The sequence below is a fragment of the Pristiophorus japonicus genome, chromosome 20, assembly GCF_044704955.1.
Source record: "Pristiophorus japonicus isolate sPriJap1 chromosome 20, sPriJap1.hap1, whole genome shotgun sequence".
NCBI lineage: Eukaryota > Metazoa > Chordata > Chondrichthyes > Pristiophoridae > Pristiophorus > Pristiophorus japonicus.
Window position 1 is genome coordinate 96,449,198 of NC_091996.1, and position 71,354 is coordinate 96,520,551.

At 52.8% G+C, this 71,354-nt stretch overlaps 2 protein-coding genes across 2 annotated transcripts in view; both read right to left on the reverse strand.

Moving 5' to 3' along the window:
* Window positions 1–21,277: 21,277 nt before the first annotated feature.
* On the reverse strand, window positions 21,278–56,737 carry LOC139232725 (P2R1A-PPP2R2A-interacting phosphatase regulator 1-like). Its single transcript, XM_070863230.1, has 10 exons — window positions 56,067–56,737; window positions 49,608–49,689; window positions 43,161–43,217; window positions 41,856–41,899; window positions 38,211–38,265; window positions 36,187–36,285; window positions 33,842–33,930; window positions 30,911–30,975; window positions 22,828–22,930; window positions 21,278–21,985 (listed from the first exon to the last, which is right to left on the reverse strand). The coding sequence occupies exons 1-10, from the start codon at window positions 56,198–56,200 to the stop codon at window positions 21,850–21,852; spliced, it is 864 nt and encodes a 287-aa protein (XP_070719331.1). The 5' UTR covers window positions 56,201–56,737; the 3' UTR covers window positions 21,278–21,849.
* An 11,132-nt stretch (window positions 56,738–67,869) lies between these two features.
* Window positions 67,870–71,354, reverse strand: part of LOC139232724 (P2Y purinoceptor 3-like) — a 42,002-nt gene continuing 38,517 nt past the window's right edge. Inside the window, exon 2 of the mRNA XM_070863229.1 lies at window positions 67,870–68,990. Within this exon, the coding sequence (XP_070719330.1) occupies window positions 67,870–68,922 (1,053 nt within the window). The 5' untranslated portion in view covers window positions 68,923–68,990. The remainder of the gene's footprint in view (window positions 68,991–71,354) is intronic.

The window sequence follows — 71,354 nt, forward strand, 5'->3', positions numbered from 1 at the left end:
TATTTAAAAAAACAGGCAAACAAATAGCAGGAAACTATAGACCAGTTAGCCTAACATCTGTCGTTGGGAAATTGCCGGAGTCCATTATTAAGGAAGAAGTAGTGGGATATTTGGAAAAGCATAATTCAATCAGGCAGAGTCAGCATGGTTTTATGAAATGCAAATCATGTTTGACAAATTTTTTGGAGTTCTTTGAGGATGTAACGAGTGGGGTGGATAAGGGAGAACCAGTGGATGTGGTGTATTTGGATTTCCAGAAGGCATTTGATAAGGTGCCACATAAAAGGTTACTGCACAAGATAAAAGTTCATGGGGTTGGGGGTAATATATTAGCATGGATAGAGGATTGGCTAACGAACAGAAAACAGAGAGTCGGGATAAATGGGTAATTTTCTGGTTGGCAAACAGTAACTAATGGGGTGCCGCAGGGATCGGTGCTAACAATCTATATTAATAAGAACGGAAGAAATAGGAGCAGGAGTCGGCCATACGGTCCCTCGAGCCTGCTCCGCCATTCAATACGATCATGGCTGATCTGATCATGGACTCAGCTCCACTTCCCTGCCCGCTCCCCATAACCCCTTATCCCCTTATTGTTTAATAAACTGTCTATTTCTGTCTTAAATATATTCAATGTCCCAGCTTCCACAGCTCTCTGAGGCAGCGAATTCCACAGATTTACAACCCTCTGAGGGAAGAAATTTCTCCTCATCTCAGTTTTAAATGGGTGGCCCCTTATTCTAAGATCGTGCCTGTTAGTGTGAATGTTTTCTCAGAAGAATCACTCAACACTCAGAGTCGGTTCCAACGCCAATGCGGCCTTTATTTTCGCATGCGGGGAGGAAGCCTCAGGACTGGATCCAGGCACTTCTCTCCGATGAACAAAGAAACTCATCGATATTTATATGTTTTACAATAGTTCTTTACAGTTACTCAGCCCACTTCGGCTGGACACAATCCAATCATAACGATTATAGATTACATATAAGTTTCTTTAACCCAATAGAATTCCCCTGATACCTCAGGGGCTGTATGTTCGGTTTTTGTCAGCGCGGGCTGATTAATGACCTCGTTATGTGAGGCAGGTTCTCCCCTTATCTCTGTTCCTCGGGGTTCGGCTGTGTGAAGTCACTGATTATACCAGTGTACTATAATGGTTCGTTATAATTATCTTGTATCCAAGGCATTCCTGGTAGTGGGCCTCACAGGGTCATTGCTCGCTCATTGCTCGGTCAGTCCCAGTTCATTACTTGACTAACTGAGCTCCCATCATGCTTGGGCAGCCATTTTATATGTGGCCACTTTAAACTTATATGAGTTTAGATATATTCAGCAGGTGCCTAATGCCTACAACAGTGCCCTCTAGTTCTTGTCTCCCCCATCAGTGGAAACATCCTCTCTGCATCCACCTTGTCGAGCCCCCTCATAATTTTATACATTTTGATAAGATCACCTCTCATTCTTCTGAATTCCAATGAGTAGAGGCCCAACCTACTCAACCTTTCCTCATAAGTCAACCCCCTCATCCCCAGAATCAACCTAGTGAACCTTCTCTGAACTGCCTCCAAAGCAAATATATCCTTTCTTAAATATTGAAACCAAAATGTATGCAGTATTCCAGGTGTGGCCTCACCAATACCCAGTATAACTGTACCAAGACTTCCCTGCTTTTATACTCCATCCCCTTTGCAATAAAAGCCAAGATTCCATTGACCTTCCTGATCACTTGCTGTACCTGCATATTAACCTTTTGTGTTTCATGCACAAGTAACCCCCAGGTCCTGCTGTACTGCAACACTTTGCAATTTTTCTCCATTTAAATAATAACTTGCTCTTTGATTTTTTTCTGCCAAAGTGCATAACCTCACACTTTCCAACATTATACTCCATCTGCCAAATCTTTGCCCACTAACTGTGTCCTTTTGCAGATTTTTTATGTCCTCCTCACACATTGCTTTTCCTCCCATCTTTGTATCGTCAGCAAACTTGGCTACGTTACACTCGGTCCCTTCTTCCAAGTCATTAATATAGATTGTAAATAGTTGGGGTCCCAGCACTGATCCATGCGGCACCCCACTAGTTACTGGTTACCAAACGAGAATGAACCATTTATCCTGACTCTCCAATCCTAGTTAGCCAATCCTCTCTCCATGCTAATATATTACCCCCAACCCCGTGAACTTTTATCTTGTGCAGTAACCTATTTTGTGGCATCTTGTCAAATGCCTTCTGGAAGTCCAAATATACCACATCCACTGGTTCCCCTTTATCCACCCTGTTCATTACATCCTCAAAGAACTCCAGCAAATTTTCTTCTCTTTCATAAATGCATGCTGACTCTGCCTGATTGAATTTTGCTTTTCCAAATGTCCTGCTACTGCTTCTTTAATAATGGACTCCAGCATTTTCCCAACCACAGATGTTAGGCTAACTGGTCTATAGTTTCCTGCTTTTTGTCTGCCTCCTTTTTTAAATAGGGGCGTTACATTTGCAGTTTTCCAACCTGCTGGGACCTCCCCAGAAACCAGGGAATTTTGGTAAATTACAACCAATGCATCCACTATCCCTGCCGCTACTTCTCTTAAGATCATTGGATGCAAGCCATCAGGTCCAGGGGATTTATCTGCCTTTAGTCCCATTATCTTACTGAGTACCACCTCCCTCCTTAGTGATTGTGATTGTGTTAAGTTCCTCCCCCCTATAGCCCCTTGACACTCCACTGTTGGGATATTGTTAGTGTCCTCTACCGTAAAGACTGATGCAAAATATTTGTTCAGAGTTTCTGCCATTTCCCTGTTCTCCATTATTAATTCCCCTCTCATCCAGTCTCATCCTCTAAGGGGCCAACATTTACTTTAGCCACTCTTTTCCTTTTTATATACCTACAAAAACTTTGCTATCTGTTTTTATATTTCGTGCTAGCTTACTTTCATAGTCTATCTTCCCTTTCTTAATCATTTTTCAGTCATTCTTTGCTGGCTTTTAAAAGCTTCCCAATCTCTGTCCTCCCACTAGTCTTGGCCACTTTGTATGCCCTTGTTTTTAATTGAATACTGTTGTTTATTTTGAAGGGGAAACGTTCACAGGGCTATGGCAGAAAGAGCGGGGGGAGTGGGACTGATGGGATCGCTCGCTCACAGAGCCGGCACAGGCTCGATGGGCCCAATGGCCTCTCTCTGTGCTGTTAGATTCGCCACAGGGAGTACCTGGTCTTGGAGAGAAGGCTCGGGTAACTGCTGCATATCACGACACTCCGGACTAATGCTGAACACCACTACAGGAGATTCACTGGTAATAATTCTTCTTCATGTGCCTTAATCCCAATTTAAGGCCCATCCATTTCCCACCTGAGCAGTGCTCCTGGCTTGTCTAAGGCTAATGGTGGAGAGAGCACCAGAGATAAAATCTGTGAATGACATTTTTAAGGAACAGGTACTGAGTCGGAGGTACCTTCCAAAGATTTAAGCAAATAACAAATTGCATTTATATAGTGCCTTTCAAGTAATAAAACATCCCAGAGCGTTTCACAGGAGCGCTATCAAAGTTTGACACCGAGCCATATAAGGACTCACATTTCGATAGCATCTTTCATGTTCCACGGACGTCTCAAAGCGCTTTACAACCAATGAAGTACTTTCGGAGTGTAGTCGCTGTTGTAATGCCAATTTGCGCACAGCAAGCTCCCACACACAGCAATGTGATAATGACCCAGATAATCTGTTTTTTGTTATGTTGATTGAGGGATAAATATTGGCCCCAGGACACCGGGGAGAACTCCCCTGCTCTTCTTCGAAATAGTGACCACGGGATTTTTTACATCCACCTGAGAGGGCAGACGGGGCCTCGATTTAACATCTCATCCAAAAGACAGCACCTCCGACACAGCGGCGCTCCCTCAGTGAGGGGCTCCCTCGACACCGCCCCTCCGACAGTGCGGCGCTCCCTCAGTGCTGCCCCTCCGACAGTCCGGTGCCCCCTCAGCACCGCCCCTCCGACAGTGCAGCGCTCCCTCAATACTGCCCCTCCAACAGTGCGGTGCTATCTCAGCATTGCCCCTCCGACAGTGCGGCACTCCCTCAGTTCTGCCCCTCTGACAGTGCCGCGCTCCCTCAGTGCTGCCCCTCCGACAGTGCCGCGCTCCCTCAGTTCTGCCCCTCCGACAGTGCAGCACTCCCTCAGTACTGCCCCTCCGACAGTGCGGCACTCCCTCAGTTCTGCCCCTCTGACAGTGCCGCGCTCCCTCAGTGCTGCCCCTCCGACAGTGCCGTGCTCCCTCAGTTCTGCCCCTCCGACAGTGCAGCACTCCTCAGTACTGCCCCTCCGACAGTGCAGCACTCCCTCAGTACTGCCCCTCTGACACTGCGGCGCTCCCTCAGTACTGCCCCTCCGACAGTGCGGCGCTCCCTCAGTACTGCCCCTCCGACAGTGCGGCGCTCCCTCAGTACTGCCCCTCCGACAGTGCGGCGCTCCCTCAGTACCGCCCCTCCGACAGTGCGGCACTCCCTCAGTACTGCCCCTCCGACAGTGCGGCACTCCCTCAGTACCGCCCCTCCGACAGTGGGGCGCTCCGTCCCTACTGGAGTGTCAGCTTATATTTTTGTGCTCAAGTCAGGCGACCAAAAACTTGGTCAAAGCGGTAAGTTTTATGGAGCGCCTTAAAGGAGGAAAGATTTAGGGAGGGAATTTCAGAGTTGCAATCGAGAGGATCGTTACAATCTCCCAAGGATGCCACTCCCATAGTTGGTCAATGACGTAACCGACAGATCGAGGTACTGAGGCACACCGCGGAATCAATGAAGAGGATTGCAGGAATGATATGCTTTAAAGACCGAACAATAAAAAAAGTCCAAAATTTCAGCATCGAACATCATGATATTTTGAATTGGAAATCTAATAAATGTGCCTCGACATGTATGGGACAAATTCTTCCTATTACAACAGCGACTACACTTCAAAAAAGCACTGCCATTGGCTGTAAAGTGCTTCGGGGCTTCCTTGAGATGGTGAAAGATGTTGTCTTTTCTTTTACACACAATGCAATGGTAAGATTCCTTTGAGGGAAACAGGTTGTGAAGAACAGCTGCTTGGATTGCAGCATAAGATCGCACAGAATTGATCACCCGGGCCCCTTCAGTTTTTCATCTGAAAAAGACGAGGTGTATTCAATGTTTCGTTATTTAATTTACACGTGCAAACATACCAACTGGGCTGCTTTTTGCAGAGGAGCAGTGGCGTGCTCAATGGGCCCATACATTGCAAAAACCACTGGACTGCCATTTACACAAGGCAGCATTCCAGAGTGCAAGTCCGTCTCCCACTCGCTGAACCGCGCAACGCTCCCTGCTGTTATGTGAGTGAAGCCAGCGCACATTCAAATCCCGGATCAGTGCAGCCTCCGAATACAGATTCTTAAAAGAATCTCTGGCTCCACAAAACCCGGCAAAGCTGTCACTTTGCATCGGCGTGGCTGGGCAAAGGATAATGCATATATGTGCCCGGGCAGTACAGGGGTGGGTGGAAGACATGTTTCCAAACAAAGGTGTTACATGTGTTATGGATGTAAACCTGTAATTACCATGTCTAACCACCAGAGGGCTCATCCCCTGGAGTCCCAAGGGATCCCACAATCCCTTGGGAGCACCTGTATACAAGGAGGCCTCACAGGCTGGAGAGGCACTCTGAGATCTGTAATAAAGGACTACGGTCACACCTTACTTTGAGTTTGCAGTATCTAGTCTGACTCTTTATTCAAGACAGAACAACATGTGCCACTCAATATTTGCCTCACTCTCTCTCTCTCTGTACGTGCTTTAACTGCAAGTGTCAACCCAATGCAATGCCACAAGACCACTGACTTCAGCTTCATTTTAGCTATGAGAAAAGATTGGATTTGGTTACTTTAGAACAGAGGAGGCTGAGGGGAGACCTTATTGAGGTGTATAGAATGAGTGAGGGGCCGAGATAGAGTGGATAGGCAGGACCCATTTCAATTAGCAGAGGGGGTCAACAATCAGGGGGCACGGATTCAAAGTAATCGGTAGGAGCTTTGGAGGGGAAATATTTTCACCCAGAGGGTGGTGGGGGTCTGGAACTCACTGCCTGAAAGGGTGGTAGAGGCAGAAACCCTCACCACATTTAAGAAGTATTTGGATGTGCACCTGAAGTGCCGTAACCTACATCATCATCATATGCAGTCCCTCGGAATCGAGGAAGACTTGCTTCCACTCTTAAAATGAGTCCTTAGGTGGCTGAACAGTCCAATACGGGTACCACAGTCCCTGTCACAGGTGGGACAGACAGTGGTTGAGGGAAGGGGAGGGTGGGACTGGTTTGCCGCACGCTCCTTCCGCTGCCTGCGCTTGGTTTCTGCACGCTCTCGACGACGAGACTCGAGGTGCTCAGCGCCCTCCCGGATGCACTTCCTCCACTTAGGGCGGACTGGTCTTTGGCCAGGGACTCCCAGGTGTCGGTGAGGATGTTGCACTTCATCAGGGAGGCTTTGAGGGTGTCCCTTGTAACATTTCCTCTGCCCACCTTTGGCTCGTTTGCCGTGAAGGAGTTCCGAGTAGAGCGCTTGCTTTGGGAGTCTCGTGTCAGGCATGCGGACAATGTGGCCCGCCCAGCGGAGCTGATCGAGTGTGGTCAGTGCTTCGATGCTGGGGATGTTGGCCTGGTTGAGGACACTAAAGGGATACAGACCAAGAGCTGGAAAGTGGGATTAGGCTGGGTAGCTCCTGGTCGGCCGGCGCGGACACGATGGGCCGGATGGCCTCCTGTGCTGTAAATTTCTCTGATTCTTTCTTAACAACAGTTTTAACATTCCCCTCCTTCCCCCCCCTCCACCATACACACAATTTTATTTTATCTTGTTTAATCTCCTGCAGTCAACTTTTGCTGGAGTACAGTTCCAACGGGCACCCGATGCCAAGTGCCACGTCTTCATGCGGAGATAATGGGCATTACTCGGCTATTTACCCGCACACACCGGTACATGACACTGCAGCTAGATCCTGTTCTTATCTGACGTTCGTACACATCATCATCATCATAGGCAGTCCTTCGGTGCTTCCACTCTAAAAATGAGCTCTCAGGTGGCTGAACAGTCCAATACGAGAACCGCAGTCCCTATCACAGGTGGGACAGATAGTCATTGAGGGAAGGGGAGGGTGGGACTGGTTTGCCACACGCTCCTTCCGCTGCCTGCGCTTGGTTTCTGCATGCTCTCGGCGACGAGACTCGAGGTGCTCAGCGCCCTCCCAGATGCACTTCCTCCACTTAGGGCGGTCTTTGGCCAGGGACTCCCAGGTGTCGGTGGGGATTGTGATATCTTCACAGAGCACAGCACACACAGCTTCCTAACATGGCAGGCAGCTTTCTCGGAAGTCTCCGGAAATCTGCCTGGGCTGTTTATTATTAACCCTGCACTTGCAGTACACAATACGTCCACATCCACACTGTGGAGCTACAAACATTACAAGCTTACAGACATTACACTTCTCCCTCCTTAATGAAGAAGTTATTATAGCAAACATCATACATAACTTTCATGTTTATACATAACAGAATATAAACTTATTTTTTTCCATATTTACAAATTTAACTTTACCACTTGTTTTCTGTTTCGAAGAGGATACCTTCGCTCTCGAACAGAACCTTCCAAACATGGTGTCGATTTCACACTCTTTCGAGGCTCATCCTGAGGAACGTTTTCCTCCATGGAATTTCCTTGATTTTCATTTGAACTCCCTTTAACTTCAGGCTCTTTGTTTTCCTGACTCGGACTCAGACTTTCATTCTGATTCTCTCTTGGATTTGTTTCCAGTACATTGGATTTAGGATTTGCTACTGGTGTATCAAAACTATCTGATGAGTCAGAAATAATTGAATCATTCCCACCTTCAACTCCTTCCATGTCTGTAGGTAAAATATGATCTATATGAACAAACCTAACCTTTCCATTATCAAACATCTTTACCAAATATGTGCGAGGACCACATATCTTCACCACTCTTCCTGGTAACCACTTTAACCATTTATGGTGATGGTTCTTCACTCTCACCTTCTGGTTTAATTTCACTCTTCTCTCTTTTACTCTATCTTTATCGTGATTTTTTGTCTTAATTGTGTCTCTTCTACAGACTGTGCCAAATTTGACTTTAATGATGAGAATCTGGTTCGTGGCTGTCGTTTGAGAAACAACTCTGCTGGAGTTCTACCAGTAGTTGTATGATGAGTATTTCGATATGTAATCAAAAAATTAGCCAATTTGTGATCCAATGACAACTGTCGTTTCCTTGGATTTGGATCTAACATTTGTTTTATGAGGGCACGTTTTACAATTTGTACAGTGCACTCTGCTGCACCATTTGAAGCAAAATGGTATGGTGGAACCTTGGTATGTTTCACACCATTTTTGCTTGTGAATTGTGCAAATTCTTGTAAACGAAATTGTGGTCCATTATCTGAAACAATCTCTTCAGGGAGACCAAGTAAAGAAAATAATTTTCGTAAAATGTCCAATGTTTTACTTGTTGTTATTTTCCACATTGGAAACACCTCAGCCCACTTCGAATGGCTATCAATCACAATGAACAATTGTTGTCCTTCTACATAAGAATTAGGAACAGGAGTAGGCCATCTAGCCCCTCGAGCCTGCTCCGCCATTCAACAAGATCATGGCTGATCTGGCCGTGGACTCAGCTCCACTTACCCGCCCGCTCCCCGTAACCCTTAATTCCCTTATTGGTTAAAAATCTATCTATCTGTGACTTGAATACATTCAATGAGCTAACTCAGCAAAATCAATATGTAGCCTTTGCCACACCCTGGGAGGCCATTTCCATGGCTGTAATGGTACTGGTGGTGGTTGCTTGCTTACCGATTGATATGTCGTACACTGACTCACGATGTACTCTCTATCTTTATCAAGACCTGGCCATCATAAATAACTGCGTGCAAAACTCTTGGTCAAACACATTCCCAGGTGCTGGTCATGGAGGTCTCCTAATAATTTGAACTTGAATTTATTTGGTATAACCACTCTTGCACCCCACATGATACAATCTTTATCGACTGATAATTCATTCTTACGAATGAAGAATGGATGTGTATCTTTGTCTGTTACCTGGTTTGGCCATCCATTTGCAATGTACTCATACACCTTTGACATCACTGGGTCACGTTTGTTGCTCTACCAATCTCTTCAGCTGTGACTGGCAGTTCATCAATGTATGAAAAATAAAACACTTCTTCCCTATTGGGTGTAACTTGTGGTGGGGAAGGCAATCTAGACATTGCATCAGCATTACTGTGATCAGCTGATCGTCTGTATTCAATATCATATGTATATGCTGACAAAATCAAAGCCCATCTCTGCATTCGGGCTGCAGCTAATGTTGGAACTGGGGACTTTGGATGAAGGATTGCTGTTAGGGGCTTATGGTCCGTAACGATGGTAAACTTACGACCATACAAGTATTTGTGAAACTTCTTGACCCCAAAAATTAATGCCAAAGCTTCTCTTTCAATTTGCGCATAATTACTCTCACTGGCACTGAGAGTGCGTGAAGCAAAAGCAATTGGTCTCTCCTCCCCACTACGTGATACATGAGAGATCACTGCCCCAACTCCATACGGAGAGGCATCACATGCTATCTTAATCTCCTTAGATATGTCATAGTGAACTAACATGGTGCTCTCTACCAATTTGCTTTTACACTCCTTGAATGCTGTATCGCATTCTCTTGACCACTTCCAATGGACCTGTTTTTTCAAAAGTTAATTCAGTGGATGTAATACTGTAGCCAAATTTGGTAGGAACTTCCCATAATAGTTCAAAAGACCCAAGAATGAACAAAGTTCAGTGACATTCCTGGGAGTGGATGCATTTCTGATCACATCCAATTTTTCCATGGTTGGATGTAAACCATCTTTGTCTACTCTGTACCCTAAGTGCTCCACTGAGTTTTGAAATAACTCACACTTACGAGCAGACACTCGTACTCTGTGCTTCTCTAGCCGTTTGAGGACTTCATTCAACATGTTATTATGAATTTGCCTATTTGGTGCTGAAATTAGTATGTCATCCAAATAACCTACTACCCCTTCAATACCTTGCAAAATCTGGTTCATCACCCCTTGGAATATGGCAGGGGCGGAAGACACTCCAAACGGTAGCCTATTAAATTGATATAGGCCTAGATGAGTATTTATAGTCAAACATGACTTGGACTCCTCATCTAGTTCAAGCTGTAAGTAGGCATTCGTAAGATCCAGTTTTGAGAAGATCTGACCACCTGTCAGTGTTGTGAACAAATCTTCTATATTCGGCAATGTATTGGGGACATTACCCTCTAGAACCTGGTTTACGGTTACTTTATAATCACCACACAATCTTACCTTACCATCGGACTTAGGTACAACAACAATGGGTGTAGCCCAATTACATCGATCTATCTTACAAATAATGTTCTCAGTCTCTAGTCTTTTGAGTTCTTGCTCAACTTTCTCCTTGGTATGGAACGTGGCTTGTAGTAAACCGATCTCGCGTCCTTCTGTACCCTGACACTCACCTTGAAGCCTTGAATCGGACTGCCCGTTTCGCAGAACACCTTCGGATACTTCTTGATAACCTCAGACGTTGATGAAAATCTCGCTTCCACACAGAAAATCTTACTCCAATCCAGCTTCAGTGAGCTCAACCAATTTCTTCCTACGAAGGCAGACTTGTCTCCTTTCACTACTATTAGAGGCAAGTTCTGAAATTGATCTTTATATTTCACCGGTACGGTGATACGACCTACCACAGGAATTTTCTCTCCCGTGTAGCCTCGCAGCTCTATCTTGGATTTCTCCAGTTGGAAATCACACAATTTGTTGCGGTATAGTGACTCCGGTATTACACTCACGGATGCACCCGTGTCAATTTCCATTGGTATCTTGAATCCCGCAACATCCATGTGGATTTTGATGCTTTCCGAATCGCTGTCCGTTAACCTCGTGCTCCTGATGACGTGTAACTCTAACATCTCCTCGTCCTGTTGTTGTTCTTCCATGCTATGTAGTCTCTTGGGATTTCTACTCATAGCTTTGAACGCTGGACTCATAGCTTTAAAAACTGGTTTACCCTTCAGTCGGCATGCCTTCGCAAGATGCCCAGTCTTTCTGCAGAAGAAACTCTCTGCTTTCATGTATGGACAACTTTGAGCAATGTGTTGTCCCAGGCACCTACAGCACGACTTCGACGGTCTGGTAGAATTTCCAGTTTCTGAGACTTTCGGCCCTGGCCGTCTTTTACTTTGAACCTGCAGGTGATTTACCTCGGTTGACTGACGACTGTAATTATTAATTAATTCTCAGGAATATTGTTCGGCCATGCCCATCGACCTCGCTGTCTGACAAGCAATCTCAAAAGTCAAGTCATCCATCGTCAATAACTTCCTTCTGATCGCATCATTTTTCACCCCACAAACAAAACGATCCCATAATGCCCGGTGTTGAAAGTTTCCAAAATTACAGTGCATCGATAGCTTTTTTTAATGCTACGATGTAATCACTGATACTTTCATCAGCCTTTTGATTCCGAATCCTGAAACGATAGCTTTCAGCAATTCCTAACGATTTGGAGTTATAGTGCTGCTCCAGCTTCGTTAAAATCTCTTTTAAGCGTTGTGTCCTTTGGCTCGTCAAGCACAAGCAGATTTACAAGGGTTTCGTATAATGCCGGACCTGCCTCCGATAAGAAGATCGCTTTCTTATGTTCCAACACAGCCCGGTTCTGGACTACATTGTCTGGAACTTCGGTTATGTTATTTGCAGTGAAATACATTTCTAGCCGATCCACATACGCTTTAAAACGTTCCCGGTCGTGTCTATATTCACCCAAATATCCCAATACACCTGCCATTTTAATCTCTAACTGTTCACACCGTGTGCTGTATTTTACCTCGGATTTTGTAGCTTTTTATCAAAGACAGAAACTTCCAAAGTCTCTCTGTCGGCTGGCTGAATCCTTCCCTAACAAAATTTAAGCTTTAAATTATCCGAAAAATCTCATCTTCCATCGACAAATGTGATATCTTCACAGAGCACAGCACACACAGCTTCCTAACATGGCAGGCAGCTCTCTCGGAAGTCTCCGGAAATCTGCCTGGGCTGTTTATTATTAACCCTGCACTTGCAGTACACAAAAAAGTCCACATCCACAGTGTGGAGCTACAAACATTACAAGCTTACAGACATTACAGGGATGTTGCACTTTATCAGGGAGGCTTTGAGGGTGTCCTTGTAACGTTTCCTCTGCCCATGTAGGAGTTCTGAGTAGAGCGCTTGCTTTGGGAGTCTTGTGTTTGCCATGTGAACAATGTGGCCTGCCCAGTGGAGCTGATCGAGTGTGGTCAGTGCTTCGATGCTGGGGATGTTGGCCTGGTCGAGGACACTGATGTTGGTGCGTCTGTCCTCCCAGGGGATTTGTAGGATCTTGCGGAGACGTTGTCAGTGGTATTTCTCCAGCGACTTGAGGTGTCTACTGTACATGGTCCATGTCTCTGACCCATACAGGAGGACGCACATAGACACACACATACACACTTTTCAGCTGAGTGGGTGTTGATGCTAACTTCACCAGTCACAGACTCGGTCCACCTCTGGTCCTGCAAGGCTCCATAACTGCAGTAGTAGGAAACACCCTCGCTCCGAATCAGCAAAATCGTTTACCAAATGTCAGTGGTGGAAGCAGATGCGAGGAAAAAAGGCTTCACCATTCTCAGATCATGGCTGCTGCGTCGACTGTCGCTAACCGACAGATGGCTGCAGTAGGAGTTTAAAGTCTTCGAAGGACATGCACACTGCTCACTTAACTGGAATGGGACTTATCTGGAACAGGCTGTACCTAGGACCTTTAGAGGCTGGGTGCCCCATCATCACAGGTGGTCCCTTGAATGAGGATGACTTGCTTCCACACCAAAAGGGATGAGTTCACAGATGGTTCAATGACCTGATGTTCCAGTCCTGAACTCCAGTTCAGGGGGTGGAAGATGCCTGTGTGTGGATTTTTTTAACGTGGGGTGACCGTTGCACACCAGCCACCACACGGGCTTGACAGAGCGAGGTCTTGGTCCAGTGGCAAGGGTTAACCAGGACGACTGGAGACCAGCTCTGCTGCACGGACCTAGTGCGCTCACATATCGCAGTGTGGGCTGGGCCCGTGCTGCCCCTGGGCCCTCATCTCTTCTGGGCCCCGTGCCCTCATTTGCCGCACCTCCGCCACGATCTCTCGCTGCTCATCCGCCCCAACCTGCTCTCTCCTCCGCTGTGCCTGCACCGCGCCGATATTCCAGCCCACGCTCCAAATGGCAAACACGGCCTTGATGACTTCATCCAGTCACCACCTCGAAGTCACTGCATACTTGGAACGGCTCGCTCTGGGTGTTGTAGTGGTATGCCAACAACATTGTAGGGCCCACACTCCAGCTCTTTTATCCTCATGGGGTGGGTGCTCCATATCACCCCTTTGGGCCCTATAAACACAGAGCCAAAGAAAGACTTGCATTTATATAGCACCTTTCACAACCACTGGACGTCTCAAAGAACTTTATAGCCACTTTTTGGCCTGTAGCCACTGTTGTAATGTGGGAAAAGCGGCAGCGAATTTGCGCACAGCAAGCTCCCACACACAGCAATGTGATAATGACCAGATAATCTGCTTTTTGTGATGTTGATTGAGGGATAAATATTGGCCCCAGGACACCAGGGACAAATCCCCTGTTCTTCAAAATAGTGCCATGGAATCTTTTACGTCCACCTGAGAGAGCAGGCGGGGCCTCGGTTTAATGTCTCATTCGAAAGACGGCACCTCCGTCAGTGCGGCGCTCCCTCAGTACTGCCCCTCCGACAGTGCGGCGCTCGCTCAGTACTGCCCCTCCGACAGTGCGGCGCTCGCTCAGTACTGCCCCTCCGGCAGTGCGGCGCTCCCTCAGTACTGCCCCTCCGGCAGTGCGGCGCTCCCTCAGTACTGCCCCTCCGACAGTGCGGCGCTCGCTCAGCACTGCCCCTCCGACAGTGCGGCGCTCGCTCAGTACTGCCCCTCCGACAGTGCGGCGCTCCCTCAGTACTGCCCCTCCGGCAGTGCGGCGCTCCCTCAGTACTGCCCCTCCGGCAGTGCGGCGCTCCCTCAGTACTGCCCCTCCGGCAGTGCGGCGCTCCCTCAGTACTGCCCCTCCGACAGTGCGGCGCTCCCTCAGTACTGCCCCTCCGACAGTGCGGCGCTCCCTCAGTACTGCCCCTCCGACAGTGCGGCGCTCCCTCAGTACTGCCTCTCCGACAGTGCGGCGCTCCCTCAGCACTGCCCCTCCGACAGTGCGGCGCTCCCTCAGTACTGCCCCTCCGACAGTGCGGCGCTCCCTCAGTACTGCCCCTCCGACAGTGCGGCGCTCCCTCAGTACTGCCCCTCCGACAGTGCGGCGCTCCCTCAGTACTGCCCCTCCGACAGTGCGGCGCTCCCTCAGCTCTACACTGGGAGTGTCAGCCTAGATTTTTGTGCTCAAGTCCCTGGAGTGGGACTTGAACCCACAACCTTCTGACTCAGAGGTGAGAGTGCTGCCCACTGAGCCACAGCTGACACGGTCATTATTTTGATCCCCCACATCGCCACTTAGGTGTCTATAAACACAATGCTATGACTATTATCTTGGCAAAGGAAGAGATCACTTAACGTACTGAGCACATTGGAGCTATATGCAAAAGGCCACATCAACTTGCATATCATTATTGATCCATGGATTTATTTTTTATGAATAAGTGTTAGTTAATATAGTGGACTTGTTGCACCATCAGAACTCATTAAGTGAAAGCCTGACTGGATTATTCTCAATATTGCATCTGGCTGATGCCATTGTCCAACAGTTCCAAATTGGCAGACTTTTCTCTCTCTGTTATTCATTCGGTCTTGGTGAGGGGTATTTCATCATATCCACCGTGCACTGCAACATAGGTTAGCCAGGCCATTAAAAAAGCAAACCAAGCACTCAGGTTTATTTCTGGAGGTATAAAATTGAAAAGTCGGGAAGTTCCACTAAACTTGTATCGAACCTTGGTTAGACCACACGTGGAGCACTGCGTGCAGTTCTGGTTATATTTTAAAAAGGATATAGAGGCACTGGAGAGGGTGCAGAGAAGATTGACAAGGATGATACCAGGAATTCAAGGGTATGCATATCAGGAAAGGATGAACAGGCTGAGTCTCTTTTTATTTTAAAAATAGAAGGCTAAGGGTTGACCTAATAGAGGTCTTTAAAATGATGAAAGGTTTTGATGGAGTGGATACAGAGAGAATGTTCCCACTTGTGGGGAAGAGCATAACTAGAGGCCATCGATATAACATAGTCACCCAGAAACCCAATGGGGAATTCAGGAGAAACTTCTTTACCCAGAGAGTGGTGAGAATGTGGAACTCGCTGCCACAGGGAGGGGTTGAGGTGAATAGTATCGATGCTTTTAAGGGGAGGCTGGACAAACACATGAGGGAGCAGGGAATAGAGGGTTAGGAACATAGAAATTTACAGCACAGAAGAGGCCATTCCGGCCCATCGTGTTCGCGCCGGCCGACAAAGAGCCGCACGGCCCTCGGTCAGCAGCCCTGAAGGTTACATATAAACCTATGAACAATGACGGAAAGGCAAAGAGCACCCAGCCCAACCAGTCCGCCTCACACAACTGCGACACGCCTTACACTGAAACATTCTACACTCCACCCCAACCGGAGCCATGTGATCCCCTGGGAGAGGCCAAAACCAGATAAAAACCCAGGCCAATGCTGATAGATTTAGATGAGGAAAGACAGGAGGAGGCTCGAGTGGAGCATAAACGCCGGCATGGACTGGTTGGGCCGAACGGCCTGTTTCTGTGCCGTATATCCGGTGTAATTCAGGTTCGGCAAGACGAGACGCAAAGCAGACATCCCATCGCCCTGCCAACGCACCTCAATCCCAACCTCAGAGGGGCTGCCTCACTGCAATGGTCAGGCTGTTCAAAGGGCACCACCCACCGCTTTCCGTGTCAACAGTACTGAAGTTGGGGAACCCCTCCCACCGATGGATGAGGTGGAGCAGTCACTAACATGTCAACATGCTTCAGAAACTTTTCACTGATAAGAATTCCTTGTCTGCCAGAATGCTCCATATGGGCAGTGTTGTTTTAGAACTTAAGAAATAGGAACAGGAGTAGGCCATACAGCCCCTCGAGCCTGTTCCGCCATTCAATAAGATCATGGCTGGTCGTCGACCTCAACTCCACTTTCCCGCCCGATCCTTGATTCCCTTAGACTCCAAAAATCTGTCCACCTCAGCGTGGAATGTACTCAACGACTGAGCCTCCACAGCCCTCTGGAGTAGATCATTCCAAAGATTCACAACCTTTCAGGTCTAGTTATTGCCACCATTGAGCTACTGCTTCATATAAACATATGAAAAGACGAGACAAGACCATTCCTCCCCCCGCCTCCCTCAATGCTCATCTAGTGCGGCAATAAAACAAACCAATTCAGGATTTCAAAAAATGTTCTCCAATTCCCCGAGACAATCAAGCAAGCTCCAGGAGACCGCGGTGATCTGTGATACAACACTGGATGCTCAACAAACTCATTGAATAGATTTCCGCAGTTTTCAAAAGCCAGTGCATCCGCCAATCCTCACAAAAGGCTTTTATTTTGGAGAGTTTGCGACGAATCCGGCAAAAATCATCCCAAGTGTAGTTTGAAATGGGCAATCTGGAAATCAGAAAAAAAATTACTTCCCAACACGATGCCTTGAAAATTCGTGACTCGGTTATTTTGGTCTCTCGGAATAAACCTAACGCATTGCCAAAGTGACAGCATTCAGTTGTCGGCCTCCGCCCACTGGAAACGAGGATTGAGGTGACTAAAATGGGGCCAGGCAATCTGGGCTGCACTCCATCCGAGTTCCCGGCGGTCTCAGAACTGTGTTCTAAAACGCAATGCCAAATCCAAGATATGGTTATAGTTACTGTAAGTTATGCATTAAAAACTTTATGCGTGTATGCACACTCTTGTCAACTCCCACCCCGCCTTCCTCCCCCATTCTAAACTTACGTCCACATTTAGAATGGGAACTCCCCATGTTAAACTTGTCAGGATGTAATTACACCCTATTCCCCCACCCCACCCCCAATATTGGCACTGCAGCACCCCTATTGGCAGGAGGGTGTAATTACATTGTGACAGGTTTACATTGGCAGCTTAATAAGGAAAATTATAATGGAAATACAAAAATAACAGAATGTATGACTTTAAAATAGGGACTGAATTACAAGTGTGTACCCTGGTTAAATTATTTTCCCGCCGTTTAACTCCACTTCACCTGAAGACTCTACTTGTGTGCAATGTCACGGGGGTGGGGGAGTAGGTGAGTATTTTACTAACATTAGTAACATACTCAGTTTATTTGCTAGCATACTGAAACGTATAAGATTCTGAGGGGGCTTGACAGGGTAGATGCAGAGAGGATGTTTCCCCTCGTGGGGGGAGACTAGAACTAGGGGGCATAGTCTCGGAATAAGGGGCCGCCCATTTAGAACGGAGATGAGGAGGAATTTCTTCTCGCAGAGGGTTGTAAATCTGTGGAATTCGCTGCCCCAGAGAGCTGTGGAGGCTGGGTCATTGAATATATTTAAGGTGGAGATACAGATTTTTGAACAATAAGGGAGTGAAGGGTTGTGGGGAGCGGGTGGGGAAGTGGAGCTGAGCCAAAGATCATATCAGCCACGATCTTATTGAATGGCGGAGCAGGCTCGAGGGGCCGAATGGCTGACTCCTGCTCCTTGTTCTTATTACTATAAATTTTAGAGCAGTACTGTGGTGATTGTTACTGCTGCAATCTTGGATTGATGGTGAGCGACACGCACCGCAGAGTCTGGTCTCTTGAGCTAATTTTGTCACCTTGACTTCTTAGCGATGAAATCAGAAAAGATGAATTGGATTCGAGTGAAAAATTGTTAATTTGCAGCAACGTCTGCTTAAAAACCTCTGGTGCTTAATGATTTGTGCCATCACGCCCAAGCATCATTTCAAAGCACAGGAAACAAGTGGACTCAAATAATACAGGGGAGGAATTAAGGTCATCTGTAACCATCGCGGCTGCATCTTACTCCAGACGAGTCTTCCTGACAACGTCGGTTCGAATCCAACAGGTGGGGATTGTTCCATTTTTTTTATTGTTCCTCTACATTTTCGGAAAGCAGCCGAGACTTCAGCCTTTCAGAATTCTCTGTAAATTATTCCCTTCCACGTTACCCTTTCTAAAACACAGCTGGAGTACTACGTGCAGTTCTGGTCACCACATTACAGCAAAGTTGCGATTGCACGGGAAACGGTGCAGAGATTTACGAGGATGTTGCCTGGACTGGAGAATTTTAGTGATGAGGAAAGATTGGACAGGCTGGGGTTTGTCTGCTTTGGAACAGAGGAGGCTGAGGGGAGGTGGATAAAATTATGAGGGGGCCTGGAGTGGATAGGAAGGACCAATTTCCCTCGGCAAAGGGGTCAACACCCAGGGGGCATAGATTTAAAGTAATTGGTCGAAGGTTCAGAGGGGATTTGAGCGGAAATGTCTTCACCCAGAGGGTGGTGGGGGTCTGGGGCGGAACTCACTGCCTGAAAGGGTGGTAGAGGCAGAAACCCTCACCACATTCAAAAAGTACCTGGATGTGCACCTGAAGTGCCGTAACCTGCAGGGCTACGGACCGAGAGCTGGAGAGTGGGATTAGGCTGGGTAGCTCTTTGTCGGCCGGCACGGACACGATGGGCCGAATGGCCTCCTTCCGTGCTGTAAATTTCTCCGATTTGATGATTTAGCACATCCCATCGTGTCTCGTGATAAATTGCGAGTAAGTAATGAAACCTCCCCCTGATTTCTTTCCACGGATTCCGGCTACCATCGGACACTCACTCACACCCGGGCAATCAATGAATTTATTGTTTGAAATGACATTATGAGCGGTAACAACAGACAAGACTGACCTCTCTCTGGTTAGGCGGAAGTTAGACAACTCTCACTGTGTGTGTATAATATATATATATATATATATATAATTATATATTATATAAAAAATATAAAATTGGCACCAATGACCTTAGATTCATTTTCTTCATATATTGCCTCATCCCTACTCAATGGTTGTGTAGACCAGTGATTGTAAAGAATCATTTTGAACCCTGGCGATTTACAGCACATTAACTGGCGTAGCACAATGCTAGCTGATGACATGTGGGTGCTGCACAGAATTAGACAGCAAGCGAGCAGAGTCCGAGCGCCGATAGGCATCATGACGATCGGGATACCTAGATTTCTTCACAAGAATTCAACCATGTCTCGTTTCTTCTCTTAAAAGGCTTTGGTATGAAATGAGCGGGAAAATAAAAAACGAGCCGACACTCGACATACAGAGTGGCCGAGGATTCTGACCTGTCCGGCCGTGTGGTCCTCGGACTGGGGGTGGTTGGAGGGGGGGGGAAGGGGCCACGAGGAGGGGGCCCAGTTAACCGACCGAGGGTAAGCTCAACGGCCGCCCACCCCCTCTCCCCCGACACTGTGAACGTTTAACTAGCACCATCCACTTCCAGGCTTCCCCCTCGGAACAGAAGCAACGACGGAGGTTTATCGAAGAGCAGCTAAAGCTGGCGACAGAACAAAGAGGGAGGTGAGGGGTCGGGGGGCGACTGAACTTCTCAACTGCTGGCCGGTCGTATTCCTGACGTCTGGCCAGCAAGTCTTGCGAGGGGAGGGATGGGTGCTTCAGGAATCCAGTGGCTCCACGTTTCGAAGCCCGCAGTGACAGTGACTGGACCGGTACAGAACAAGTTGCTGAAGCAACACACAAGCAGCTAGCTTTCCAAAACAAAAAGAGGAAGCAGCAAAAAAAAAAAGATAAAAATAACGGGTACAGGTCTTCCAGATGCCTGGAGTCCAACACACTGCACACAACTCTCATTGCCTGTGGATGGCATCAGCCGTTTTGGCAAGGTGTACAGACTGGCCCGCTGGTTCTGGGCTTGCCCAGAAATTCCACCGCCTTGCTCAAGAGCGCGGCAACCAAGAAATGTCAGCGGCCAAACAATCGCTTTCTCCTTCAGCGTTAAGCCTCCCTCGGGCTGACAGGTCGCCCCTCATGCGACTGGGTGGGACAGCCAGTCGCAGACACGTTGCGGGACAACGAACACTGGCCACTCCTGGGTGCCGCAGCGGCAGCTTTTGGTCAGCTGTGTCTCTGGACGCCAGCGAACTTCCTCGCCCGCGGTTACGGAATCGCCACCTCTGGCCGGGGTGGGGGGGGGGGGGGGGGGGAAATAACAAAACAGGGCTTTGCCGGCGCACAAGTCCGGCGGCGATCCGCGCGCTCGGCGGAGATTTTAAGACGCGCTCCCCGCCGGACGCAAAACCCTTTTGTAAAACTGCAAACAGTATGCCGTCCCGGCAAGTGGCAACGCCGGAGCTGCCCCACGGCAGCACCAGAGCCGTCGGGGGTGGGGGCGGGGGGGGGAGGCAGTGTTACGGCAGGACTGACGGGTGGCGTGTCGAGAAGGCGGCTCACGCGGTTTCCGTCGGGCCGTGCACGGGAGATCCCCGCCCGGGAAAAATAAAAGGGAGCCGCCACTTTGCGTGGCTTCAGTCGCTTGAGGGGCGCGATGGACAAAGATGGTTACGGGGCAGTGGGGGGGGGTGGGGATTGTTTGATGTAAGATGTGGTTCCAGTAAGTGGCTGGAGTTGGGAACTGAATGCAATACTGCACGGGGGGGGGGGTCCGATCGCGCGCCAGGCGACTGCCAAGGAACCATACTGTGTGTGTGTGTGTGTGTGTGTGTGTGCGGCCAAGGTAGTTGCCTCCGACACAGCGACTATCGGACCCACCAAAACCAACCCGTGAAGTGTCCCAAGCCCTTTGCAACTCTGCTCGATACAGGCAGCTTCAACAGGACAAACGAGCCCAACGCAGAAAGATAACCCAAATGATATGTAAATTTTTTTTGGTTAAATGATCCAGGAATCAACTTCACAGAAATGATTAATCATCACATCAAGCAACAGTCAGCCACTCAACCGAATCGGCGAGTGTCGGCGGCGCGTGTGTGTGGAGGACACCGTCACCGCTTCGCACACGCGGGCAGCAGCTCACCGCGGAAACGCGGGCGGCTTCGAAGGCTGGGTGGGTGGGGGTCAGGGTCGGACAGGGGACCCCCCTCCCCTCCCCGCCCCGCCCCGCCCCCATCGAGTCGCCCGTTGATGGCTGGCGCCGGCCAAACCCGTCCCGTCCCATCTGGAGCGACTGCTCCGGCCCTCGCGGAGCGTCTATACACAACGAGGGGCCGGGGAGGGGGGGGCCGAGCTAACCCCCCTCGACTCCCTTCTAACCTCGCGGCAACAACTCAAGTCTTCTCCACCGGCCATCCGTAGAGCGGTATATATATATATATATATATCTATATATACACACAGTGGGCAGGGGCCAGGGCTGAGCCCAATATGCCAATGGGGAGGGGGGAGGGGGGAGGGAGGGGGGGGGGGGCGGTTAGCTCCGACCAGGGGGACTGTGCCGTCCCGGTGGCCCTGGGGGGGGGGGGGAAAGGGGTCGGCAGGAGTGGGTTCCCCCACCCCCGTAATTCGCAGACCAACAGGTTTGCTTTTGCTCACGAACGATACAGTTGACTATAAAATACTGATTAGGAATGCTATGATACAGTGTCCTCTAACAAAGTGCTTTATGTAGCCCCCCCCCCCACCCCACTGCACCTCCCCCCCCGCTCCCCCCATCTCTTAGAATATAGCTGATTGTCTCTGTGTTCACATTCCGGGCGGGTGTGCCAGGGCAGCGAAAGGCGGCGGGAAGCCCACGTTGGTGGCGGAGGGCAGCGAAGTCGCGATGTAAGGCCCCGACAGAGGCACGGTCTGGGGAGGGCTGCAGTTCGCACTTTCCAGGCTGGAACACAAACACAAAGAATACAGAATGAGGATGGACGCGGGCGTTGGGAAGGTCTCGCCCCCCCCCCCCCACCCCGGCACAGTTGGAGCAGCGCGCGCTCCATTCACACCCCTTGGGTTTGGGGTTCCCGCTCCACCTCCGCAAGTCATTGGCTCTTACCCATTCCGGTCCCCGCCATAGACTCCGTTCCCCAGCCACACCACTCCACTCCCTCCCTCTCCCCAACTCGTGTCCGAGGCTGAACCAGACTGTTCGCAACCTCGGTGTTATGTTTGACCCTGAAATGGGCTTCCGGCCACGTATCTGCAGTATAACTAAACCCGCCTGTTTCCCACCTCCGTAACATCACCCGTCTCCGCCCCCTGCCTCAGCTCATCCGCTGCCGAAACCCTCACCCGTGCCTTTGTTACCTCCAGACTTGACTATTCAAACGCGCTCCTGACTGGCCTCCCACATTCTTCCCGACGTAAACTAGAGGTGATCCAAAACTCGGCTGCCCCCGTGTCCTAACTCACACCGAGTCCCACTCACCCATCACCCCCTGTGCTCGCTGCCCCCGTGTCCTAACTCGCACCGAGTCCCGCTCACCCATCACCCCCTACATTGGCTCCCGGTTAAGCAACTCCTCGATTTCAAAATTTCCATCCTTGTTTACAAATCCCTCCATGGCCCTCGCCCCTCCCTATCTCTGTAATCTCCTCCAGCCCCACAACTCCCCCCCCCCGCCCCTGAGATATCTGCGCTCCTCTAATTCCGCCCTCCTGAGCACCGACATGTGTAAGTGGACCTTAGGTACAGCTTATATCAGAGGCAACACCCGGAGCTTGCATTTTATGTACCTGTGTGAGAGGGATGGTGTTAGCAGAGGAGTCTCAGCATTTCCAATCCCAGGGACACCACTAACAAATAATTTCTTTGGAGGCGAATCCACTTCCATGTCACCTGTAGGAAGAAGCAAAGACTTGCATTTATATAGCGCCTTTCACCACAACCAAACGTCCCAAAGTGCTTTACAATCAAAGTACTGTCACTGTTGAAATTTAGAAAATACAGCAGAGCAAGATCCCACAAACAGCGACGTGATAATGACCAGATCATCTGTTTTTTTAGTGATGTTGATTTGAGGGATAAATATTGGCCACTGGACACCGGGGAGAACTCCCCTGCTCTTCTTGGGATCTTTTACATTCACCCGAGAGGGCGGACGGGGCCTCGGTTTAACGTATCTGAAAGACGGCACCTCCAACAGTGCGGCGCTCCCTCAGCACTGCCCCTCCGACAGTGAGGCACTCCCTCAGTACTGCCCCTCCGACAGTGCGGCGTTCCCTCAGTACTGCCCCTCCAACAGTGCGGCGCTCCCTCAGCACTGCCCCTCCGACAGTGTGGCGTTCCCTCAGTACTGCCCCTCCGACAGTGCGGCGCTCCCTCAGTACTGCCCCTCCGACAGTGCGGCGCTCCCTCAGTACTGCCCCTCCGACAGTGCGGCGCTCCCTCAGTACTGCCCCTCCGACAGTGCGGCGCTCCCTCAGCACTGTCCCTCCGACAGTGCGGGGCTCCCTCAGTACTGCCCCTCCGACAGTGCGGGGCTCCCTCAGTACTGCCCCTCCGACAGTGCGGTGCTCCCTCAGCACTGTCCCTCCGACAGTGCGGCACTCCCTCAGTACTGCCCCTCCGACAGTGCGGTACTCCCTCAGTACTGCCCCTCCGACAGTGCAGCGCTCCCTCAGTACTGCCCCTCCGACAGTGCGGCGCTCCCTCAGTACTGCCCCTCCGACAGTGCGGCGCTCCCTCAGCACTGTCCCTCCGACAGTGCGGCACTCCCTCAGCACTGCCCCTCCGACAGTGCGGCACTCCCTCAGCACTGTCCCTCCGACAGTGCGGTGCTCCCTCAGTACTGCCCCTCCGACAGTGCGGCACTCCCTCAGCACTGTCCCTCCGACAGTGCGGTGCTCCCTCAGTACTGCCCCTCCGACAGTGCGGCACTCCCTCAGCACTGCACTGGGAGTGTTGGCCTATGTTTTTGTGCTCTCTCTGGAGTGGGACTGGAACCCATAACCTTCTGACTCAGAGGTGGGTGTGCTACCCATTGAGTCGCAGCATTGACTGAGGACAGAGAGAGAGAGAGAGAGAGAGAGAGAGAGATAAATTGAAAGGCTCAAGCTTCCACTCCTGAAAGAGGCATTAATTATTACTTTAAAATGACCCCTCGCCACGTACCACTAAAATATTAAAAATGGTAACAGGTGATACAGGAGGACACTGGAATTTCAGCACCTGGTCCCATTATGAGTGTAACGTAGCCAAGTTTGCTGACGATACAAAGATGGGAGGAAAAGCAAGGTGTGAGGAGGACACAAAAAATCTGCAAAAGGACATAGACAGGCTAAGTGAGTGGGCAAACATTTAGCAGATGGAGAATAATGTTGGAAAGTGTGAGGTCATGCACTTTGGCAGAAAAAAAATCAAAGAGCAAGTTATTATTTAAATGGAGAAAGATTGCAAAGTGCCGCAGTACAGCGGGACCTAGGGGTACTTATAAACATAGAAACATAGAAAATAGGTGCAGGAGTAGGCCATTCGGCCCTTCTAGCCTGCACCGCCATTCAATGAGTTCATGGCTGAACATGCAACTTCAGTACCCCATTCCTGCTTTCTCACCATACCCCTTGATCCCCCGAGTAGTAAGGACCTCATCTAACTCCTTTTTGAATATATTTAGTGAATTGGCCTCAACAACTTTCTGTGGTAGAGAATTCCACAGGTTCACCACTCTCTGGGTGAAGAAGTTCCTCCGCATCTCGGTCCTAAATGGCTTACCCCTTATCCTTAGACTGTGACCCCTGGTTCTGGACTTCCCCAACATTGGGAACATTCTTCCTGCATCTAACCTGTCTAACCCCGTCAGAATTTTAAATGTTTCTATGAGGTCCCCTCTCATTCTTCTGAACTCCAGTGAATACAAGCCCAGTTGATCCAGTCTTTCTTGATAGGTCAGTCCCGCCATCCCGGGAATCAGTCTGGTGAACCTTCGCTGCACTCCCTCAATAGCAAGAATGTCCTTCCTCAGGTTAGGAGACCAAAACTGTACACAATACTCCAGGTGTGGCCTCACCAATGCCCTGTACAACTGTAGCAACACCTCCCTGCCCCTGTACTCAAATCCCCTTGCTATGAAGGCCAACATGCCATTTGCTTTCTTAACCGCCTGCTGTACCTGCATGCCAACCTTCAATGACTGATGTACCATGACACCCAGGTCTCTTTGCACCTCCCCTTTTCCTAATCTGTCACCATTCAGATAATAGTCTGTCTCTCTGTTTTTACCACCAAAGTGGATAACCTCACATTTATCCACATTATACTTCATCTGCCATGCATTTGCCCACTCACCTAACCTATCCAAGTCGCTCTGCAGCCTCACAGCATCCTCCTCGCAGCTCACACTGCCACCCAACTTAGTGTCATCCGCAAATTTGGAGATACTACATTTAATCCCCTCATCTAAATCATTAATGTACAGTGTAAACAGCTGGGGCCCCAGCACAGAACCTTGCGGTACCCCACTAGTCACTGCCTGCCATTCTGAAAAGTACCCATTTACTCCTACTCTTTGCTTCCTGTCTGACAACCAGTTCTCAATCCATGTCAGTACACTATCCCCAATCCCATGTGCTCTCTAACTTTGCACATCAATCTCTTGTGTGGGACCTTGTCGAACGCCTTCTGAAAGTCCAAATATACCACATCAACTGGTTCTCCCTTATCCACTCTACTGGAAACATCCTCAAAAAATTCCAGAAGATTTGTCAAGCATGATTTCCCTTTCACAAATCCATGCTGACTTGGACCTATCATGTCACCTCTTTCCAAATGCACTGCTATGACATCCTTAATAATTGATTCCATCATTTTACCCACTACCGATGTCAGGCTGACCGGTCTATAATTCCCTGTTTTCTCTCTCCCTCCTTTTTTAAAAAGTGGGGTTACATTGGCTACCCTCCACTCCATAGGAACTGATCCAGAGTCAATGGAATGTTGGAAAATGACTGTCAACGCATCCACTATTTCCAAGGCCACCTCCTTAAGTACTCAGGCCCTGGGGATTTATCAGCCTTCAATCCCATCAATTTCCCCAACACAATTTCCCGGCTAATAAGGATTTCCCTCAGTTCCTCCTCCTTACTAGACCCCCCGACCCCTTTTATAACCGGAAGGTTGTTCGTGTCCTCCTTCGTGAATACCGAACCAAAGTACTTGTTCAATTGGTCCGCCATTTCTTTGTTCCCCGTTATGACTTCCCCTGATTCTGACTGTAGGGGACCTACTTTTGTCTTTACTAACCTTTTTCTCTTTACATATCTATAGAAACTTTTGCAATCCGTCTTAATGTTCCCTGCAAGCTTCTTCTCATACTCCATTTTCCCTGCCCTAATCAAACCCTTTGTCCTCCTCTGCTGAGTTCTAAATTTCTCCCAGTCCCCAGGTTCGCTGCTATTTCTGGCCAATTTGTATGCCACTTCCTTGGCTTTAATACTATCCCTGATTTCCCTTGATAGCCACGGTTGAGCCACCTTCCCTTTTTTATTTTTATGCCAGACAGGAATGTACAATTGTTGTAGTTCATCCATGCGGTCTCTAAATGTCTGCCATTGCCCATCCACAGTCAACCCCTTAAGTATCATTCGCCAATCCATCCCAGCCAATTCACGCCTCATACCTTCAAAGTTAGCCTTCTTTAAGTTCTGGACCATGGTCTCTGAATTAACTGTTTCATTCTCCATCCCAATGCAGAATTCCACCATATTATGGTCACTCTTCCCCAAGGGGCCTCGCACAACGAGATTGCTAATTAATCCTCTCTCATTACATAACACCCAATCTAAGATGGCCTCCCCCCTAGTTGGTTCCTCGACATATTGGTCTAAAAAACCATCCCTTATGCACTCCAGAAAATCCTCCTCCACCGTATTGCTTCCAGTTTGGCTAGCCCAATCTATGTGCATATTAAAGTCACCCATTATAACTGCTGCACCTTTATTGCACGCACCCCTAATTTCATGTTTGATGCCCTCCCCAACATCACTACTACTGTTTGGAGGTCTGTACACAACTCCCACTAACGTTTTTTGCCCTTTGGTGTTCTGCAGCTCTACCCATATAGATTCCACATCATCCAAGCTAATGTCCTTCCTAACTATTGCCTTAATCTCCTCCTTAACCAGCAATGCTACCCCACCTCCTTTTCCTTTTATTCTATCCTTCCTGAATGTTGAATACCCCTGGATGTTGAGTTCCCAGCCCTGATCATCCTGGAGCCACGTCTCCGTAATCCCAATCACATCATATTTGTTGACATCTATTTGCACAGTTAATTCATCCACCTTATTGCGGATACTCCTTGCATTAAGACACAAAGCCTTTAGGCTTGTTTTTTTAACACCCTCTGTTCTTTTAGAATTTTGCTGTACAATGGCCCTTTTTGTTCTTTGCCTTGGGTTTCTCTGCCCTCCACTTTTCCTCATCTCCTTTCTGTCTTTTGTTTTTGCCTCCTTTTTGTTTCCCTCTATCTCCCTGCATTGGTTCCCATCCCCCTGCCATATTAGTTTAACTCTTCCCCAACAGCACTAGCAAACACTCCCCCGAGGATATTGGTTCCGATTCTGCCCAGGTGCAGACCGTCCGGTTTGTACTGGTCCCACCTCCCCCAGAACCGGTTCCAATGCCCCAGGAATTTGAATCCCTCCCTGCTGCACCATTGCTCAAGCCACGTATTCATCTGAGCTATCCTGCGATTCCTACTCTGACTAGCACGTGGCACTGGTAGCAATCCCGAGATTACTACTTTTGAGGTCCTACTTTTTAATTTAGCTCCTAGCTCCTTAAATTCATTTCTTAGGAACTCATCCCTTTTTTTACCTATGTCATTGGTACCAACGTGCACCACGACAACTGGCTGTTCTCCCTCCCTTGTACATGAAACACAAAAGGTTAGTATGCAGGTACAGCAAGTGATCAGGAAGGCCAATGGAATCTTGGCCTTTATTGCAAAGGGGATGAAGTATAAAAGCAGAGAAGTCGTGCTACAGTTATACAGGGTATTGGTGAGGCCACACCTGGAATACTGCGTGCAGTTTTGGTTTCCATATTTACGAAAGGATATACTTGCTTTGGAGGCAGTTCAGAGAAGGTTCACTCGGTTGATTCCGGGGATGAATGGGTTGACTTATGAGGAAAGGCTGAATAGGTTGGGCCTCTACTCATTGGAATTCAGAAGAATGAGAGGTGATCTTATCGAAACGTATAAGATTATGAGGGGGCTTGACAAGGTGGATGCAGAGAGGATGTTTCCACTGATGGGGGAGACTAGAACTAGAGGGCATGATCTTAGAATAAGGGGCCGCCAATTTAAAACTGAGATGAGGAGGAATTTCTTCTCTCAGAGGGTTGTAAATCTGTGGAATTCGCTGCCTCAGAGAGCTGTGGAAGCTGGGACATTGAATAAATTTAAGACAGAGATAGACAGTTTCTTAAACGATAAGGGGATAAGGGAGCGGGCGGGGAAGTGGAGCTGAGTTCATGATCGGATCAGCCATGATCTTATTGAATGGCGGAGCAGGCTCGAGGGGCCGTATGGCCTACTCCTGCTCCTATTTCTTACGTATTACATTACTCCGTGAAAACTGGTCTTTTCTCGGTTACACCCCACCTACTGTGGTACACTGGCTCATTATTGCTTATTCAAACTCAACGGCAGAGAAATGACCAATCAGCTTAGAGATGAAGAACAGCCACTGTAACAAAATACGTGCATAGTTTGCATACAGTAAAGGAGGGATAGGGGTTGTGCTCTGTTTAACAAAAGCTAGCACCAGCCAGGGTTTCAATTCCCGCAGAGCTGGAATTCCAGTGTCAGCCCTCCTATACCTCCTATACCTCCTATTCACCTACTGCAATTTTCAATAACCGCTGTGTGCTAATTAACATATTAAATTCAGCTGTAGGACTACTCGAACACATTTTTAAACTTGTTTAAATTAAATGAAACACTCCCTCCACCACTGGCGCACCGTGGCTACAAGATGCCCTGCAGCAACTCGCCAAGGCTTCTTCGGCAAAACCACCGCCTAGAAGGACAAGGGCAGCAGGTCCATGGGAACACCACCACCTCCACGTTCCCCTCCCAGTCACACACCATCCCGACTGGGAAATATATCGGCCGTTCCTTCATCGTCGCTGGGTCACAATCCTGGAACTCCCTCCCTAACAGCACTGTGGGAGCACCTTCACCACACGGACTGCAGCGGTTCAAGAAGGGGGCTCACCACCACCTTCTCGAGGGGCAGTTAGGGGGATGGGCAATAAATGCCGGCCTTGGCCAGCGACGCCCACATCCCAGGAACGAATAAAAAACAAAAGTTAACAACTGTTGGAACGGCGCAGACAGGAACTGAATGAGAGAGAACACAATTCTCAAACAGCGGGGGTCTGTGTCTGTCCATCCATCCGGTCATCTCGCTCCGCATATATCGCTCACAACTGTCTGTACCTATCTTAACCGTATGTAGTATCTGATTATGCTTCAAAACTGTCACTTTTCAATAAAATGCCTTATATCGCCTCAGACCCTTTGGGTATCTGTGTGTGTGTGTGACACGTGATCCTAATCTTACAAACCATAACTCGGTCTCTGTCTGTCTCCGCAGACGCGAGCTGACCCGCCGTGAGTTCCCAGTATTTTCTGGATTTTGTTTCTAGCGCCTGCAGCACTTGGCTTTCGTTTGAAAACTTCAGCATGTCGTTTTATTTTGAGATGGGGGTGAACTGAAGCAGCTATTGACACGTGGCATCAGCGTTGCCCCTTGGGGCCAGCGTGGCACCATGCAGGCCACAGGCTCCCTGGCACGAGGCTAAATGTTGGGAGCGCAGTCAGACTAAAGAAAGGCAGGTTAATGTTCAGTTCTGATGAAGGGCCCCGCCTGAACCGCTAACCTGTCCTTTGCTCTCACAGATGCTTCAGCTAGAGTACTGCGTGCAGCTCTGGGTCACCACATTACAGGAAAGATGTGATCGTACTGGAGAGGGTACGGAGGAGATTTACCAGGATGCTGCTGGGACTGGAGAATTTTAGCGATGAGGAAAGATTGGGTTTGTTTTCTTTGGAACAGAGGAGGCTGAGGCGAGACCTGATTGAGGTGTATAAAATGATGAGGGGCCTGGATAGAGCGGATAGAAAGGACCTGTTTCCCTTGGCAGAGGGGTCAACAACCAGGGGGCAGAGATTGAAAGTAATTGGGGAAGTTTAAAGGGGGATTTGAGGAGAATTTTTTCACCCAGAGGGTGGTGGGGGTCTGGAACTCACGGCCTGAAAGGGTGGTAGAGGCAGAAACCCTCACCACATTTAAAAAGTACCTGGATGTGCACCTGAAGCGCCGTAACCTGCAGGGCTTTGGACCGAGTGCTGGAAAGTGGGATTAGGCTGGGTAGCTCTTTGTCGGCCGGCACGGACACGATGGGCAGAAATGGCCTCCTTCCATGCTGTAAATTTCTGTGATTTTATGCCGATTAATCTGCTGTATATTCCCAGCACCTTATGCTCTTATCTTCGAGATTGGGTCCCTGTTTCTGTGCGTGTTTAATGACAGCGTGCATAATAAAATTGGTGACATCTTACATTCAGTGTGTTACCAACCCAATTGATTTGAGGAGTAAATGATGAGTGCAAACACACCCGCCCTCGCGAACAGAGGAACTTGAACTTCAACCTTTGAACTCGGAGGCGAGAGCGTCACCGATCGAGCCAAGCTGACACCGACAGTCAGGAAGTAACAGCAGGAAAGGATTGAAATGTGAAGTCAATGCATTAGTCAACGTGCTCTTTGTATGTGCGTTGTGAAGAGGTGTTACTGAAGATCCCCTTACCTTTCCTCTTTAATGGTCCCAAGGCACTGGGTCGTATCGCAACACTCGGGCTGACACTTCTCCTGCTGGGAAGGCAAAGACAGATTCAAACCTCGGGAGGCACCTCTCAATGGACCACACACACACTCTCTCTCTCTCTCTCTCTCATACACACATGAGCTCTTCCAATTGCCGTGCCGTACGACGTATTGTGGCAGGGTGAAGGAGGGCTCTGATCCCAGAGTTAGGGTGCAGCGCCCACCTTTGACAACCTCCCCATTTGCAGCTGGAGGTGGGAGGGGAGTTTCCCCAGCCAGGTGAATGTAAAAGGGGAGGTTCGGGGGCAATAAGGTTGGAGAGAGACGGGGGGGGGGGGGTGAGGGGCAGGGGGCCCGAGGCGAGGGACGGAGGGGGGGGCCGAGGGGGGCAGAGAGGGGGCGAGGGTGGCAGAGAGGGGGCGAGGGGGGCAGAGAGGGCGGGTGAGGGGGGCAGAGAGGGCGGGTGAGGGGGAGAGAGAGGGAGAGAGGGGGAGAGAGGGGGAGAGAGGGGGTGAGAGGGGGTGAGAGGGGGTGAGAGGCTGTTTCAATGCTAAATGTTGACATAAATGTGTTAGCAAAGATTGTGCCAACAGCAGGTTAGGAAGGGGTGGTGGACACACATATAGTCTGGTGTAGGCGAGAAGCAGCAGGGGAATGAATGATGGGTCATTTACTGGTATCTACCAATGTTGAGATTGAGGGATCACCCCTGGTGATCGAGCATGCCCACCTTAGGTATTCGCTGGGCGGAACATTTAGGTATTGTAGAATGATTTGTCACAAAAAATATTGAATGAGCGTTGTGTCCTTGCTCAGTACATTTCAAAACGGGCCATTGTTCTCTGTCGCTGGTTATGTAAAGGGATCATTTCACAGCTTGGGGAGACTCAAAGGTGTGGCGGTATTACTTCAAACAAGTTGTGCGGTGCACAAAGCAGCATTCGAAGCTGCCTTTGTCTTAGAATTTAGTGTCAGTGTGGCTCAGTGTGTAGCACTCTCTCGTTTCTGAGTCAGAAGGTTGTGGGTTCGAGTCCCACTCCAGGATCTTGTCGTACAAAAATTCTGACACTCCAGTGCAGTACTGAGGGAGCTCCGCACTGTCGGAGGGGCAGTACTGAGGGAGCGCCGCACTGTGGGAGGGGCAGTACTGAGGGAGCGCCACACTGTCGGAGGGGCAGTACTGAGGGAGCGCCGCACTGTCGGAGGGCAGTACTGAGGGAGCGCCGCACTGCCGGAGGGGCAGTACTGAGGGAGTGCCGCACTGTCGGAGGGGCAGTACTGAGGGAGTGCCGCACTGTCGGAGGGGCAGTACTGAGGGAGTGCCGCACTGTCGGAGGGGCAGTACTGAGGGAGCGCCGCACTGTCGGAGGGGCAGTACTGAGGGAGCGCCGCACTGTTGGAGGGGCAGTACTGAGGGAGCGCCGCACTGTCGGAGGGGCAGTACTGAGGGAGCCCCGCACTGCCGGAGGGGCAGTACTGAGGGAGTGCTGTACTGTCGGAGGTGCCATCTTTCGGAAGAGACGTTAAACCGAGGCCCCATCTGCCCTCTCGGGTGGATGTAAAAGATCCCATGGCTACTATTTTGAAGAAGAGCAGGGGAGTTCTCCCTGGTGTCCTGGGGCCAATATTTATCCCTCGATCGACATCACTAAAACAGATTATCTGGTTCATTATCACATTGCTGTGCGTGGGAGCTTGCTGTGCGCAAATTGGCGTTTCCCACATTACAACAGTGACTGCACTCCAAAAGTACTTCATTGGCTGTCAAGCGCTTTGAGACGCCTGGTGGTCGTGAAAGGCGCTATATAAATGCAAGTCTTTCTTTCCTTCATTACTCTCAGAGAAATAAGGCCACTGAGACACACAGCTAGGTGCTGTAATATCACAACTTGGCACCTCAGCCTCGGGCTTGTTTCTGGTGATAATTTTCGAAAATACGTAGGGCACTTTTAACAGAAACGAGGAGGAAAAAGGCACTGCGACGGTTTATCCTGGAATATACACTGAAATAATTACAATGGGGGAGGGGGGGAAAGAGTTTTTCCTATCTCTGTAACCCCCTCCAGCCCCACAACCCCCCGAGATATCTGCGCTCCTCTAATTCTGCCCTCCTGACCATCCCTGATTATAATCGCTCCACCATCGGTGGCCGTGCCTTCTGTTGCCTGGGCCCCAAGCTCTGGAACTCCCTCCCTAAACCTCTCCGCCTCTCTCTCCTCCTTCAAGTCGCTCCTTAAAACCAACCTCTTTGACCCAGCTTTTGGTCACCTGCCCTAATTTCTCCTTATGCGGCTCGGTGTCAAATTTTCAAATCTCATATTACTCCTGATGCACCTTGGGACATTTCGTTACGGTAAAGGTGCTATATAAATACAAGTTGTTGTTGTTATAACGAAAATACACGAGTCCACAGTGCAGGACGGACAGCAGGGCTGAATAGAGCAAGGGGAAAAAACACTCTCGCTCGCACACACTCTCTCCCGCTCGCGCACACACTCTCTCCCGCTCGCGCACACACTCTCTCCCGCTCGCGCACACACTCTCTCCCGCTCGCACACACACTCTCTCTCTCGCTCGCACACACACTCTCTCTCTCGCTCGCTCGCACACACACTCTCTCTCGCTCGCACACACACTCTCTCCCGCTCGCACACACACTCTCTCCCGCTCGCACACACACTCTCCTCCGCTCGCACACACACTCTCTCCCGCTCGCACACACACTCTCTCCCGCTCGCACACACACTCTCTCCCGCTCGCACACACACTCTCTCTCGCTCGCACACACACTCTCTCTCGCTCGCTCGCACACACACTCTCTCTCGCTCGCACACACACACACACACACACACACACACACACATAAACACACAGCAATAACTCGGGGACGCCGAGCTGAATAGGTTTCCCTCACCTTCCGAAACGGCGAGTGGGACTCGGAGAGGAGTTTGGGGTGACACCACCTTTGGGGATCAGGATATGCTGGGACGACGAGAAGTACTGCTGGAAAAGAAAGGCGGCATTGATCAGCCCGTCGGTGGCAAGTCGCCATCCCCCCATTCCCCACCTCCACCCCCCACCCCCCCTCTGTCTGCCCCAGCGAACCCCCCCCCCCCCAACCCCCTCCGTCCACCCCAGCGGCCCCACACCCCTCTGTCTGCCCCAGCGACCACCCCCCCCACACCCTCCGTCCACCCCAGCGACCCCCCCCCACCCCCTCCGTCCATCCCAGCGACCCCCAACTCCTCCTGCTGCCCCAGTGACCCGCCCCCACACCCTCCGTCCACCCCAGCGACCCCCCCCCACCCCCTCCGTCCATCCCAGCGACCCCCAACTCCTCCTGCTGCCCCAGCGACCCCCCTCCCTATCCAACCCCCTCTGTCTGCCCCAGCGAACCCCCCTCCAACCCCCTCCATCCACCCCAGCGAACCCCCCCCAACCCCCTCCGTCCACCCCAGCGACCCCCCCCACCCCCTCCGTCCATCCCAGTGACCCCAACTCCTCCTGCTGCCCCAGCGACCCCCCTCCCTACCCACCCCCCTCTGTCTGCCCCAGCGAACCCCCCTCCAACCCCCTCCGTCCATCCCAGCGACCCCCAACTCCTCCTGCTGCCCCAGCGAACCCCCCTCCAACCCCCTCCGTCCACCCCAGCGAACACCCCCCCAACCCCCTCCGTCCGCCCCACTCTGGCGCTGGCAGTAGACGCCCCGCCCCAACATTGGGGAATGTTTAAACTGAGCTCAGCGCCAAAAAATTGACTTTGGGCAAAATTGGGGGCCCTTCTCGCGATCGAGCTTTAAGCGGTGGGGACATTACATGGAATTGTAGACGCAAACCCACCACAGCATGGCGCACGGCGTTTCCCCAGCCGTTCGCTGTCCTGCTGAATAAGGTGCACCTTCCCACTCAACAGGGTCTTCAGCAGCGGCGTACTGCAACAGTTGAATGCTCTCCGCCCACACACACACACGGTCAGCTGGAGAATCACACGAGCTGCCTGAGGCGGATGATTTACGGTGATTCACACCAGGCCGCCCGCGCGATTCCCCAGGGGGCCGATTGCCGGCCAGGGCAGCAGGAGGTGAAAGGCCGCCCAATCCCAAACGTACGGTGTGCCAGCGAGCTCGAGCTGAGCCACGGCCAGGCTGCAGTTTGCAACGAAAGGAACTCGCTCACTTCCCTGCCCCAACCCAAAATACTGCAGGCCCCTTGAAACCTCACGCAGCCCTCTGTGCTAAAAGAGGCAACTGTCTTGCAAGAGCAAATCAATCAGCTACGGGTTTCTAAGTTTCGAACGTCGCAGCCCTCCCTCGGCACCGCAGCCCCCAGCACTGCAGTGAGAGTGTCAGCCTGGGCCGTGTCCACAACCTTCTGACTCCGAGGCGAGCGAGCTGCCCCCAAATGCAATCATCCCTCTTCGTCAGGTATCTCCCAGTAGGTGAAGTTTGCAAATAAGGAGATTTAAAAAAAAAATCATGTTGCCGGCTGCAGATATCCCGAAACATCGCAAGCCCCTGACAATCCCACGCCGCCTTTTGTCAAGAGCCTGCCGGAAACCTTGCCAAGACCAAATTCCTCGGGGGAGAAATCTGGCTGGATCGCGCCGCTCGCGAGGGGCGCCACAGGGCATGCGGCCGCGAGCGCCAGCATTCGCGCCGCTCGGCAAATTCCGTGTGGCAGCACCGGCGGTGCTGAGTATCGCCCGGGGAGCGCCGCGCCGGTGCGCAACGCCCCCCCCCCCCCCCCCCGGTATCGGCGCGGAGGCAACATTCGGTTTGCCCTTCACCAGTAGCGCCCCCCCCGGTGACCCCGCCAGAGAAGGCTGGCGTGTAGAGCTGTCCCGGGGGCGCTAAGGGAAGGAATGACTGCACGGGGTCAGTGCGCGCGCTAAGTTTTTTTTCCCACGATGCAACTTTATTTGGGGTGAGTAACGTATTGGCAATTTTTGTTTTGTTTTGCTCAGATTCTTTTATTTGTTGCAGAGACACCCCTCTCAGGGTGCACCGAGGTCAGCTCTTTAGCAACGGGATACTCAGTTGCACACCCGGCCTAGCGCCCCGAGAGAAGTGTGCAGCGCCTCCCTTAGCTGCTCCGCCCCACTCTCGGCGTGCAACCACAAAATGTTGCGGGCTGCCGTCGCGGACCATTTCCCCGGCGCTAAATTTAGCGACCGTCCGACATTCGCGTCTTTAAAATCATCCCCCCTCCCCGGCCCCTGCCCCGGCCGAATTCCCAGCGCCTCGCGCCGACGTGTCGTACCTTGCCGATCCGCGCCGGAGACGGGGAGAGGGGGGAGATATCATCCTTCGGCAGCGCCAGGATCGGGTGGTCCTGCTCCGCAGTCACCATCTGGTCCCACTGCCAAAGAAACACGGGCACCGGGTAAAACGGGCGGAATATTCCCACTCGCAGGGCAGTCCGCACCACTGCACGACAAAGCACAGTCTGATCAGGCCATTCAATCGCCACGACAACTGCTTTTTTTTCGGTGGGGGCTGGGGGAGGGGGAAGAGCGAAAAGAGCTTTCCGCTTCGGTCCTCGCCAGCCCGTCAACGTCCGCGAATTCACTTGTAGCAGGCGGAAAAGCCCAGCTGCATCCCCTCCCCCCGATTAGCCCCAGCACACACAAAGGGGAAGTTGAACCTAATGACGCCCTCTCCGCCCAACTCTGGACTGTCCTTCCTCTGAGGGTCATGTGACAAGCCCATCGCGAGCTGTTCACAAACGAAGGAGGTCGGAGTTGTGCACTTTTACACCGAGGCTACTTCCGTCAAGAGTTTCCCCATCTAATGCACGCTAAACATTCGAGGCCACAAAAAAAAAACCCACACGGGAAGTTAACAAGGTGAAGAACATCAGAAATAGGAGCAGGAGTCGGCCATTCGGCCCCTCGAGCCTGCTCCACCATTCAATACGATCGTGGCTGATCCGATCATGGACTCAGCTCCACTTCCCCGCCCGCTCCCCATAACCCTTCACTCCCTTATCGCTCAAAAATCTGTCTATCTCCGCCTTAAATATATTCAATGTCCCAGCCTCCACAGCTCTCTGGGGCAGGGAATTCCACAAATGGGCTGCCGCGTTTCCCACACCGCAACAGTGACTACACTCCAAAAGCACTTCACTGGCTTCAAAACGCCCCGAGACGTTCGATGGTTGCACAAATGCAAGTCCTTCTTTCTTTCCTGTCCCGAACGTGTATTTTTCCCAATTAATATTCCTCATAGTCAATCCTGGATGGGTGTCAAAAGGCTATTTGCCGATGAGGATGGGTATCACAGCCAAATCTATCTGATCCTCACCCAACGTTCATGCACACATATTTTCCTGAAAAAGGCTCAGTGGTTAGCAGAAAATAGGACCATGGACATTTTTAAAAGAGGCAGACAAAAAGCAGGACACTATAGACCAGTTAGCCTAACATCTGTAGTTGGGAAAATGTTGGAGTCCATTATTAAAGAAGCAGTAGCAGGACATTTGGAAAAGCATAATTCGGTCAGGCAGAGTCAGCATGGATTTATGAAGGGGAAGTCACATCCGACAAATTTGCTGGAGTTCTTTGAGGATGTAATGGACAGGGTGGATAAAGGGGAACCAGTGGATGTGGTGTATTTGGACTTCCAGAAGGCACTTGACAAAGCGTCACTAATTAGTCATCGAGTGGTTACTTCGGGCATTGGTGAGGCCACACCTGGAATACCGTGTACAGTTTTGGTTTCCTTATTTAAGGAAGGATTTACTTGCATCGGAGGCAGTTCAGAGAAGGTTCACTAGGTTGATTCTGGAGATGAAGGGGTTGACTTATGAAGAAAGGTTGAGCAGGTTGGGCCTGTGCTCATTGGAGTTTAGAAGAATGAGAGGTGATCTTATTGAAACATATAAGATTCTGAGGGGGTTTGACAGGGTAGATGCAGAGAGGATGTTTCCCCTCGTGGGGGAATCTAGAACCAGGGGGCATAGTCTCAGAATAAGGGGCCGCCCATTTAAAACTGAGATGAGGAGGAATTTCTTCTCTCAGAGGGTGGTGAATCTGTGGAATTCTCTGCCCCAGAGAGCTGTGGAGGCTGGGTCATTGAATATATTTAAAGGTGGAGATAAGACAGATTTTTGAACGATAAGGGAGTGAAGGGTTATGGGGAGCGGGCGGGGAAGTGGAGCTGAGGCCAAGATCGGATCAGCCATGATCGTATTGAATGGCGGAGCAGGCTCGAGGGGCCGAATGGCCGACCTCTGCTCCTAATTCTAATGTTGTGTTGGCCTGGTTCGGGGGCCGAGCTACTCACCAGCGTAAAGGCTTCCTCCCACGAGCAGCTCATCTGCATGGCTGTGTGTATCCCTCTTAACGGAGATGGAAGAGAGGGAAAAATACAAATCAGACAGCTGAACCACGTGTGCCACCTCCCCCGAGGGTAAGGCATTCCCCCGGGCTCCCCCAGCCACTGAGGTAAAGGCAGCATCTGCCAATGCCCACCAGGGAGAACCCCGATCGCCCTCTGCTTCTCAGCAGCGGGGCAGGATTCGGATGCTGATGATGAGTCCCGAGCTTCCCCGTCAATGCCAAACGGCCTGACACCCCCACGGCCTCTGTGGGATATTTCCAATCCTTCACCAGTGCAATGATGTGCCAACAGCAGAAGGATCTGCGCAAGGCGTTTGGTGAAGTCGGTTGGGAGGAGGCTTGTGTGAAACGCAAACCAGTTGGGCTGGGCGGGGGGAGGCGGGGGGGGGGGGAACAGAGGGTAAACAGAGGGAGGTTTAGTGCCACAGCACAGTGTCAGCTGTGGCTCGGTGGGCAGCACACTCGCCTCGGAGTCGCAAGATTGTGGGTTCGAGTCCCACTCCAAGAACTTGAGCACACAATCTAGGCTGACACGCCCAGTGCAGTACTGAGGGAGCGCCGCACTGTCGGAGGGGCAGGACTGAGGGAGCGCCACACTGTCGGAGGGGCAGGACTGAGGGAGGGCTGCACTGTCGGAGGGGCAGTACTGAGGGAGGGCCGCACTGTCGGAGGGGCGGTACTGAGGGAGGCCGTATTGTCGGAGGGGCAGTACTGAGGGAGCGCCGCACTGTCGGAGGGACAGTACTGAGGGATCGCCGCACTGTCGGAGGGGCAGTACTGAGGGAGCGCCGCACTGTCGGAGGGACAGTACTGAGGGATCGCCGCACTGTCGGAGGGGCAGTACTGAGGGAGCGCCGCACTGTCGGAGGGACAGTACTGAGGGATCGCCGCACTGTCGGAGGGACAGTACTGAGGGAGCGTTAAACCGAGGCCCCGTCTGTTCTCAGGTGGAGATAAATCTATTCCATGGCCACTATTTTGAAGAAGAGCAGGGGAGTTCTCCCTAGTGTCCTGGGGCCAATATTTATCCCTCAATCAACATCACGAAAACATCTGGGTCATTATCACATTGCTGTGTGTGGGAGCTTGCTGTGCGCAAATCAGCGTTTCCCACATTACAAAACTGATGGCACGCCAAAAGTACTTCATTGGCTGTAAAGCGCTTTGAGACATCTGGTGGTCGTGAAAGGCGCTACATAAATGCAAGTCTGTCTTTATTTTAACTATCAGCTGTTGTTCTGCTTCCCCCAGCAGTGTGACACTGAAACAGCAGCTCCTCCGCAGTCCTGCCTCCGCACGCCTTCAATCTCTCTGCTGGATTCCCTCCAGTTTTAAGTCAGCAGTTTGGAGTGTGCGCGTGCCGGAATGGAAGTTGCCCTTTCCAAGTATCAGTGTGCAGGAGGAGCGACAACTGATAGAAGGCACTGGTTCCGACCGCTGCCTGGTGCCAAGTCTGTGGAGAAACTGCTCCAACCAAGAAAGAGTACTGAGGATCGAACCACCCCACACACTCCACTCCAAACATATAAATGAATAAATACAGTACTTCCTGCTTAGTATCTGCGTCAGCTGTGACTCACTGGATAGCACTCTGGCTTCTGAGTCAGAATGCTGTGGGTTCAAGTCCCATTCCAAGGATTTGAACACTAAAATAGAGGCAGACACTCCACTGCAGTGCTGAGGGAGCGAGGGAGCGCCACACTATCGGAGGGGCAGTGCTGAAGGAGCGCCACACTGTCGGAGGGGCAGTGGGGCAGTACTGAGGGAGCGCCATACTGTCGGAGGGGCAGTGCTGAGGGAGCGCCGCACTGTCGGAGGGGCAGTGCTGAGGGAGCGCCGCTCTGTCGGAGGGGCAGTGCTGAGGGAGCGCCGCACTGTCGGAGGGGCAGTGCTGAGGGAGCGCCGCACTGTCGGAGGGGCAGTGCTGAGGGAGCGCCGCACTGTCGGAGGGGCAGTGCTGAGGGAGCGCCGCACTGTCGGAGGGGCAGTGCTGAGGGAGCGCCGCACTGTCGGAGGGGCAGTGCTGAGGGAGCGCCGCACTGTCGGAGGGGCAGTGCTGAGGGAGCGCCGCACTGTCGGAGGGGCAGTGCTGAGGGAGCGCCGCACTGTCGGAGGGGCAGTGCTGAGGGAGCGCCGCACTGTCGGAGGGGCAGTGCTGAGGGAGCGCCGCACTGTCGGAGGGGCAGTGCTGAGGGAGCGCCGCACTGTCGGAGGGGCAGTGCTGAGGGAGCGCCGCACTGTCGGAGGGGCAGTGCTGAGGGAGCGCCGCACTGTCGGAGGGGCAGTGCTGAGGGAGCGCCGCACTGTCGGAGGGGCAGTGCTGAGGGAGCGCCGCACTGTCGGAGGGGCAGTGCTGAGGGAGCGCCGCACTGTCGGAGGGACAGTACTGAGGGAGCGCTGCACTGTCGGAGGGGCCATCTTTCGGATGAGATGTTAAACCAAGGCCCCGTCTGCTCTCCCTCAAAAGATCCCACGGCACTATTTCGAAGACGACCAGGGGAGTTCTCCCCGGTGTCCTGGGGCCAATAATTATCCCTCAACCAACATAACAAAAACACTTGATCTGGGTCATTATCACATCGCTGAGTGTGGGAGCTTGCTGTGCGCAAATTGGCGTTTCCCACATTACAACAGTGACTACACTCCAAAAGTACTTAATTGGCTGTAAAGCGCTTTGAGACATCTGGTGGTCGTGAAAGGCGCTATATAAATGCAAGTCTTTGTTTCTTTCTTTGTAAATGCGCTGCCTTGCGTTGCTGAGATTAGACACCACGATGAGCCCAGGCTCGATCTGAGTTTGTGCTGAGCAGTCGAGACCCCAGGGTAGGGAAGGTGGAGGACTGAGGGAGTGCCTTCCGACTCTCACCGTCAAGGGTCTACCTTGAAGAATGGCGACTTGGGCATTTAAAAACACCGCGAGTTGTTGTGATCGGAAACGCGCTGCCTGAAAGGGCGGTGGGAGCAGATTCAATAGTGACTTTCAAACCGGGAATTGGATAAATACTTGACGGGGAAACATTCACCGGGCTGTGGGGAAAGAGCAGGAGGAGACTGGGACTGATTGGACAGTATAACTTATGCCCCTGTGAGGATGCTCACTGGTTTGGAGAGCTGTTGCATTGTGGGTGGCTTAGCCAGTCACATGATGTTCACAAGACTCAATAAAACCCCGACCAGTTGGGTCTAGGTCATCCACGATGAGGTATGCAGTTGTGAGCCTGGTGGATGAACCAGTAATGTGTCGTGTGATTGTTAAACCTTTGTTAATAAACCAACTAGTTCTTAATAGCAATGTGTTGCTACGGATTCTTAAGCAAAGAACCCATGAAGCAAATACATTACAGGCAGCTCTTTCAAAGAGGCCCGATGGGCTCCATCATTCTCTGACCAGAGGAGACTTAATACAACCTATAGTTAGAAGAGTAAGAAACCTTGGTCGGTACATTCAGGAGTGGACAGTTGAAAACTGGGAAGGTGGGAATGCAAACGAACGCAAATTGCAATCAAGAAACCACCAAAAGGTGTCCCCAATAATCGAGGATTCACACGAACCGGGCAGGAAGCTGAAAGTTCCGAATGCCAAACTCACCTTTCGTGTGCAGTCTCCCGATTCATCACATCCATGCTCTCCTCCTGAAACGTAAAAGAGGCAATTGTCTTTTAGTGTCACCTTGGAGTCAGATTGTTGTGGGTTCAAGAACCGCTCCATGGGGCTGACACACCCAGTGCAGTGCTGAGGGAGTGCCGCGCTGTCGGAGGGGCAGTGCTGAGGGAGTGCCTCACTGTCGGAGGGGCAGTGCTGAGGGAGCGCCGCGCTGTCGGAGGGGCAGTACTGAGGGAGTGCCGCGCTGTCGGAGGGGCAGTGCTGAGGGAGCGTCTCACTGTCGGAGGGGCAGTGCTGAGGGAGCGCCGCGCTGTCGGAGGGGCAGTACTGAGGAGCCCCGCGCTGTCGGAGGGGCAGTGCTGAGGGAGCGCCGCGCTGTCGGAGGGGCAGTGCTGAGGGAGTGCCGCGCTGTCGGAGGGGCGATACTGAGGGAGCGCCGCACTGTCGGAGGGGCAGTACTGAGGGAGCGCCGCACTGTCGGAGGGGCAGTGCTGACGGAGCGCCGCACTGTCGGAGGGGCAGTGCTGAGGGAGTGCCGCGCTGTCGGAGGGGCAGTGCTGAGGGAGCGCCGCGCTGTCGGAGGGGCAGTGCTGAGGGAGTGCCGCGCTGTCGGAGGGGCGGTAGTGAGGGAGTGCCGCACTGTCACAGCTGGTTCACTGATGCCCCTTTAGGGAAGGAAATCTGCCGCCCTTACCATGTCTGGGCGATATGTGACTCCAGACCCACAGCAATGTGGTTGACTCTTAACTGCCCTCTGAAATGGCCCGGCGAGCCACTCAGTTGTATGAGGCGGCTCACCACCACCTTCTCGAGGGCAATCAGGGATGGGCAATAAATTCTGGCCACACCGACATCCCGAGAATGAATAAATAAGACAGTCACTACTAACTCCAATGGGGAATTCAGGAGAAGCTTCTTTACCCAGAGAGTGGTGAGAATGTGGAACTCGCTGCCACAGGGAGGGGTTGAGGCGAATAGTATCGATGTATTTAAGGGGAAGCTGGATAAACACACGAGGGAGAAAGGAATAGAAGGAGATGGTGATGGGGTGAGATGGAGAGGGGTGGGAGGGGGCTGGTGTGGAGCATAAACCCCGGCACGGAGCGATGGGGCCATGGCCTGTTCCTGGGCCGTACATTCTGTCACCTACATGTGGTTGAGCCGTTGACCCAGGGGCACAATTACTGCGGACACTTCGACTGTGAAGGAAGCCTCTTGACCTGACTGGAACATCGGCACAATATACTCGAGCGAGTTTAACTGCGCCGTACGCCACGAGGCAAGCCTTACCTGCCTAATCTGGTCAATCCGGCTGCTGAAGGTTCGGAATGGTGACAGCGGGAAAGACTGGAGAGAGGAGGGGGGAACAAAAACAAACATCACAAAGCCCATCCTTCAACTCGTTCATTGTTTGTTACTAATTGCAAGCTGACCTGAATATTTATAGTTTGCGTAACCGGCAAAACTGTGGAGTCACTGTTCTACCGAGCAGCTATGAAATGAAGTGGGATTTGAACAGTGCGTCCAGGCACAGATGAACTGGTCAGCTGTCAAAGTCAGCCGTGGCTCAGTGGGCAGCACACTCGCCTCTCAGTCAAAAGGTTGTAGGTTCAAGTCCCACTCCAAGGACTCGAGCACATAATCCAGGCTGACACTCCCAGTGCAGTACTGAGGGAGCGCCGCACTGTCGGAGGGCAGTGCTGAGGGAGCGCCGCACTGTCGGAGGGGCAGTACTGAGGGAGCGCCGCACTGTCGGAGGGGCAGTATTGAGGGAGCTCCGCACTGTCGGAGGGCAGTGCTGAGGGAGCGCCGCACTGTCGGAGGGGCAGTACTGAGGGAGCTCCGCACTGTCGGAGGGGCAGTACTGAGGGAGCGCCGCACTGTCGGAGGGGCAGTACTGAGGGAGCGCCGCACTGTCGGAGGGGCAGTACTGAGGGAGCGCTGCACTGTCGGAGGGGCAGTATTGAGGGAGCTCCGCACTGTCGGAGGGCAGTGCTGAGGGAGTGCCGCACTGTCGGAGGGGCAGTATTGAGGGAGCTCCGCACTGTCGGAGGGGCAGTACTGAGGGAGCGCCGCACTGTCGGAGGGGCAGTACTGAGGGAGCGCCGCACTGTCGGAGGGGTAGTGCTGAGGGAGTGCCGCACTGTCGGAGGGGCAGTACTGAGGGAGCGCCGCACTGTCGGAGGGGTAGTGCTGAGGGAGTGCCGCACTGTCGGAGGGGCAGTACTGAGGGAGTGCCGCACTGTCGGAGGGGCAGTACTGAGGGAGCGCCGCACTGTCGGAGGGGTAGTGCTGAGGGAGCCCCACACTGTCGGAGGGATAGTACTGAGGGAGCGCCGCACTGTCGGAGGGGCAGTACTGAGGGAGTGCCGCACTGTCGGAGGGGTAGTGCTGAGGGAGTGCCGCACTGTCGGAGGGGTAGTGCTGAGGGAGTGCCACACTGTCGGAGGGGTTGTACTGAGGGAGTGCAGCACTGTCGGAGGGGCAGTACTGAGGGAACGCTGCACCGTCGGAGGGGCAGTACTGAGGGAGCACCACACTGTCGGAGGGGCAGTGCTGAGGGAGTGCCACACTGTCGGAGGGGCAGTACTGAGGGAGCGCCGCACTGTCGGAGGGGTAGTGCTGAGGGAGTGTCGGAGGGGCAGTACTGAGGGAGCGCTGCACTGTCGGAGGGGCAGTACTGAGGGAGTGCAGCACTGTCGGAGGGCTAGTGCTGAGGGAGTGCCACACTGTCGGAGGGGCAGTACTGAGGGAGCGCTGCACTGTCGGAGGGGCAGTGCTGAGGGAGCGCTGCACCGTCGGAGGGGCAGTGCTGAGGGAGCGCTGCACCGTCGGAGGGGCCATCCTTTGGATGAGATATTAAACCGAGGCCCCATCTGCTCTCTCAGGTGGGTCTAAAAGGTCCCATGGCACTATTTCGATGAAGAGCAGGGGAGGTGTCCTGGGGCCAATATTTATCCCTCAATCAACATCACAAAAATAGAAGAGGCGAACAGAACAATAATCAGATGGAATCATAGAAAGAGGCATTCGGCCTATCGTAAGAACGTAAGAAATAGGAGCAGGAGTCGGCCATGTGGCCCCTCGAGCCTGCTCCGCCATTCAATACGATCATGGCTGATCTGATCATGGACTCAGCTCCATTTCCCCGCCCGCTCCCCATAACCCTCGACTCCCTTATCGTTCAAATATCTGTCTATCTCCAACTTAAATATATTCAATGTCCCAGCCTCCACAGCTCTCTGGGGCAGAGAATTCCACAGATTCACCACCCTCGGAGAAGAAATTCCTCCTCATCTCCATCTTAAATGGGTTACCCCTTATTCTGAAACGATGCCCCCTAGTTCTAGATTCCCCTTAGTTCTGCTAAGGGATGTACGTCTTTCCCATCCACGCTATCTGGGGCCCCTCATAGTTTTATACACCTGAATTAAGGGGAAACATCCTCTCTGCATCTACCTGTCCAGCCCCCTCAGAATCTTACGTTTCAATAAGATCCCCTCTCATTCTTCTAAACTCCAATGAGTATAGGTCCAACCTGCTCAACCTTTCCTCATAAGACAACCCCTTCATCTCATGAATTAACCGAATGAACCTTCTCTGAACTGCCTCCAATGCAAGTATAGCCTTCCTTAAATACGGAGACCAAAACTGTACGCAGTACTCTCGTGCCTGTGCTGGCTCTTTGAAAGAGCGATCCGATTAGTTCCACTCTCGAACCCTGCCCTTTCCCCACAGCCTTACAAAATTTCCTCCTTCTCTTTTCAAAGTTACAATTGAACCTGCTCCCACCGCCCTTTATAACTCGCTGTGTAAAAAAAATCATCTCCCCCGCCTCTAGTTCCTTTGCCAATGAGCTTAAAGCTGATCTCAAACAGAAAACAGCGCAGTGAATGTTGCCAGAATCAGAAAGGTACAAGTGAGAGCTTGAGCAATGTCCTAAAATGTCAGTGAAAAGCGTGGCAAAGGGCCAACTAGTAATCAGCCCAGGTCACCGAAGGGAACAGTTACGGGGTGTGACATCAGCTGGTCTCAGCATGTCGAGGCTCTGGCCTGTGGCTCACAAGACTTCAAATCCTTGTCCCCGTGTTCAAACAACCCAACACGGCCTGGCTCCCCCCCACTCTCTGTGTCTGTCGCCCCCTCCTCCAGACCTGCGACCCTCCCAGAACTCTGCGCTCCTCCGACTCTGGCCTCTTACAACATTACAACAGTGACGACACTTCAAAAATATTCACTGGCTGCAAATAGAATCATATATAAATTATGTCACAGGAGGCCATTTCGGCCCATCGTGTCAGTACCAGTCGAAAAAGAGCTACCCAACCGGCTCCCAACTTTCCAGATCTAGGTCCGTAGCCCTGCAGGTTACGGCACTTCAAGTGCACATCCAAGTACTTTTTAAATGTGGTGAGGGTTTAAGAACATAAGAAATAGGAGCAGGAGTAGGCCACAAGGCCTCTCGAGCCTGCTCCGCCATTTAATACGATCATGACTGATCCGATCATGGACTCAGCTCCACTTCCCCGCCCGCTCCCCATAACCCCTCATCGATTTCTGCCTCTACCACCCTTTCAGGCAGTGAGTTCCAGACCCCCACCACTCTCTGGGTGAAGACATTCCCCTCAAATCCCCTCTAAACCACCCCCAATTACTTTAAATCTATGCCTCCTGGTTGTTGACACCTCTGCTAAGGGCGTTGGTCCGTCCTATCCACTCTATCCAGGCCCCTCATAATTTTATACAGCTCAATTAAATCTCCTCTCAGCCTCCTCGGTTCCAAGGAAAACTACCCCTGCCTATCCAATCTTTCCTCACAGCTAAAGCTTTCCAGTCCTGGGAGCAGCCTTGCAAATCTACTCTGCACCCTTTCGAGTGCAATCACATCCGTTGAGACGTCCGGTGGTCGTGAAAGGCGCTATATAAATCCAAGTCTTTCCTGCACACTCCCCCACTCCCTTTGTCCCACCAATGGCGGCCGAGCCTTCAGCTGTCTGGGGCCCAAGCTCCAAAGTTCACTAAACCTCTCCGTCTCACCACCTCTCCTCGAAGGTGCAGCTTCTGGTCACCTGCCCCAACACCTCATGAGGCTCGCTGTTCATTTTTGTCGCATTCCACACCTGTGAAGCACCTTGGGATGTTTTACTACGTTAAAAGCTGCTGTTGTAAAATGAATCTTCAGCACCACATAATTCATTTTTTAAACCGCTAAAACAAGGCCAAAATGACACAGGAAAGTTAAATGGAAAATTCACCAGTTACTGCTTGGAGCGGCAAAATAATAAAAAATACATTTTGGTTTGAGCAAAAAGGATATTTCCTGCCCCGATGCCAACCAAAATATTTAAGTCCAGTGAATGAAATGGCGCTGGATTGGAGGCCTGCCCGTGTCCTAACGCGCATTGAGTCCCGCTCACCCATCACCCCCTGTGCTCGCTGACCCGTGTCCTAACTCGCACCGAGTCCCGCTCACCCATCACCCCCTGTGCTCACTGCCCCGTGTCCTAACTCGCACCCAGTCCCGCTCACCCATCACCCCCTGTGCTCGCTGCCCAGTGTCCTAACTCGCACCCAGTCCCACTCACCCATCACCCCCTGTGCGCACTGCCCCGTGTCCTAACTCGCACCCAGTCCCGCTCACCCATCACCCCCTGTGCTCACTGCCCCGTGTCCTAACTCGCACCCAGTCCCGCTCACCCATCACCCCCTGTGCGCGCTGCCCCGTGTCCTAACTCGCACCGAGTCCCGCTCACCCATCACCCCCTGTGCTCACTGACCTACATTGGCTCCCGGTTAAGCAACGCCTCGATTTCAAAATTCTCATCCTTGTTTTCAAATCCTCCATGGCCCTCGCCCCTCCCTATCTCTGTAATCTCCTCCAGCCCCACAACCCCCCCCCCCCCCCCCCCGAGATCTCTGCACTCCTCTAATTCTATCCTCCTGAGCATCCCTGATTATAATTACTCCACCATCGGTGGCCATGCCTTCTGTTGCCTGGAGCCCAAACTCTGGAACTCCCTGCCTATATTCTCTAGAGTTTAGAAGAATGAGAGGTAATCTCATTGAAACATACAAATTCCAGGGCTTGACAGGGTAGATGCAGGAAGGATATTTCCTTTGGCTGGGGAGTCTAGAACCAGGGGTCACAGTCTCAGGATAAGGGCTCAGCCATTGAGGACTGAGCTGAGGAGGAATTTCTTCACTCAGAGGGTGGTGAATCTTTGGAATTCTCTGCCCCAGAGGGCTGTGGAGACTCAGTCGTTGAGTATATTAAAGACAGAGATCGATAGATTTTTGAATATGAAGGGAATTGAAGGATATGGGGATCGGGTGGGAAAGTGGAGTTGAGGTCGAAGATCAGCCGTGGTCTTATTAAATGGTGGAGCAGGCTCGAGGGGCTGAATGACCGACTCCTGCTCTTAATCCTTATGTTCTAACCATTTCTGCCTGTCTTTCCTCCTTCAAAACGCTCCTTAAAACAAAAGATACCTCTTTGACCAAGCTTTTGTTCACCTGTCCTCATTTCTACTTCTGCCAAATTTGTTATCTCGTAATACTCCTGCGAAGCTCCTCGGGACGTTTCACTACGTTAAAGGTGGTATGCCACTACAGGGAGCAGTGCATGCTGCTGCAGGAGGGCGACGGCTGACTGCAGTTTGGGCAGGTACAGCGGGAGCGGCGAGGTCGGGGCGAGGGAGCAGCGAGAGTTCGTAGAGGGACGTGATCGGGGCCCGGGAGAGGCGAGGGCCCAGGGGCAGCACGGACCAGCCCACACTGTGCGATATGTGGGCGCACTGGGTCCGTGCAGCAGAGCAGGTCTCCAGTTGTCCTGGTTAAGCCTTGCCACTGGACCGAGACCTCGCTCTGTCAAGCCCGTGTGGTGGCTGGTGTGCAACGGTCACCCCACGTTAAAACAATCCACCCACAGGCATCTTCCACCCTTCAGGATGTAGTTCGGGATCCGGAATATTAGGTCCTTCATTGAAACACCTGTGAACTCATCCCTTTTCGGCGTGGAAGCAAGTCATCCTCGCTTCGAGGGACTGCCTATGGAAACACAGAAAATAGGTGCAGGAGTAGGCCATTCGGCCCTTCGAGCCTGCACCACCATTCAATATGATCATGGCTGATCATTCCCTCAGTACCCCTTTCCTGCTTTCGCTCCATACCCCTTGATCCCTTTAGCCGTAAGGGCCATATCTTACTCCCTCTTGAATATATCTAACGAACTGGTCTCAACAACTCTCTGTGGTAGAGAATTCCACAGGTTCACCACTCTCTGGGTGAAGAAGTTTCTCCTCATCTCGGTCCTAAATGGTTTACCCCTTATCCTTAGACTGTGTCCCCTGGTTCTGGACTTCCCCAACATCGGGAACATTCTTCCTGCATCTAACCTGTCCAGTCCTGTCAGAATCTTATATGTTTCGATGAGATCCCCTCTCATTCTTCTAAATTCCAGTGAATATAAGCCTAGTCGATCCAGTCTTTCTTCATATGTGAGTCTTGCCATCCCGGGAATCTGTCCGGTGAACCTTCGCTGCACTCCCTCAATAGCAAGAACATCCTTCCTCAGATTAGGAGACCAAAACTCAACACAATATTCCAGGTGAGGCCACACCAAGGCCCTGTACAACTGCAGTAAGACCTCCCTGCTCCTATACTCAAATCCCCTCGCTGTGATGATGATGTTAAAAATACAAGTTGTCCCTGCTGTAAGTGGCACGTCACATTACTCACCGAGCTCGAACAGCTGAGGTTCACCGAGGCACTGCTCCTCCGACATCGCAGGGAGGTCGGCTGGAACACTGGCGATGAGTCGCTGCAAGAGACAAGAGAGAGGGGGATTAGCCGGCGTTTGCTCCCAGGACTCAGGCGGGGTCTCGTTGTTTTCAGGGCGTCAGCGTGCGCAACAGCTCACTCGCCTTGGGCCAACACCAGCGGACAGTGCGGCGCTCCCTCAGTACTGCCTCTCCGACAGTGCAGCGCTCCCTCAGTACTGCCTCTCAGACAGTGAGGTGCTTCCTCAGTACTGCCCCTCCGACAGTGCGGCACTCTCTCAGTACTGCCCCTCCGACAGTGCGGCACTCTCTCAGTACTGCCCCTCCGACAGTGCGGCGCTCCCTCAGTATTGCCTCTCCGACAGTGCGGCGCTCCCTCAGTACTGCCTCTCCGACAGTGCGGCGCTCCCTCAGCACTGCCTCTCCGACAGTGCGGCGCTCCCTCAGTACTGCCTCTCCGACAGTGCGGCGCTCCCTCAGTACTGCCTCTCCGACAGTGCGGCGCTCCCTCAGTACTGCCCCTCCGACAGTGCGGCACTCCCTCAGTACCGCCCCTCCGACAGTGCGGCGCTCCCTCAGTACTGCCCCTCCAACAGTGCGGCGCTCCCTCAGTACTGCCTCTCCGACAGTGCGGCGCTCCCTCAGTAATGCCCCTCCGACAGTGCGGCGCTCCCTCAGTACTGCCCCTCCGACAGTGCGGCGCTCCCTCAGTACTGCCCCTCCGACAGTGCGGCGCTCCCTCAGTACTGCCCCTCCGACAGTGCGGCGCTCCCTCAGTACTGCACTGGGAGTGTCAGCCTGTATTTGTGTGTGCTCGAGTGGGTCTTGACCCCACAACCTTCTGACTCAGAGGCGAGAGAGGGTGCTGCCCACTGAGCCATGCCTGACGCCTGCGTCTGCGCACATTCAGAGTCTGAACTCCACGGCATAGTCAACATCTTCACTGAGGCGTACGAAAGCCTGGGCCTTACACTAAATATCTGTAAGACAAAGATCCTTCACCAGCCTGTCCCCGCCACACAGCACTGCCCCCCAGCCATCAAGATCCACAGCGTGGCCCTGGACAACGTGGACCATTTCCCATATCTCGGGAGCCTCTTATCAACAAGAGCAGACATTGACGACGAGATCCAGCACCGCCTCCAGTGCGCCAGCGCAGCCTCCGGTCGCCTGAGGAAAAGAGTGTTTGAAGACCAGGCCCTCAAATCCACCACCAAGCTCATGGTCGACAGGGTTGTAGTAATACCCGCCCTCCTGTATGGCTCAGAGACATGGACCATGTACAGTAGACACCTCAAGTCGCTGGAGAAATACCACCAACGATGTCACCACAAAATCCAAAAATCCCCCGGGAGGACAGACGCACCAACGTTAGCGTCCTCGACCAGACCAACATCCCCAGCATCGAAGCACTGACCACACTCGACCAGCTCCGCTGGGCAGGGCCACATTGTTCACATGCCCGACACGAGACTCCCAAAGCAAGCGCTCTACTCGGAACTCCTTCACAGCAAACAAGCCAAAGGTGGGCAGAGGAAACGTTACAAGGGACACCCTCAAAGCCTCCCTGATAAAGTGCAACATCCCCACCGACACCTGGGAGTCCCTGGCCAAAGACCAGTCCGCCCTAAGTGGAGGAAGTGCATCCGGGAGGGCGCTGAGCACCTCGAGTCTCGTCGCCGAGAGCGTGCAGAAACCAAGCGGAAGGAGCGTGCGGCAAACCAGTCCCACCCTCCCCTTCCCTCAACCACTGTCTGTCCCACATGTGACAGGGACTGTGGCTCTCGTATTGGACTGTTCAGCCACCTAAGGACTCATGTTTAGAGTGGAAGCAAGTCTTCCCTCGATTCCGAGGGACTGCCTATGACGATGATGATGGATGACATTGCCGTTAATAGCCCGTTGACACCCACAGTTGAGGCTCACCCATGAGGTGTGGTCAAAGAGCCGCTGGTTTACCGTGGCACTCTACCTCGGAAAGTGATGCCAACATGGGCCCTCTGCCCCTCTGCAGAGAGAGCTGAGGCATCAGCTGCGACTGAATGTTCCAAACACGGATGCCTCCCCGATCGGAATGCAAGACTGGGGGTCGGTTGCAATTGGCCTAATTTTCGAAGACTGCTCGCTGACAATCCCGGACCTGGCAGCAGCCAAGTGGTGGGCGTGGGTGGGGGGGAGGGGAAGGGGGGGGGGGTGCTAAGAAGGGGGGTGGGGGCGAACAGCCGACAGCGACTCGTGAACACAAGAGCAGGGAGGTTATGCTTGAACTGTATCAAACACTGGTTAGGCCTCAGCTGGAGTACTGCGTGCAGTTCTGGTCACCACATCACAGGAAGGATGTGATTGCACTGGAGAGGGTGCAGAGGAGATTTACCAGGATGTTGACTGGACTGGAGAGTTTTAGCGATGAGGAAAGATTGGATAGGCAGGGGTTGTTTTATTTGGAACAGAGAAGGCTGAAGGGAGACCTGATTGAGGGGCCTAGATAGAGTGGATAGGACGGACCTGTTTCCCTTGGCAGAGGGGTCAACAACCAGGGGGCACAGATTTAAAGTAATTGGGGGGAGGTTTAGAGGGGATCTGAGGGGAAATGTCTTCACCCAGAGGGTGGTGGGGGTCTGGGGTGGAACTCACGGCCTGAAAGGGTGGTAGAGGCAGAAACCCTCACCACATTTAAAAAGTACTTGGATGTGCACCTGAAGTGCCGTAACCCACAGGGCTACGGACCCAGAGCTGGAAAGTGGGATTAGGCTGGGTAGCTCTTGGTCGGCCGGCGCGGACCACGATGGGCCGAATGGCCTCCTTCCGTGCTGTAAATGTCTGTGATTCTATTCCAGAAGTGACGGGAGGTTCCACCCTGAGGACGGACGTTTGTTGTCCCAGGTTTCCCTCAGACCACAGCCCACTGGCCGCCCGCCAGCAGCTCTGCCCGCCTTGCCCATCGTCACGTGGACGGTGAAACAAGTGCAACTTGTGTTTTCAGCTCAAGCGGAGGTCAGGTCGAGCAGCGTTGGCACTGGGTTACACACTGACATTCACCTGTGGGACCCCGGCTTCAGATCCACTCAACAACAACAACTGGCATTTATAAAGCACCTTTAACGTCACCCTCTGGGGCAGAGAATTCCAAACATTCACCACCCTCTGAGTGAAGAAATTCCTCCTCATCTCAGTCCTAAATGGCCGCCCCCTTATCCTGAAACTGTGACCCCTGGTTCTAGACTCCCCAGCCCGGGGGGAAACATCCTCCCTGTATCTACCCTGTCAAGCCCTGTAAGAATTTTGTATGTTTCAATGAGATCACCTCTCATTCTTTTAAACTCTAGAGAATATCGGCACAGTCTGCTCAATCTCTCCTCATAGGACAGTCCAGCCATCCCAGGAATCAGTCTGGTGAACCTTCGCTGCACTCCTTCAATGGCAAGTATATCCTTCCTTAGGTAAGGAGACCAAAACTGGACACAATACTCCAGGTGTGGTCTCCCCAGGGCCCTGCACTGTCAGAGGGGCAGTACTGAGGGAATGCTGCACTGTCGGAGGGGCAGTACTGAGGGAGCGCCGCACTGTCGGAGGGGCAGTACTGAGGGAGCGCCGCACTGTCGGAGGGGCAGTACTGAGGGGGCACCGCACTGTCGGAGGGGCAGTACTGAGGGGGCACCGCACTGTCGGAGGGGCAGTACTGAGGGAGCGCCGCACTGTCGGAGGGGCAGTACTGAGGGAGCGCCGCACTGTCGGAGGGGCAGTACTGAGGGAGCGCCGCACTGTCGGAGGGGCCGTACTGAGGGAGCGCCACACTGTCGGAGGGGCCGTACTGAGGGAGCGCCGCACTGTCAGAGGGGCAGTACTGAGGGAGCACCGCACTGTCGGAGGGGCCGTACTGAGGGAGCGCCGCACTGTCGGAGGGGCCGTACTGAGGGAGCGCCGCACTGTCGGAGGGGCCGTACTGAGGGAGCGCCGCACTGTCGGAGGGGCAGTACTGAGGGAGCGCCGCACTGTCGGAGGGGCAGTACTGAGGGAGCCCTGCACTGTCGGAGGGGCAGTACTGAGGAAGCGCCGCACTGATGGAGGTGCCGTCTTTCGGATGAGACGTTAAATTGAGGCCCAGTCTGCTCTCTCAGGTGGACGTAAAAGATCCCATGGCACTACTTCGAAGAAGAGCAGGGGGAGTTCTCCCCGGTGTCCTGGGGCCAATATTTATCCCTCGACCAACATCACTTTAAAAAAAACCAGATGATCTGGTCATTACCTTGTTGTTGATTGTGGGAGCTTGCTGTGCGCAAATTGGCTGCTGCGTTTCCCACATTGCAACAGTGACTTCATTGGCTGTAAAGCTTTTGAGACGTTCGACGGTCGTGAAAGGCGCTATATAAATCCAAGGCTTTCTTTTAATACAAGTTTCACCTTCTCGGTGTGAAAAGCTTTAAAGAATACTACAGGGTAAGGCTGTGTGTCGCCCGATCGGCCTTCTAAAACACACACAAGTTATTTTCTGTTATGTAGAGGGGAAAATGATTCTACCCATTGTTGGCTGGCCACCTAAATCAGATCCACAATTAGTGAGTCTGGGGCATTCAATTCTCGTCCGCCCAGTTCCTGGTCTCCCCCCCCCCCCCCCCCCCCCCCGCCGCAGCTCTGAGCCCAATGAATACCTCCTTTCACGTATGAGCACCGTGAGAAGCAGAGTGTCGAGGGATTGCCCAAGAGGAGGAGTAATCGCCTCCTTACCATCGAAAACAATGCAGTCACAACCCCCTTGTTTCGTCAGGACAGCGTGTGACTGAGACACGTCGAACTGCAAGGTCCAGGGGATGGAGTCCCGGTCGCCGTCGAGCTAACCGATATCTAGGGCAACATTTTGGGGGCTCTGTGTTCCTTCCTCAGTGGCCCCACCACACTTGCCGCTCCCGATCGCTGACCAGCGCCTCTGCCCCCACCGCCCTGGGCACGCGCGCGGATTGTAACCGGCCTCGGGAGTTTACAAGCCCAATTCAAACACTCCCAGCAATAGGCTCAAAAACGCACATCCCACCGTAAAACATCACAACACCGCTCGGGAAATACAATGCACGTTGCTTCCAACAGCCCATGTTGCACGTTGCTGAAAGACCAGTGACAACACTTAACCCCACTGAGAAAAAGACTGGCATTTATATAGCGCCATTCACGACCACCAGACGTCCCAAAGCGCTTTACAGCCAATGCAGTCGTTTTTGAAGTGTAGTCACTGTTGTAATGTGGGAAACCCCTCATGATTTTGAACGTCTCTTATCAAATTTTTCTTTCATGCACTTCCCAGTACTTTAATAATTTCAGCCTTCCACCCGATCACATACTTTCCATTTAGTTTTTTCCTCCACTTTCCCTGCCAGTTGCTCACTGGGCAGCACCCTCGCCACCGAGTCAGAACGTTGTGGGTTCGAATCCCACTCCAGGGACTGGAGCACAAAAATCCAGGCGGACACTCCAGGGCAGTACTGAGGGAGCGCCGCACTGTCGGAGGGGCAGTACTGATGGAGCGACGCACTGTCGGAGGGGCGGTGCTGAGGGAGTGCCGCACTGTCGGAGGGGCAGTGCTCAGGGAGCCCCGCACAGTCGGAGGTGCCGTCTTTTGGATGAGGCGTTAAACCGAGGCCCCGTCTGCCCTCTCAGGTGGATGCAAAAGATCCCATGGCACTATTTCGAAGAAGAGCAGGGGAGTTCTCTCCCGTGTCCTGCCCCGGCCAATATTTATCCTTCAATCAACATCACGAAAACAGATGATGTGGTCATAAGAACACAAGAAATAGGCCATTTGGCCCCTTGAGCCTGCTCTGCCATTTAATAAGATCATGGCTGATCTGATCATGGACTCTGCTCCACTTCCCTGCCTGCTCCCCATAACCCTTTATTCCCTTATCGTTCAAAATTCTGTCACATTGCTGTTTGGGGGAGCTTGCTGTGCACAAATTGGTTCTGGACTTCCCCAACATCGGGAACAATCTTCCTGCATCTAACCTGTCCAATCCCGTCAGAATTTTATATGTTTCTATGAGATCCCCTCTCATCCTTCTAAACTGCAGTGAATATAAGCCTTGTCGATCCAGTCTCTCCTCATATGTCAGTCCTGCCATCCCGGGAATCAGTCTGACGAACCTACACTCCAAAAGTGCTTCACTGGCTGCAAAGCGGCTTTGAGACATGTAGTGGTGGTGAAAGGCGCTACGTGAACACAATGCAAGTTTTTCTTTCGTGCGCTTTCCAGTAGAACAGCCTGTTTGGGGTATTTTTTTTTGTTTCCTTGATAAAAGTGGTGGCAGCATTTCAGCAAGTGCACCAGTGGAGCTGAAGCCAGCCCCAGCTGAATGACACACACACACACACACACACACAGAGAGAGAGAGAGACAGATATTGACAAGACATTCATTCATTCCAATTACCTGAGGTTGCTGATCATGGGGGCGCTGTTGGACCTGCGCAGCAGCGCCCCCCCGGCGCCGGCCGCCGCCGGCACTGCGGCGCCGCCCGCCGCGCACGCGCACTGGTCCACTTCCATCCGCTCCTCCTGGGCCATCGAAGGTTGGTTGGTTGGTTGGTTGGTGGGTGGGGGCGGGGTCGAGCCGAAGGGGGCGGGGTCGAGCCGAAGGGGGCGGGGTCGAGACCGAGACCCCGGAGGAGGAGGAGGAGAGAGCGAGAGAGGGGGCGGGGCCGAGGAGAGAGGGGGCGGGGCCGAGGAGAGAGAGAGAGAGAGAGACAGAGAGGCAAGCGGGGACCAGGCCGCACAGCCTCGGGCTCGCGTAGCTCCCCGGCGCCGCCCCCCTCGACCGACCGACCGAAAACGCCGAGGGAGGAAAAAAAAAACAACCGTCACTCGTCTCAGAGGATGAAGCCGCCGCGTCTCCAGGTGCCATCCATTGTTTTTTCTCTCTCTCTCTCTCTCTCGATTGTTTATATGTGTGTGTGCTGGTGTGTGGGGGGGGGGCGGCGGGGGAAGGTTAAAAAAAACAAAATGTCGCCGCCGCCGCCGCCGCCGCCGCCAGAAGCGCGAAGCCTTTCGCTCGGGCCGCGCCGTTGCTAAGTTTCCATCCTGCAGTTCCGGCACCTTCCTGAGGGGGGCGGCGCGGCGCGTCTGAGCCCGCCCGCACTGTGGGGCGGCTCTGCGCGCTTGCGTCATCGCGTCGATCGCTGGCCAGGCTGCAGAAGCTCCCCACCCGTGTCAAATAGAAGAGGATAATCAAAGATGGCCGGCCGGCCGGCCGCCTGCCTGCCTCTGCGTCATGCCGTCATCGCGTCACACCCGCTGGGCGGTAACAGAGAGGAACATCAAAGATGGCCGCCCACTTGGGCTGGTGGACATGAGTCCAGTGCACAGACACAAATCAGAATTTTCTTCATTTCCCCCCCCCCCCCCCCCCCCCCAAAAAAATGCTGGAAATCTGAAATGCAATTTAAAAAAAAAAGGCTGCAAATGCACACGAGCAGCTGGGGAGAGAAATACCTGCATTGATAGGGTGTCCGTGGCGAGCACGTTCGCCTCTTCAGTCCGAAGGTCGTGGGTCGCACTCCAGAGACGTCAACACAAGAGTCTAGGCTGGCACGCTAGTGCGGTGCTGAGGGAGCGCCGTACTGCGCTGTCGGAGGGGCAGTACTGAGGGAGCGCCGCACTGTCGGAGGGCCATTACTGAGGGAGCGCCGTATTGCGCTGTCGGAGGGGCGGTGCTGAGGGAGTGCCGTACTGCGCTGTCGGAGGGGCGGTGCTGAGGGAGTGCCGCACTGTCGGAGGGACGGTGCTGAGGGCACGCCGTACTGCGCTGTCGGAGGGGCGGTGCTGAGGGAGTGCCGTACTGCGCTGTCGGAGGGGCGGTGCTGAGGGAGTGCCGCACTGTCGGAGGGACGGTGCTGAGGGCACGCCGTACTGCGCTGCCGGAGGGGCAGTACTGAGGGCACGCCGTACTGCGCTGTCGGAGGGGCAGTGCTGAGGGAGCGCCGTACTGCGCTGTCGGAGGAGCAGTACTGAGGGAGTGCCGCACTGTTAGAAGTGCCGTCTTTCAAATGTAATAAGACGAGGCCCTGTCAGCCCCCTCAGACGGATGTAAAAGAGCCCATGGCACTATTTTGAAGAAGAGTTCTCCCCGGTGTCCTGGGGTCAATATTTATCCCTCAACCAACATCAGAAAAACACAGATTATCTGGGTCATTACAACAGTGACTACACTGGCGGAATGGCCTTTTCTGACAGCTGATCTTTCTTGTGTTGCATTGAGTGAAATCGCTTTTAAAAAAATTCGTACACGGGATGTGGGCGTCGCTGGCCAAGGCCGGCATTTATTGCCCGTCCCTAATTGCCCCTTGAGAAGGTGGTGGTGAGCCGCCTTCTTGAACCGCTGCAGTCCGTGTGGTGAAGATGCTCCCACAGTGCTGTTAGGGAGGGAGTTCCAGGATTGTGACCCAGCGACGATGAAGGAACGGCCGATATATGTCGGGTTGGTGCGTATGACACGGAGGGGGGGACTTAAGTGGCATTGGAAGTGACGTCACACTTGACCAGCTCACGACCTCTGACCCCTTTGTGCGCGCCTATCAAATAACATTACCGCGTAATCTTTATGTCTACCCGCCGAGATCGGCAGCTGTCTGTCCCCTTCGCGGAAGGATTGTCAGGAAGACTAAACGAGAGTCGGAGCCCTAATTGGTCTTGATGTCTGCCTGTCGCTGGGTCTCCGTGGCAACATGTTTACCTTTGACCTTTGGGCCAAATCCAACACAGACACACAGCTGATGAAGAATGTCCTTGTTTTCTGGCTGGTCTGCACTTGTAATGGAATGTCTTGAGGTTAATGAGACCTCAGTGACATCTTTACGCTGTTTGGTTTGGCCACTGGTTACGCAAGGAGGAATTCCAGCGTTACAACAGAAAGAATGTGAGCAGGAGTCGGCCATTCGGCCTCTCGAGCCTGCTCCGCCATTCAATGAGATCATGGCTGATCTCGGACCTCAACTCCACTTTCCCGCCCGATCCCTCGATTCCCCAAGACTCAAAAAATCTATCGATCTCAGCCTTGAATATACTCAACGACTGAGCCTCCGCAGCCCTCTGGGGCAGAGAATTCCAAAGATTCACCACCCTCTGAGTGAAGAAATTCCTCCTCATCTCAGTCCTAAATGGCCGACCTCTTATCCTGAGACTGTGACCCGTGGTTCTAGATTTCTGGCAAAGAGGAAGGGAGGGTCAATACCAGTCCGCTAGCGGGCTCCTCCTGTAGTTTCCACGGTGATGGTGGCAGAGGGCTGGTACAATAACCTCCCATTCCTCCCCCGCCATATAATGTCAGCTGTGGCTCACTGGGTTACACGCTCTCGCCTCTGAGTCAGGAGGTGGTGAGTTCAAATCCCACTCCAGAGATTTGAGCACAAACATCCAGGCTGATGCTCCCAGTGGAGTACTGAGGGAGCGTCGCACTGTCGGAGGGGCAGTACTGAGGGAGCGCCGCACTGTCGGAGGGGCAGTACTGAGGGAGCGCCGCACTGTCGGAGGGGCAGTACTGAGGGAGCGCCGCACTGTCGGAGGGGCAGTACTGAGGGAGCGCCGCACTGTCGGAGGGGCAGTACTGAGGGAGCGGCGCACTGTCGGAGGGGCAGTACTGAGGGAGCGCCGCACTGTCGGAGGGGCAGTACTGAGGGAGCACCGCACTGTCGGAGGGGCAGTACTGAGGGAGCGCCGCACTGTCGGAGGGGCAGTACTGAGGGAGCGCCGCACTGTCGGAGGGGCAGTACTGAGGGAGCGCCGCACTGTCGGAGGGGCAGTACTGAGGGAGCGCCGCACTGTCGGAGGGGCAGTACTGAGGGAGCGCCGCACTGTCGGAGGGGCAGTACTGAGGGAGCGCCGCACTGTCGGAGGGGCAGTACTGAGGGAGCGCCGCACTGTCGGAGGGGCAGTACTGAGGGAGCGCCGCACTGTCGGAGGGGCAGTACTGAGGGAGCGCCGCACTGTCGGAGGGGCAGTAATGAGGGAGTGCCGCACTGTCGGAGAGGCGGTTACTGAGTGTCGTGTATCTGTAAAGCATGCACTCCCATGTTCTGCCACCAGGGAGCGCTTCCCCTGAAGTCCCAAGGGATCCCAGCATCCCTTGGGAGCACTGTATATAAGTCGGCCCCTAAGGCCTGTTCCTCACTCTGGAGTGTCTTAATAAAGACTGAGGTCACTGTTACTTTAACCTCCCTGTGTACAGTCTCATCTGTGTTAGGAACACAATAACTGGCGACGAGAATACGAATCCAACGCAAAGATGCAGCAAACTCTGGGCATCCTGGAGAAGTTCTCGGAGGGTGAGGACTGGGAAGCCTATGTCGAACGGCTAGACCAGTACTTTGTAGCCAACGAGCTGGACGGAGAAGGAAGCGCTGCAAAAAGGAGAGCGGTCCTCCTCACAGTCTGCGGGGCACCGACCTACAGCCTCATGAAGAATCTCTGGCTCTGGTGAAACCCACAGATAAGTCATATGAGGAGCTGTGTACACTGGTTCGGGAGCATCTTAACCCGAGGGAGAGCGTGCTGATGGCGAGGTATCGGTTCTACACGTGCCAGCGATCTGAAGATCAGGAAGTGGCGAGCTACATCGCCGAGCTAAGGTGACTTGCAGGACAATGTGAGTTTGATGGCTACTGGAGCAAATGCTCAGAGACTTTTTTGTACAGGGCATTGGCCACGAGACCATCTACGGAAATTTTTGACTGTAGAGACATCGACCCTCAGTAAGGCCATTGCGATAGCACAGGCGTTTATGTCCACCAGTGATAACACCAAACAAATCTCTCAGTACACAAGTGCTAGCAATGTTCATAAATTAACTGGAACTGTGTTTGCGAGCAGAAATGTACAGGGCAGAACCCACGAGTCTGCAACTGCCAGCAGGCCTCAGGTGACCCAGATGACTCAGAGTCCCCAACAAAGGATGAATGCAAGACAATTCACACCTTGTTGGCGTTGTGGAGGCTTCCATTCAGCCTATTCATGCTGCTTCAAAGGATATGTTTGCAAGAGCTGTGGAACAATGGGGCACCTCCAATGTGCATGCAGATGAGCTGCAAGCTCTGCAAAACCTGCGAACAACCACGTGGCATAGGAAGATCGGTCCATGGTGGATCAAAGCAATTTCGAGCCTCAGAGAGAGGAAGCAGATGCTGAAGTACACGGGGTGCACACATTTTCAACGAAATGTCCACCTATAATGCTAAATGTAAAATTGAATGGCTTACCCGTAACCATGGAACTGGACACTGGCGCTAGCCAATCCATCATGAGCAAAAAGATGTTTGAGAGACTGTGGTGCAACAAGGCACTCAGACCAGCCCTGAGCCCCATCCACACGAAACTAAGAACGTACACCAAAGAGCTTATCACTGTCCTGGGCAGCACCATGGTCAAGGTCACCTATGAGGGCACGGTGCACGAACTGCCACTCTGGATTGTCCCGAGCGATGGCCCCACACTGCTTGGAAGGAGCTGGCTGGGCAAAATCCGCTGGAACTGGGATGACATCCGAGCACTATCACATGTCGATGAGGCCTCATGTACCCAGGTTCTTAACAAATTTCCTTGCCTTTTTGAGCCAGGCATTGGAAACTTTTCCGGGGCGAAGGTGCGGATCCACTTGGTCCCAGAGGCACGACCCATTCACCACAAGGCGCGAGCGGTATCTCACATGATGAGGGAGAGAGTGGAAATCGAGTTGGACAGGCTGCAACGCGAGGGCATCATCTCCCCAGTGGAATTCAGTGAGTGAGCCAGCCCGATTGTTCCAGTACTCAAAAGTGATGGCACGGTCAGGATTTGCGGCGATTATAAAGTAACTATTAATCGTTTCTCGCTACAGGACCAATACCCGCTACCTAAGGCAGACGGCCTATTTGCGACGCTGGCAGGAGGCAAGGTGTTCACCAAGCTCGACTTGACTTCGGCCTACATGACGCAGGAGCTGGAGGAGTCTTCGAAGGGCCTCACCTGCATCAACACGCACAAGGGACTGTTCATCTACAACAGATGCCCGTTTGGAATTCGGTCGGCTGCAGCGATCTTCCAGAGAAACATGGAGAGCCTACTCAAGTCGGTACCACGCACGGTGGTTTTTCAGGACGATATATTGGTCACGGGTCGGGACACCGTCGAGCACCTACAAAACCTGGAGGAGGTCCTCCAATGACTGGATCGCGTAGGGCTGCAGCTGAAGATGTCAAAATGACCCTTCATGGCAACAGAAGTGGAGTTTTTGGGGAGAAAGATCGCGTCGGACGGCATTCGGTCCACAGACGCCAAGACAGAGGCTATCAGGAACACGCCCAGGCCACAGAACGTCACGGAGTTGCGGTCGTTCCTGGGACTCCTCAACTATTTTGGTAACTTCCAACCGGGGTTAAGCACCCTCTTAGAGCCCCTACATGTGTTATTGCGTAAAGGTGAGAACTGGGTATGGGGAAAAAACCAAGTAATTGCTTTTGAGAAAGCCGGAAACATTTTATGCTCCAATAAGCTGCTTGTATTGTATAACCCATGTAAAAGACTTGTGCTAGCATGTGATGCGTCGTCGTACGGAGTCGGGTGTGTATTACAACAAGCCAATGTTGCGGGGAAGTTGCAACCTGTCGCCTATGCTTCCAGGAGCTTGTCTAAGGCCGAGAGGGCCTGCAGCATGATTGAGAAAGAAGCATTAGCATTTGTGTTCGGGGTAAAGAAAATGCATCAGTACCTGTTTGGCCTCAAATTTGAGCTGGAAACCGATCACAAGCCCCTCATATCCCTGTTCGCTGAAAACAAGGGGATAAATACTAATGCCTCAGCCCGCTTACAAAGGTGGGCACTCGCACTATCAGCATATAACTATATACCATCCGCCACAGGCCAGGCACTGAGAACTGTGCGGATGCTCTCAGTCGGCTACCATTGCCCACCACGGGGGTGGAAATGGCGCAGCCTGCAAACTTGTTGATGGTGGCGCAGCCCGCAGACTTGTTGATGGTCATGGAAGCATTTGAAAATGATAAATCACCTGTCACAGCCCGCCAGATTAGGACTTGGACCAGCCAAGATCCTCTGCTGTCCCGAGTAAAAAAACTGTGTACTGCATGGGAGCTGGGCCAGCATCCCCATTGAAATGCAAGAGCTAATCAAGCCGTTCCAGCGGCGAAAGGCCGAGCTGTCCATTCAGGCAGAGTGCCTGTTGTGGGGTAACCGCGTAGTGCTACCCAAAAAGGGTAGGGAGATGTTCATCTCGGATCTCCACAGCACACACCCGGGTATAGTAATGATGAAAGCGACAGCCAGATCCCACGTGTGGTGGTCCGGTATTGACTCTGACTTAGAGTCCTGTGTACGGCAATGCAGCGTATGTGCTCAGTTGAGCAACACTCCCAGAGAGGCACCACTAAGATTGTGGTCCTGCCCCTCCAGACCATGGTCGAGGATCCATGTTGACTATGCGGGCCCGTTTCTCGGTAAAATGTTCCTGGTGGTGGTGGATGCTTTTTCAAAATGGATTGAATATGAAATAATGTCAGGAAGCACCGCCACCGCCACCATTGAAAGCCTGAGGGCCATGTTTAGCACCCACGGCCTGCCTGACATACTGGTCAGTGACAACGGGCCATGTTTCACCAGTGCTGAATTTAAAGAATTCTTGACCCGCAATGGGATCAAACATGTCACCTCGGCCCCGTTTAAACCAGCCTCCAATGGGCAGGTAGAGCGGGCAGTACAAACAATCAAACAGAGTCTTAAACAAGTCACAGAAGGCTCACTCCAAACCCGCCTGTCCCGAGTACTGCTCAGCTACCGCACGAGACCCCACTCGCTCACAGGGGTGCCCCTGGCTGAGCAACTCATGAAAAGGACACTTAAAACCAGACTCTCGCTGGTTCACCCCAACCTGCATGATCAGGTGGAGAGCAGGCGGCAGCAACAAAATGTAAATGATGGTTGTGTCACGGGAAATTGATCTGAATGACCCTGTGTATGTGCCAAACTATGGACATGGTCCCAAGTGGATCGCGGTGATAGCTAAAGAAGGGAGTAGGGTGTTTGTAGTCAAACAAGACAATGGACAAATTTGCAGAAAGCACCTGGACCAAACGAGGCTGCGGTTCACAGACTGCCCTGAACAACCCACAGCAGACACTACCTTTTTTGAGCCCACAACACACACCCAAAGGATCAACGACACCACGTCAGACCAGGAAATAGAACCCAACAGCCCAGCAAGGCCAGGCTCACCCAGCAGCCCTGCAGGGCCAACAACATGCCAGCCCAGCGAGGGCACAGCCAACACACCAGACATTTGTACCGAGGCGGTCCACCAGGGAAAGAAAGGCTCCCGAGCGCCTCACCTTGTAAATAGTTTTCACTTTGATTTTGGGGGGGGGAGTGATGTTGTGTATCTGTAAAGCATGTACTCCCATGTTCCGCCACCAGGGAGCGCATCCCCTGAAGTCCCAAGGAATCCCAGCACCCCTTGGGAGCATTGTATATAAGCCAGCCCCTACGGCCTGTTCCTCACTCTGGAGCGTCTTAATAAAGACTGAGGTCACTGTTACTTTAACCTCCCTGTGTGCAGTCTCATCTGTGTTCGGAACACAATACTGAGGGAGCGCCGCACTGTCAGAGGGACAGTACTGGGGGAGCGCCACACTGTCGGAGGGGCAGTACTGAGGGAGCGCCTCACTGTCGGAGGGGCAGTACTGAGGGAGCGCCGCACTGTCGGAGGGGCAGTACTGAGGGAGCGCCGCACTGTCAGAGGGGCAGTACTGAGGGAGCGCCACACTGTCGGAGGGGCAGTACTGAGGGAGCCCCGCACTGTCGGAGGGGCAGTACTGAGGGAGCGCCGCACTGTCAGAGGGGCAGTACTGGGGGAGCGCCGCACTGTCGGAGGGACGGTGCTGAGGGAGTGCCGCACTGTCGGAGGTGCCGTTTTTCAGATAAGACGTTAAACCGAGGGCCCCGTCTGCCCTCTCAGGTGGACATAAAGGATCTGATTACAGTATTTTGAAGAAAAGTGGGTAGTTCTCCCCGGTGTCCTGGGTTCGAGTCCCACTCCAGTTACTTGAGCATAAGATCTAGGCTGACTGTGCCAGTGCAGAGGGAGCGCCGCACTGTCGGAGGGGCGGTACTGAGGGAGCGCCGCATTGTCGGAGGGGCGGTGCTGAGGGAGCGCCGCATTGTCGGAGGGGCAGTACTGAGGGAGCGCCGCACTGTCGGAGGGGCGGTACTGAGGGAGCGCCGCATTGTCGGAGGGGCGGTGCTGAGGGAGCGCCGCACTGTCGGAGGGGCGGTGCTGAGGGACTGTCGGAGGGCGGTGCTGAGGGAGCGCCGCACTGTCGGAGGGGCGGTGCTGAGGGAGCGCCACACTGTTGGAGGGGCAGTACTGAGGGAGCGCCGCACTGTCGGAGGGGCAGTACTGAGGGAGTGCCACACTGTTGGAGGGGCAGTACTGAGGGAGCGCCACACTGTCGGAGGGGCAGTACTGAGGGAGCGCCACACTGTCGGAGGGGCAGTACTGAGGGAGCGCCACACTGTCGGAGGGGCAGTACTGAGGGAGCGCCACACTGTCGGAGGTGCCGTTTTTCAGATAAGACGTTAAACCGAGGGCCCTGTCTGCCCTCTCAGGTGGACATAAAGGATCTCATTACAGTATTTTGAGAAAAGTGGGGGAGTTCTCCCCGGTGTCCTGGGGCCAATATTTATCCCTCAACCAACATGACAAAAACAGATTATCTGGTCATTATCACATTGCTGTGTGTGGGAGCTTGCTGTGCGCAAATGGCTGCCACGTTTCCCACATTGCAACAGTGACTGTACTTCAAAAGTACTTCATTGGCTGTAAAGCGCTTTGGGACATCCGGTGGATGTGAAAGGCGCTATATAAATGCAAGTCTTTTTTTACACGATTGGATGAACCTCGACTGTCAATCAAACGGCCATTTCACCCTCATCTCCGATACTTTCTGTAAAGACTACCCCGATGATTGTTCTCCTGGGGTGTTTCCTCGCGGCTGTGTCCTTTGGGGATTAACCTTCATTTCCAGGAGGCTCCCAAGGCCAAATCCTGGAGGGTTGGTGAGCCCTTGTTCGAGCCCCAGGTTGCCGATGAGTTTTACAACTGCAGCCCAGGCAGACAGTAAACGGGGGCTTTGCAATCGGCCTCTGTGTATCTGGTGCGTAGAAAGCAATTATCAGCCAGTGTTCCCGCCGGTTGTTCCTGCGGCGAGCTCGGCCAAGACGGCTGCCACAGTCAAATAGCTCGACAGCCCCCACGGCGGACGAGGCTGGCAGGAAGATGAAGCCGATAATCGGTGAATAACTCAAGACAACCATTCACAGCACAGATCTCTCTTTTTATATAACATTTAGCATTATAAGACGATGCACTATATATAATACATTGAGCCCATCAAACAGATAGTGACAGTCTGGTCTCTACCCAAGGACCTCGGGGTGGACTTTTCAAAAATCAAAACGGTGAGCGTCTCCGCCAGAACACGGCCAGCCAATCCGGCTTTGGACGTGCCACATTTTAGCAGCCCGAGTAATATTTCGGACCAGGCTGCCGAGTTTTTATTTCTGTAATGGAAGTGGGATCAAGGGCCGTCCGTGTGTCAGTGGGAGGACAGGCATGGGCAAACGAGCCAAAGGTGGGCAGAGGAAACGTTACAAGGGACCACCCTCAAAGCCTCCCTGATAAAGTGCAACATCCCCACCTACACCTGGGAGTCCCTGGCCCAAAGACCAGTCCGCCCTAAGTGGAGGAAGTGCATCCGGGAGGGCGCTGAGCACCTCGAGTCTGGTCGCCGAGAGCGTGCAGAAACCAAGCGCAGGCAGCGGAAGGAGCGTGCGGCAAACCTGTCCCACCCACCCCTTCCCTCAACCACTGTCTGTCCCACATGTGACAGGGACTGTGGCTCTCGTATTGGACTGTTCAGCCACCTAAGGACTCATTTTTAGAGTGGAAGCAAGTCTTCCTCAATTCCGAGGGACTGCCTATGATGATGATGATGTGGGTTCGAGTCCCACTCCAGTTACTTGAGCACAAGATCTAGGCTGACTGTGCCAGTGCAGAGGGAGCGCCGCACTGTCGGAGGGGCAGTACTGAGGGAGCGCCGCACTGTCGGAGGGGCAGTACTGAGGGAGCGCCGCACTGTCGGAGGTGCCGTACTAAGGGAGTGCCGCACTGTCGGAGGGGCAGTACTGAGGGAGCGCTGCACTGTCGGAGGGGCAGTACTGAGGGAGTGCCGCACTGTTTGAGAGGCAGTACTGAGGGAGTGCCGCACAGTCGGAGGGACAGTACTGAAGGAGTGCCGCAATGCCGGAGGTTCCATCTTTCAGATGAGAAGTCAAACCGAGGCCCCGTCTGCTCTCTCGGGAGGACGTAAAAGATCCCAGGGCCACTATTTTGAGGAGCAGGGCAGTTCTGCCCGGTGTCAATATCAATTCCTCAACCAACATCACTTTAAAAAAAAAACAACAGATTATCTGGTCATTATCACATGGGAGCTTACTGTGCGCAATTTGGCTGCCGTGTTTCCGACATTACAACAGTGAATACACTTGAAAAAGCACTTCATTGGCTGTAAAGCGCCTTGGAACGTGCGGAGGTGGCAAATGGCGCTGTAGAAATATGAGTTCTGTCTTTTTATGTCCGCGATGTTGCAGAAAAGTTCAATCACAGCCCGCATTGGGGTCGGAGGTCACGATCTCTTTCTGTAGCTCAGCCCCTGATGTGCAGGGAGTCTCACCTTGCCCCCCCCCCCTGCCCCACACACACACACAAGGGTCCCTGTCCGATTTAGCCACTATGCTGTCCTATGACCGTCCATCAGTGTCTCGTGAAGACTGTGCAGCAGCCAAGACATCGGAGCAAAAGTCGGTGGCGAGATGGGGTAATTTTCCACGAGGTTAATTGTATGTACATATATTTATATATTTTCTAAAAAACAGATTTGACAGGTCACGTGACGAGGGCCACTTCAACACACGACAAAGTCAAGGAGGAAACGGTGTGGTGGAACGCCACTAGTCACTGCGGACGGAGCTTAGGGACGCAACCATCCAGGGATCGACACGTCTCTCTGTGCCTAAGCTGTGCCCTTGCCAGCTGGGGTCCCGGTGCCAGTCCCGGTGCCAGTCCTACGTTCCCCCTGACCGACGCCCACTCTGCTTGGTGCCCCCCCCCCCCCAACCCCTCCCCTCACGCCGGCCGCTCAGGACGGCGACGTCAAGTGGTTGAAGGGCTTGAAAATGTTCCAGGAGGACTTGGAGTCGTCGGCGTTCTTCTTGGGCTTGAGGCAATTCTGCGGCCACTTGTCCTTGGTGAGGAAGTAGAGCAGGGCATTGAGCCAGGCGTTGAAGCTGGCCAGGGGCCGGGTGACCTTGTAGCAAATGGTCACCACCCGCTTGGTGGCGCAGGCCACGTCGGGCACGGCCTTGTTGACCAGGAAGATGGTCTTCGTCACGTGGAACGGGAAGAAACACAGAGCGAAGAGCAGGGTGATGGTCAGGATGGTCTTGATGGACTTGCGGCGCTTTTCCAGGCCCGGCACGGCCGACTTGAACTCCTGGTTGCTGAGCGTCTTGAAGATGGTCTTGATCACGCGGGAGTAGCACCAGGCGATGATGGAGAAGGGCAGGAAGAAGCCCACCGAGTGCAGGATGATGCCGTACGGGACGTAGTGGGGGTACTCGGTGTCCAGGGCGTCGTCCCAGCAGTTGGTGGCGTTGTTGAAGTCGGCAGTCTTGGCAAAGTGGAAGATGGGGCAGGTGAGGGCCAGCACCACCAGCCAGACCAGCACACAGACCACCCGGGCCGTCTTCTTGGTCTCCATGGTGATGGTCCTCATGGGGTGGCAGATGCCCAGGTAGCGGTGGAAGCTGATGCAGGTGAGGAAAAAGATGCTGCAGTAGAGATTGAAATAGAAGAGGAAGCGCACGAGACGGCAGGTGAAGTCCCCAAAGACCCAGACGTCGTGCATGATGTAGCTGGCGATGAGGAACGGCAGCGAGAGGCCGTACATGAAGTCAGTCAGGGCCAGGTTGAACATGTAGATGAGGGAGCAGTTCCACTCCTTACGCCGCTTGAGGATGCTGCACAGGATGATGGAGTTGAGTGCCAGGCTGAGGACGCAGGTGTAGGTGTAGCAGACGGGCAGGAAGACGTACTTGTACGACTCGTCGTTGTGGCAGGAGTTCGCCCCGGCCTGGGGGCCGCCCGGACCCGAGCTGTTGTCAACCGCCGGGCCTGTGACATTTTCGTTCATCTTCTACAGTCTTCCCCTTGGGGCAAGCATCGCTGTCCAGTCGACGGCCGTTCGGAATCCTCAGAGGCCTACAAGTAGACAAGGAAAGGAAAAAGAGGTGAGAGATTGGGAGACAGTTCAGCGCTGGAGCCTGCAAAGACCCTCTGGTGGCAAGCCATCAGGTTCGGGGGGGGGGGGATTTATCCGCCTCGAACATAGAAAATAGGTGCAGGAGTAGGCCATTCGGCCCTTCGAGCCTGCACCACCATTCAATATGATCAGGGCTGATCATTCAACTTCAGTAGTCCCATTATCTTACTGAGTACCACCTCCTTAGTGATTGTGTTAAGTTGCTCCCCCTCCCCGTAGCCCAGCAGCGGAGCGGTGGAGATCACTGCCGGAATACCACAGGAGCGGAATCTTGATAATGGCGGCCATCACACGAAGAGTTGGCACTTGGCAGTCTGGCCGCCACTCTCCGGTGTTACAGGCCTTGCGCGGAGAGGGGCAGTTTCAGCCCCAAGCTGCCGCCGTTCAAGTAAATGTCCAATTGCCTTTTGAAAGTTCCCATGGAATAGGACTCCACCGTCCCAGACCATAGCAACGCTCTGTGTGAGAGAAAGGTTATCCTCATCGCCCCTCTACCTCTTTTGCCAATTGTTTCGCGTCACTGACGCCCCCCCTCCCGCCATGCGCCAGAGGAAACACTTTCTCACCACTTGCTCTCTCTCTCTCCACAATTCCGAAAACCTCCATTCGGTCTCCTCAGCATCACTAAAAGATTATCTGGTCATTTATCGCCATTGTGGGAGCTGGCTGTGGGCAAAGTGGCTGCCGCGTTTCCTACATTGCGTAGAATCTCAGAAATTTACAGCACGGAAGGAGGCCATTCGGCCCATCGTGTCCGCACCGGCCGACCAAGACCCGCCCAGCCTAATCCCACTTTCCAGCTCTCGGTCCGTAGCCCTGTGGGTTACGGCATTTCAGGTGCACATCCAGGTACTTTTTAAATGTAATTCTGCCTCTACCACCCTTTCAGGCCGTGAGCTCCAGACCCCACCACCCTCTGGGTGAAAAATGTTCTCCTCAAATCCCCTCTAAACCTCCCCCCAATTACTTTAAATCCATGCCACCTGGTTGTTGACCTCTCTGCTAAGGGAAACAGGTCCTTCCTATCCACTCTATCCAGGCCCCTCATATTTTTATACACCTCAATAAGGTCTCCCCTCACCCTCCACTGTTCTAAAGAAAACAACCCCAGCCGATCCAATCTTTCCTCAGAGCTAAAATTCTCCAGTCCTGACAACAGTGACTACACTTCAAAAGTACTTCATTGGCTGTGAAGCGCTTTGCAACATGCTGAGGACATGAAAGGCGCTATAGAAGTGCAAGTCCTCTCTTTATTTTGAGTGCTGCTTCCTCCTCGATGTGGGGAATGTGATGGCAAACTAAACCATCACTTGCTTCACCTTGTATCTGGCATGGGGTTAGATAGAGAGTAAAGCTCCCTCTACACTGTCCCATCACACACTCCCAGGGCAGGTACAGGGGGTTAGATACAGAGTAAAGCTCCCTCTACACTGTCCCATCAAACACTCCCAGGGCAGGTACAGGGGGTTAGATACAGAGTAAAGCTCCCTCTACACTGTCCCATCAAACACTCCCAGGGCAGGTACACGGGGTTAGATACAGAGTAAAGCTTCCTCTACACTGTCCCATCAAACACTCCCAGGGCAGGTACAGCACGGGGTTAGATACAGAGTAAAGCTCCCTCTACACTGTCCCATCAAACACGCCCAGGGTAGGTACAGGGGGTTAGATAGAGAGTAAAGCTCCCTCTACAATGTCCCATCAAACACTCCCAGGGCAGGTACAGGGGGTTAGATACAGAGTAAAGCTTCCTCTACACTGTCCCATCAAACACTCCCAGGGCAGGTACAGGGAGTTACATACAGAGTAAAGCTCCCTCTACACTGTCCCACCAAACACTCCCAGGGTAGGTACAGGGGGTTAGATACAGAGTAATGCTCCCTCTACACTGTCCCATTAAACACTCCCAGGGTAGGTACAGGGGGTTAGATACAGAGTAAAGCTCCCTCTACACTGTCCCATCAAAGACTCCCAGGGTAGGTACAGGGGGTTAGATACAGAGTAAAGCTCCCTCTACACTGTCCCATCAAACACTCCCAGGGTAGGTACAGAGGGTTAGATACAGAGTAAAGCTCCCTCTACACTGTCCCATCAAACAATCCCAGGGCAGGTACAGGGGGTTAGATACAGAGTAAAGCTCCCTCTACACTGTCCCATCAAACACTCCCAAGGCAGGTACAGCACGGGGTTAGATACAGAGTAAAGCTCCCTCTACACTGTTCCATCAAACACTCCCAGGGCAGGTACAGGTGGTTAGATACAGAGTAAAGCTACCTCTACACTGTCCCATCAAACACTCCCAG

Excerpts from the sequence above, each read along its gene's own strand:
- LOC139232725 (XM_070863230.1), bottom strand. The coding sequence starts at position 56,200 with ATGGCCCAGGAGGAGCGGATGGAAGTGGACCAGTGCGCGTGCGCGGCG. Across the intron at positions 49,690-56,066 it reads CCCATGATCAGCAACCTCAG|CGACTCATCGCCAGTGTTCC; the intron begins GTAATTGGAATG and ends TGTCTCTTGCAG. Across the intron at positions 36,286-38,210 it reads GGGAGGAAGCCTTTACGCTG|TGGGACCAGATGGTGACTGC; the intron begins GTGAGTAGCTCG and ends TTTCTTTGGCAG.